The sequence below is a fragment of the Alexandromys fortis genome, unplaced genomic scaffold (genome assembly GCF_014885135.2).
Source record: "Alexandromys fortis isolate MF-2015 unplaced genomic scaffold, M_Fortis_MF-2015_v1.1 scaffold_107, whole genome shotgun sequence".
NCBI lineage: Eukaryota > Metazoa > Chordata > Mammalia > Rodentia > Cricetidae > Alexandromys > Alexandromys fortis.
The window spans coordinates 4,096,089-4,157,490 of NW_026067987.1; the positions used below are offsets into that span (position 1 = coordinate 4,096,089).

A 61,402-nucleotide genomic window follows, 5' to 3' on the forward strand; every position below is an offset into this window, starting at 1 on the left:
TCTAGTTCTAACTCCAGAGTTAATATCCTCTTACTGAAATTGTAACTCACTGTCAAAATGATACTGACTGTTGAACACTATCATGTGAAAACATTAAACGATTTTTCTTCTGTTGCGGCACGCGGCTGTGTGTACGTCTGACATTCTAACCCTGGTAGTATTCTGTTTGGGACACTGAGTCATAAAATCTGGTGTAAGACTAAGCCAGCTGTATACATACCAGACAGATACTTATAAAATTATAATTTGTAGAAGAAACTAAAGAATCCAGCCTGATAGTGTAGTTGGTCAGTAGCAGGCAGCTTGTCACCATGGAGTCTACATTTCAGAATCAAATGACAGCTTTGATCACATTTATACCTAGACATGATGCCCTTTGCTCACCCCTCCCTTTCTGTCTTTAAGGTAAATATAAGAGACCGACACAGAAAAGCTTAGTATTAAAGAGAAGTAGAGCTAACTTAAGTTGCCACTTCCACTGCTTCTTTAGAGGTGAACTGTGTGAGTTGATGATTGTTGATAACTATTTCCGTCCAAGTTTAGGCTTTCGTGTGTATATATTCTTATCTAAATTTAGCTTACAAAGTTCTCAGTTCTACTTAACCTTAATCTGACTTCTAGCTAATTCTGTGACTTCTGGGTAAAATGGAAGCTGTTTTATAATAGAATACTACTATTTATAGTAAGTATAAGCTGAAGTATAACCTTTTGGAAAGGTTAACATTTTAGTACACCCCTCTATTGCTCTTCATATACTTTGTGTTCATAGTTGTAATGTTTATAGTTAGGAAGTTTATAACTTTGAGTTTTAAAACTCTGCTGCCACTCTTTGCCCTGTCTTCCTACCCCCCCTCCCTCAGTGGTAGAGGTTGAATCTGATACCTGCTGGGCAGAAATACCACTGAGTCACATCCTCCATTCTTGGTGTTTGGATAAGCAGTCTTGCTATGCCAGTCAGGCACTCCATCACCTAGGCCTAGGCTCTGTGGTCTTCGACCTATATTTAAAGGTCATATGGGAATGACAGATTCCTTTTCCATGTGACGCGCTATTCTTGCATGCCAGAGGCCATGCGTATCCCGTTAGCTGAAAACTAATGTCTACTTTAAGAAGATCCACTTTCCATAGCTCTGTTGTTTGCGTGTGCAGCTCTCTGCTCCTGCTTTTGAGGGGATTAAGGCCTACAGCACTGGCTGGTTGCAGAGGTGACTCAGCTGCTCAAGTTCACCTTGCCAACAAGAAGAGCTGTGTGTAGTTCCTAGAGCCCACATACAGGCTGCCATGGGCATTTGGTCCCAGTCTGGAGAGGCAGGCAAGCCGGTCTCTGGGTTTCACTGGCAGCCAAACTGCTCAGCGAAGTCCTGCCTTAAAACAACAGAACAGAATGAGATTTTGGTGCCTGAGGAACAGCACCTGAGCTTGACCTCTGTTCTCCCCGTGAATGTATTCATTTGAATGCACACATGCACACACACTCACACACCAAAAACTAAAACACTTTGGAAATACTAATTTCTGTCTGCTAGTGAGCTTTTTTTTAAAGAATAAACTAAAAAAAAAATTATTTTAAATAATCAGCAGCTGAGAGTTAAGAACATGGTCCCAAAATGACCACAGGCCTTAATATTGAGTCCCTGTGGTCACCCGTGGGAGCGGCACCTTCCTTCCTGCTGTGTGCCTGTTCTCCGTAGGAGACTCAGCTTTCCCTCTGGTCTGCAGTTCAGAGGCCCCTGCTCTGAGACTTGCCTCGGCTCTGCCCACTGTTTTCACTAGGTTTGCCAGAGGGAACTGTGTGCTCTTTGCTCTAAGCATGTGAGGTACACTTGTGATGCCCTGTTACCCCAGAACAGAGGTGTGTGACTGCCATCAGGAAGCAGCAACTCTAGTGACAGTGAATTTAAGCCTAGTAGCTTGTGCCTATAACCCCAGCCTTGGAAAACTAGGGAGGGAGGATTGCAGTTTTTTCAGGGCTTTTTTAGACTACAGTGTGAGTTGGTGGCCAGCCTGGGATGCCTGAATAAAGCCCTAAAACACAAATGACAAAAACATATCAAGTATCTGGAGTATTCAAAGAAAAGAAAAGCAAAGAAAGCCCCTTTTATAATGTCTGACCAAGGAGAAAGCCTGAAGAAAATAGGTGTGGGACAAGAATGTGGTTGGGAGGAAGAAGAAACAATGTTAAGTATTTTGGAAAATTGGCCATTAAATATGAAAAGCCCTTTAAAAATATTAAGACAAAGACAGTTTCTATTTTATTAGATCAACTACTTCATATTTTCAAGTCTCCATTTCCTAGTAGACACATATAGCCATTTTTGATTACATTTAAAAATTAAATGTAATTAGTTGATATTTGACTGATATTTAAATTAATCAATTTTGTATTTAAATTACTAATTTTCAAAGCCAAGAATGTTGTTCTAAAAGAGCATCTCACATAAGGCCCAAAAATATGATTTTATGAAGAAATAAAGGGATTATCAGTCCAGAATAGTTCTACCATGACTGGCCTGCACACTGTCTTCATTGGAAGGCACAACTTCCAGCAGAAAAGTAATTTAACCTATAAGTCTAACCCATAAAATGAAAACATAGGATTTGTTTCAAAAGCCATGGAATAAGGAAACTTATTCCTAAATACAGCCCTGAGGATTTGCTCTCAGGGCTGTTCTGAGGTGATTGGGTATACCTATATAATATATTAGGAATGTGGTGATTTTTCAGTTAGGTTTTATTGCTGTTTTCTTACTCTGTCTCTCCTGCAGTGAATCATGGTGTGCAGACTCTGGGAAGAATTTGTCTTTGAGCAAGGATAGTTAAGGGCTAGATGGGTAGACTCTCAAAGGCTCTGACTGAACACGGGCTTCATTTAGGTCATTCTCTAATTGAAAACAAAGTTTTCCCAGTATGAGGACACACTTTTAGAATCCCAGAATCCAGGAATGAAAGACAGGAGGATCAAAGAGTTCAAGGCCAGGCTAGGATTGCCTTGGGACTTCCTTGGGGGGAAAGATGAGAGGGAGGGAAGGCAGCTCAAGATATTTCCAGCCACCTTTGCCAGTCCTGTATTTTATGTCACTAGGTGTAAGTTAATAATTTGGACTACTTAACTGTGCCTGCACCCATGCATATAGTTGCAGTGTTTGAATGAAGTCTGCTGGGAGACTGTTGCTTAATCGTGTAAGTGAGTTTGAAATATTTGATAGATTTGCCCAGCCTGCTGTGGACAAATACCAGCCATTGTGTTAGGGTGGTGCTCTAGAGCATCAAGTCTAGGGGAACTGTGCTTCCTCCACGCCAGGTCCACTTCTCACTCCTCACCCATTCAAATTGAAAACGACGAGTACCGTGATGAGCACACAGCACCACACTCCCTGGGCTGTTATGGCTTCGTGCAGAGGTATTTCACTGTAGGCTTTGGTTTTTACTCATTTCCAGGAATCACTCTGCATGATGAACCTGTTGACTGGGCAGCAGCGGGCGATCACGTTAGTCTTACTGTGGTTGGGATGGATATCATCAAAATCAAGTGAGTAAGGAAATGAGTTTAGACAGCCATTGTATCAGATGCAGGATACATGTGTCGGAGTGCATGAGCTTTGTGTCGGACACAGGATACATGTATCGGAGTGCATGAGCTTTGTGTCGGACACAGGATACATGTGTCGGAGTGCATGAGCTTTGTGTCGGACACAGGATACATGTATCGGAGTGCATGAGCTTTGCAATCCACTGCTTATATTTTAGCCAGAATTTTATTTGGCCAAATATAATTTTAGCAGATGCCATCTAAAATGGAGTTAATTCATGTTGACACACAAGCCTCCTGTGCTGAGGTGAACACTGTAATGCAGGAAGCTGTGCTTTAGTTTGGGGTGGGCGGTCCTTAGAACACATTCTTACTTGCTTAATTGTTTTAGTTTCTTTACAAGTGAACTTCTTCGTGCTCATCCATTCATACTCTCTTTCTCTATTATAGTGTTGGCTGCATATTTTGTGGCCCCAAAGAACCTATCAAAGCTTGCACTCGTTTCAGAGCCCGGATCCTCATCTTCAATATTGAAGTTCCTATAACCAAAGGATTTCCTGTAAGTTTCCCGTATGAGGTCCTTGCTTCTGTGAACTCAGAGAGGTCCTAACTCACCTTAAAATGTGCCAGTCGTTTCAAAGCAATATCTTTTCTAATTTAAAAAAATAAGTTACACTTTGAAAATACTTCGTTTCTTATTTTTCTATTATTTATTTTCCGTGTATGGGTGTCTGTCCACACATATGTCTGCACACCATGAGTATGCCCACAGAGCCCAAAAGAGCATCAGATCCCCTGGTACCGAGTTACAGGCAATTATGGGAATCAAACCCAGGTTCTCTGGAAAAGCAGCCAGTGTTTTTAACCTGAGGCACCTCTCCAGCCCTTATTTTGATTCTTGAGTCTGAGAACTTTTTCAAGAGAGGATACTTCATAATCAGTTGATTCAAACTGATAATAACATAGTTTTTCTGGGGAAAATGATAGACTTTTTACTGGGTAGTAAAGCTTACATAGCATTTTTAATTTAGATACTTCTGTTTTGTTTAATATACTTATTTTTGGTATTTCTAAGTATAAAGGTGATAGATTAGTTTTAAAGGTTAGAAAGTCACACAAATACAGAAAATAAGAGTATTCTGTGTTTGCAAATCCTTAGATGTCTGCTGTTTTGACTTCAGGGTGTTTTCATGCTCGCGCACTATCCACCTGACATGTGTGCACACCGAGGACTGCGGGTGTGTCCCGAGCTTTGTCACATTGGTGAACTCCGACTGCTCTGCAGGGTGCCGTTGGCCAGCCCACTGCTGCTTCACTGTGGGATGGGGACTTTTTCATAGTGCTTTTTATCCCAGAGAGACGTTACTTGAGGATTTCTTATTTCATGTGTAATTTTCTTCTCAGAGACTTAAGGCCACACTCTCATGTTGTTACAGACAGGCAGTTCTTTCCCCATGTAGTACATGTAGTATAGACACTTGTGACAGCAAACCTGTGTCTCAGTGGACTTGAACACTTACCCTTTGAAGGTGAAAGTCACTTTTACCATGCAGTGTTCTTGTTTTTATGAATTCAGAAAAACCGTTACTTACATAAATATACACTATTTGTTTCAAATCGAGATCTTATTCTAATCTAGAAAGATAATACACCAGAATTTAATAATCACATTTCTTTTTTTTTTTTTATTCTGAGCTTGGGAGCTTTTTCAGGAGAAAAAAAAAATGAAGTAAGCAGGAATAGTAATTGATCTTTCAAGTTTAAAGTCCATGATAGTGTTTGAGAAACCAGGAAGAAATTTAATTAGGACATTCAAATTCATTTTATGATTATATATCTATGAAGTCGTCATATGTTTTGTGATTCTTATTTTTATATCAGTGTAGTCACTTCTTACCTATAGCAGTTTTTTAAAAATAAGCATCAAATGAAGCTTTTTTTATGAGATTCTGCTGCATATCAGAATGTGATTGGGAAACATGGTTATATCTACCTACTTGGGTAGAAAGAAATTAACAAAGTCCTTCTTAAACAATTAAAATTACTAGTTAGCAATTCTGATAATAGTACATACAGAGGTAAATGTAAATTTCCCTTAGTTGTTATGACAGCTTTATACTTTTAAAGAGGACATTGTAAGATTGATTAAATTTTAATTCATATTTTATTTTAATTATAGTTACATCATTAAGTATGTAACTCAGTATATTGTCGGTATGGGATAACCATCTCTGCTGTCCATCTCAAGAGTACCATCACCCCAAACTAACCCTGTAGCCATTGTTCTGAGTGGACTAAGAAGTATGGCCTATTCAGTGGTTATTTTCTGATTCTCTTAGTGTCCTACAATGTAATAACTTTTTAATTCTGGAGAAATTCAGTTTATTTTTCTTATCTGTACCTTTGGTGTCGTGTCCATGAGCTAAAGGCCAAAGCCAACATCATGAAGCCTTTGTCTGTTTTCTTTAAGAGCCTTGCAGTTTACCTGATGTGGTTGTTAGTTTCATATATGATGTTCGACAAAACTTTGTTGTCATTCCCTTACATTTGCTCATCCAGTTTCCTAGCCACATCTGTTGAAAACAAAGCCTGTTACATCCCCAGTAACCAACATAGGCACATTTATTGAATATCAAATCACATATATTCACTGATAATTTTAGCAGGCTACTTAAGGAAAATTTTTATTTGTTGCCTAACATTATAGTTTACTGAGGCACTAGATGATTTGGCTCAGTCCCTGCTGCCCTTTGACCAGTGTATTTCAGACTTCAGGAGTGTTAAAGATTTTATTAGAAAGCTGATGTAAACATGTATATGGAACTCATAATAGGGAGAGCCCATACCCAGCACCGTCTTCAACACATACCTTCTCTGTACATAATTTGTTAATGTTTGTAGCTCATGAGATACACAGGACAGAATTGCCTCACGTCAAGTTTCTCTTCTTAGATGAGTCTACAGTAGAGTTTGAGAAATGCTTTGAGTTTTCAGAGTTGTAAGTAAGAGTTCTGGACCTGTGTTAGCATTGTCCATATTTTCAGACAGAGCAGAGACTTGCATGAGGTTGTCACTAGGTAAATAATAACAGTGAAGCCAGGACCCAGGCTTTCATCACTTCCGCTGTGAAATGTGATAGCTTCTCGTTGGCACAGTGCTGTAGATTTAGATTAGGAATGAGTTTGATTTTACATATACTATTCATTAAGATATCAAGATATTATACAATAATTCTCTTGATTGTAAATAGATTGTTTTAGTTAATATACGGTGCTGTGGAGAGAAAAGGAAAAATCAAATGTAGCCCCATATTTCCACAACGCACTTGTTAGTCCCGATGTTACAGCTCAGCAAATAGTAGGAGAAACTCAGTGAGGTTCATGTGCCCCTTTTCTTTGATAATGTGGTAGGCCATAAAGACCTTTTGTGTGAGGTGAGTGTGGGAATCTGGTCCTGAAGAGGTTTTTTACATACTTAGGTTACAGTGAATAGTTTAGGACCTGCAGCCATTGACTATGGAATTGTTCTCACCACTACAGCTGTGACACCCTTTGCTCAGGACTTCCTCATATTGAAATCTTTGCATTTCACATCATTGAATGTCACTGAAAAAGAAGACCAGTTGACCTATTTGAAGTACTGGAGTTTCAGTGTGCCATTACTGTTGTAGATAGGACTTCAGAAGCTCCCCAAGTCTAGGTCTGCACATCTGCAGCCCCCAGCACCATCTTCCTTTGGATGGAGCCCTGACCTAGTGCACACTTGCAGGCACTTTCCCTCTGAGCCACAGCCTGGGTTTGCTTTTCTCTTTTCATTAAGTGCAAGCTATTTTGGTTAGAAATTCTAGATAGGAAGTATCTGTTTCTACAACTGAACGGCTCAAACTAATGTTTGCAAACCCTTTAAAGTAGGGCAGCCTCCTGGGAATGTGGTCTACTGTTCTCACACTCAAGTGCTGTAGATGTACTGGGAGCACACTCAAGGCTTATTATTTGAATAAGAATATCAGTCTGCATTCTGACTTTGATTGCTGTCCACCAAAGCTTCTCCCTTATAAAAGCTTCTCTTGTAAAACAGAAGATTGCATTCATGTGATTTCTGGAGGACTCTTGGTAGCCGACATGGGAAGAGACAGCGATTTATAGCTTTCACTGACTAAGGCGTGAAATTCAAGCTTCTATGAAGCTCCATGGCCATATTACCTGACAGAACTTTTTGCTCTTTCTTTCATGTGAAAACATAGTCGACAGAACTTAGTGTATGATCTACTGATCTAACGTCATGCCAGAGCAGGAGTGTTCAGGGTAGGATGGCCATAGAGAGCGTGATGTATCAAATCATCTGTTATCTGATGTTTCCATGTGCTGGGTACTGTTAATACAAGGTGACATGTGATCATCCTCATTGTAGTGTGTGGAGCTTCAGTAAGGGACTTTGCAGGTAGTCAAGTCAAGGAGCTTGGCCCAGGTAAAAGTGATCTGAATGTATGTCTGTTAGACTTTAAACCCAGTCTAATCGCCTATAGAAATGAAACTACTACCTTTTAAATCTGTCACACAATGCTTGGTACTCAGGTATGCTTACAAATGTTGCTGCTTTCCCCTCTCTCTCTCTCGGTATATAAGAGCTTTTATTCTTTTTGCCCAAGAGTGGATGTAGTGATTACTGCTGAACATGACAGATCCCCTCCCTCATGATTCATGATGAAACAGTTCACTTGTTGAACTTCTGTGCTTCTGAGCACTTTTTCTCATCCCGTTAATTTCTCATCACAATGCTCTGAAGTCTGTTTTACCAGCAAGGAAGCTGACCTACAGACAGATAAAATAAAAGGCTTGGAATTCAGCCTTTCCCTGCTGTTCCTTATGATGTCACCATGGCTGTAAGTGTTGTAAACAAATATCTGCTTTTTAGCCTTTGCAATAATCCCAAGGTACTGTTCTCTTCGCCCTTGCAGTGGAAAAGGGAACAGAAGGCTCTGCAGCCTGCTAAAGTTTACCCTGAGTGCAGGATAAATGCGAAGGAGCACCTCGCTAGTGGAGGCTGGGTGGGGGCTGCTGGAGAGCCACGGTGATGGATTGAGTGTGCCGAAAGGAAAGGCTGCAATTACTACAGCGAATAGTTCTCAGTGTGGCCTTCTTTGGTTTGCTTCAGGTGCTGTTACACTACCAAACCGTCAGCGAGCCTGCTGTGATTAAGCGATTGATCAGTGTCCTAAACAAAAGTACTGGTGAAGTCACAAAGAAAAAGCCTAAGTAAGTGTTTTAATGGAGAAATCATAAATACTAACAGTGTAAGCAAATTCCTTACTGAGGGAAATGGAGTCCAGTTTTTCTACCAGTTAGCTTTTAGTGACTAGATTGTGTGTGTGTGTGTGTATTAATAAACTTTTAAGGGATGGAGACATAGTTCAGTTGGTAGAGTGGGTGCTTGCTGTTCAAGGATGAGGACCTGAGTTTGATCCTCAGAACCCATGGAAGAAAGCTAGGTGACCTAGTGTCCACTTGTAATGGCAGCATCCAGGAGACAGAGCCAAGTTCACTAAGGTTCACCGGCTTACCAGCCTAGCACAATTGGCAAGTTCGTTGAGAGCCCATGTCAAAGAACAAGATGAATAGTGCTGAGGAATGTTATCCAAGACTGACCTGCACCTTCCCGTGCCTGAACACCCATGTGTACGTTCACCTACTGTGCATCATACAAACACCTACATAAATGTTTAAGCTCTAGTTTAGGAATGTTAGATGTGATTAAAGTTATGTATGATGGTGATATGAATTATAAGTAAAAATGTAAGTATAGATGTATATGTATGTTTCAAGCACAGATACTGATGGATCAAAGACAAAACTAGTCCTGTGTTCTTAAAAAGAATTTTAACTTGCCTGCCACTTGTTCCAGATTTCAGTCTCATGCTTTTCTTTTTCACCTGCTCAATGAGCTTGTCCCCTAGCCTAAGAAAAAAGTTTCTGCATATTCTCTAGCACCTTCTTTTTTCCCGTCTACATGGTAGGTGATCATGTTGGTTTTCTGATTATCCTTAGTATCCAGGCTGAGGTCTGCACAGCTCTTCTTTGCCTGACACAGGAAGTACTGTCTGAGAAGCTAAGCATACTATAAATAAAATAAAATAATGCAAGTGCGTATTTCAGAATACAGATCTAATTCGGTAGAGTTGAAGGCTGTCCTAGTTTGGTTGGCTGCCAGCACTTTGGGGTTTCCCTCATCTTGAGCCCCATGGGGAATCCCACCCAAAATCCCCTTCTTTGCCGTTGAGTATTCTCACCGTTTGCACCTGTGTAGGAGGCCCAGGGTGCCCAATGGGTTAATGGGATGAGTGCCAGCTAAGAGGACTGAAGGCAGTCTGCTCCTCAGGAGGAAGGAGGCACATTGCTGGAGCCCTTAACTTCCACGACAGTGTTTGCCGTGATGCTCTGGTAAACACCACAGAACTATACGGATGGCATTTCTCAAGATCCATATTTTCTAGACTTTGTCATCAGTGTTCTCCCGTGACTTATCCCTCGGCAGTCACATGAATCAGCAAAGGGACACAAAGCTTGCAAGTGGCAGAGACAAGATTCTACCCTACTCAGTGGCTCTCATAAATGCTCTTCTCTGTGGGATGTTTGTGTCTGGGTTGTATGACAATTATTTGGAGAACTTTTCAGTTGAAATGGTCCCATCTTATCTTCTTGAATTTTCCCTCACTGTGCCTGCTGCTGAATCCTAGTGTAATATATGCAGCGTGTATGAAGGCCAAGGGTGACTCATTAGAACTGTGAAAATAAATAACGACATTTTAAACGAGGATTAGATTTAGTATCCTGATAAACTGTGTATTATTCCCTCTATTAGATAACTGAACTTCTAGATTTCTTCAGGGAATGATTAGAATGGGTGCTTGAGCATTTAGGGGATAGGATGTGTTTTTATATTGGTTCACATGCTTGCAGGCTCGGCATGTGAGTGAGCGCGTGCACACACACACACCCCTACTCCTACCTGACATCTTCCTAATGGTTCTTAAATCTAGAATTACCCTTGTTCATTTTAACCCAGAAAATTTCAAAGGTATATCCTTGAATTTAAAGCATGCACACATGCAACTTTCTCTCCTGGATTGGAAGACTGAGTTGATATACGGCTTGGGTGTGCACTGCTCACTTCTCAGGGGCTCACTCATCTGTATTACGTATCCATCAGTCCCTTCTCTTTTCTCCACTCCTGACAGGCTGCTCACCAAGGGCCAGAATGCACTGGTAGAGCTGCAGACACAGAGACCAGTGGCTCTGGAGCTCTACAAAGACTTCAAGGAGCTGGGGAGGTTTATGCTGCGGTATAGCGGCTCCACCATCGCTGCTGGTGTTGTCACCGAGGTACAGAAGCCACTGACATGGTCCAGGGTTAATCTTCTCTTTCTCACCTTTCCTGGGGATTGCAGAGATCTTAGGGCTTAAGGGAACACACGATAGTGGAACAAGAAATTAAAATTTATACTACAATAGTCTCTAAACGATGAGAGGAGAAACGTATTATATATGTGGGGTCAAATAAATTGGGGGAAGTCCTGTTTAATAGAAGAAACTTATTTTTTAAATTACTGGCTTTCAGTGTATTTGAAATAATTCATTCAAAAATTTGAATTAATGTAGTTGTAACATTTTCTTAAGCATAACTTTTTTTTCTCATTTTTTGAGACAGGGTTTCTCTGGAAACAGTCCCTGGCTATCCTGGAACTCGCTTTGTAGACCAGGCTGGCCTCAGACTCACAGAGATCCACCTGCCTCTGCCTCCCAAGTGCTGGGATTAAAGTCGTGTGTCACTACCACCGCCTGGTTTATATATGATAAACTATGTTGACATTTTGAAGGAAATAGCCAGAACTGAACCAGGAAATTTCAGTAATTTGGATTTTCTTCTTTATTCCCATAACTAATATGAATAATTTATCTTAGAAAACAAATGGACAGCATGACGGGAAGGGGAAAATAGTGACGGAAAAAGAAAAGCTTATTTCACTCTCCCCTGATTTTGTTGCTGTTATTCTTGTAAAGGGTCTGAAATGATAGCGGCACTTTTTTCTTTCTTTTGCAGATAAAAGAGTGACGGGTCCACCATGTTCCAAGTGCAAAGACAGTCAGCCATGGAGGCGTCCAGTGTCAGCTGTGAGGCAGTGTGCAGTTGATAGTGTCTTGTAGGCGAGGAAATTAAAGCTATAATTAGCTGCTAAGAAGTATTAATAATCACTCCTGCAAAAGTTTCAAGTTGCCACCTGACAAAGAAAGACCAATATTATACTTCCATTTCAAAAGTTTTTCCCTTGGGGGGAGGGTAGTAAAATGTATCTGTTTTCCTGAGACTTGTGGGACTATAGGAGGATACTTAAATTATCATGAAACGGACTCAACTTTTGGCCAAACCAAAACAGTCTTTGTTTTCTCTTTTTAGTCTCCTGTGAATGTGTTAAGGAAGGGCATCTAACTGGGGCTTTTGATGTAGTCAGTCTCTGACCTGGTGCTTTTTCACGTTAACACTAAGAAAAGATTTGCTGATGGTAAATCTACTTGCCATCTCTTCTGTGTTGAAAATGCGAATGTCCCTCCGTTCAACAAGTCTACTTCAGAAGTGTCATTGAGGGGACTGAAAGCTGTCCTTAGGTCACTATGGTATTATTTAAGTTGACAAACCAGCTAATAAAACGCCTTAGCAAAAATGTGTTGTTTTCCTTAAGCATTCACGAGGGAGTCTACGCCATCACCAGATGAGACCCAGGTGCTGTGTGGGATCTTCTCACCTAAGCATTTTCTGACTGACATGGTTTTGGCTTTTTATGCTAATGGTAAATCAAGCTGAGTCTTAGTCACTTTAACCCTACCTTGGGTTTGCTCTTCTACGGAATTAATTACTGACTACATCTGGTCTTCTCTGCTCCCTATGAAGGACTCAGGCTTTTCTTCAGCATTTCAACAACCAATTTGAAGGTTTATCAACTTAATAAGGATTTGTTGGGCCATTTCCTGAGTCTAACAAAATTTAGGTTAGATGTTGTTCTTAAGCAAGCCTGAGATCGAAGGACTCTATCATAGACTTCAGAAATTAGAAAAGGCATGATATTGATGGATTTCCAAATTCAATGGCTCCTCTTTTTCTTGCTTTTTAATTTATTTCCTTGCATTTTTGTTGAAATAGGAGCGGCGGGGCTGCGTCCCCAACACCCCGGCCGCTTGGCTAGCTCACGCCCGAAATAACAACACACAAACTGTATTCATTTAAGAACTGCTTGGCCCCTGAACTCTAGCCCTTACATTGGCTAGCTCTTACATATTGTTCTAACCCATTTCTAATAATGTGTATAAACACCCCAAGGTGCACTTACCGGGAAGATTCTAGCCTACGTCCATCGTGGGTCTCAGCTTCATGCGTCTGCCTCAGAGCGCAGAGCTATCGCATCTACCCGGGAGAGCTGAGCATGGCGTCTCTGCTCCAGCAGAGCTGTCCGGTCTCTCCGGAAGCAGAGCAGAGTCTGACCTCACTTCCTCTTCTGCCCAGAATTCTATTCTGTTTACTCCTCCCATCTATGTTCTAAGCTGAGGGCCAGCCAAGCAGTTTCTTTTATTGCTCAGCCAATGAAATCAACAGATTGATATATGACACTCCCACATCACATTTTGCTAGATTTTCTTTATTTTTTCTTTTGCCAGATTTTTACTAGAAAAAAAAGGTTTTTTTTCCTTTCTTTTTTTTGGGGGGGGGGGGGGGTGGTGTATGGCCTAGGTCGTTGTTGAACTTGCTGTATAGCCCAGGCAGCTCCAAAATTTGGTCCTCTGGCTTTCATCCTTCAGGACCTGGAATTCCAGGTGTGTAGCACCCCATCTGACTGCTGCTGCATAAGCGAATAGCATCCACATGGTCAGCTGCACAGATTTTGATCGTGCTGCTGGGTGGAGTTCCTGGGTGACTGCACTCATGCCGTAGTTGTTTAATAAAAAGCGTTTATGTGGCTCTCAGCAGAGATGGATTATGTTAAGACAGAAGTATCCTAGCCATATGTTATTTAGAAACTATAGATACTTATAGAAAACAACCTTGACTTGAGTAACAGAACATTTTGACTCAATTGAAGCAGAGTAACCCTAGCTTTGAATTAGTCTAGGAGGGGCAATTTTCATGACCTGTGCCGGGGATGCAGCCCTGCTTGCCTTGCTTTGGTGTTAGTTTGCCCCTGAGACCTATAGACTCTTCTGCAAGACCGGGCTGTAGATAGGATGTAGTGGTTCTCAAACACTCCATCCCCAGCAAGGACAGGTCAAAGGACCGTATTTTGGGAAAGCCATAGAAACATTGACCATAATTAGAATTGTCCCTGGGACATGTTCCCAGCACTGAAGTGAATAGAACTCAAAGTAGAGCTGAGAGTTGTAGGGTGTTAAAGTTCAGGGTGTAACTAAGAAGTGGTTTGATATATAGCCCATATATGTATTATATAGAAGCTTGATAAAATTAGCATTTTAAATTAGAGTTTAGTATAAATAGTAATCAAGTGACAGGGCTAATGACTTTGCTCTTTTGAAAATGCTAAGTGTTCAGAGCTCCCTGGCCCATCGGTGAGTATCAGCCTTTACCTGTCAGACTGCATCCTCTCCACAGAGAAACCATCTTAAAAAGGAAATTAGCAATGTAAACACAGTTGTAAAATAGACTTTAAAAGAACATATTGAAATAAGTGTACTGATTCCAACAATGGAGATGTAGTATGGCTACATTATTTTCTATTCCAACAACCATAACAAGTTTTAAGACTATTGTCAATAATCTGGAATTTAATTAATCAAAAAACAACCAGATTTAATGAGATTTGATAAAGATCATGAATTCAAGGCTTGCTTGAAATATATATAGCTCGACCTTTACTTTCTCCCCAAAATGCATAATGAGAATTTATTAAGTGATACAATTACAGATGTTCAAATTGTCATACTGACTTGTCAATCATGCGAGCAAACTTTGTAGAGGAATCCCATACAGAAGTAGAAAGAATGAACATATGTGCAGAAAGAGCACACTGTTAACCTCATGAGTAAATGCTAGCAGCAGTGAAGAGTTAAATGCTGCGGAATCAGCTCTGGGCCAGAGACACAGAAGTCACCTTTTGCTTTAAAGTGCCTTAAATGGTTTTTAACTTCCTTCCTTGGACTGCAGTTATGGAAATATTGGCTGGAGAATTAAAATAGATGGTGAAGATGTCATAAGTCTATTTATTTAAAAGGTAGGGATGTGAGCAAGAAGTTATTTTTTAAAAAAATGCCGGGTATGTTTAACAAAGTTACCTTCTAGGGTGTTGAAATATGAAGCGGCGGGGCTGCGTCCCCAACACCCCAGCTGCTTGGCTAGCTCACGCCCGAAATAACAACACACAAACTGTATTCATTTAAAGAACTGCTTGGCCCATGAACTCTAGCCCTTACAGGCTAATTCTCGCACCTGGACTAGCCCATTTCTAATAATGTGTGTAAGCACCCCAAGGTGCGCTTACCGGGAAGATTCTAGCCTACATCCATCTTCATCGCGTGTGCCTCAGAGAGCAGAGCTATCGCATCTACCCGGGAGAGCTGAGCATGGCGTCTGTGTTCCGGAGAGCAGAGTCTCTCCGGGAGCAGAACAGAGTCTGACCTCACTTCCTCTTCCGCCCAGAATTCTATTCTGTTTACTCCTCCCATCTATGTTCCAAGCCATGAGGCCAAGCAGCTGGTTTATTATAACTTAACCAATGAAATCAACAGATTGATATATGACACTCCCACGTCACTAGGGGGCAAAGTTAGAAAATTCAAACTGTAATCTGGTGTTAGGTGGAACACAAATATGACTTGAAATTGAGATCAGAAAACATACCCAGGTGGATCAGAGAAAGAGTGGAAATTCATGGTCAGAAGTCGAAGGAGAAATTCTTTTCATTTTTTAAAATTCTAGATATACAGGGAATGAATGCTCAACAATGCACAGGGTTACAACAGCCAAAACATTGCCAGAACTAATGAAAGTCTGGTAGTGAGACAGGTCCTCTCCTGAATGCATGGCAGTGAGTCTGGGACACCAAGACAACCCCTTCAAAGGACAGAGAAATGCGTGGCAGAGATGAGGGATAACAATGTGGAGAACAGAAGATACAGAATGTCTTTAGAAGGTTAATAATAAAAAAAATTTCAAAACCATGATGCACAAGGTCATCCATGGGGCCTTAGCAGAGTGGCTCATGCTGTCTACTCGAAGTCCATGTAAAAGTTTGTTCTGTGTCCAGATGCCTTAAATTGGGACATTTGCAAGAGAAACAATTCTTAACTCTTTAGAATCGGGAGACCAAGATGAGGGTGCTAGTAGATTGGGTGTATGGTAAACATTCCCTGCTTCCAGATGCCTCTTGCAGTCCTCTCACCAGGCAGAGAAGCACTGCTCTAGTGGCAGAAGGCACAAAGGGTGACTGCTCTCTCTTGTCCATTGCAAGGGCACTGACGGAGCCATGAGCAGTCTTAATGCCAGAGTTCCCTCCTAAATGCTGTTTGGAGTGTTAAACTCGAACCTGGGTTTTGAAGGGATGCAAGCACTCAAACCGTAGCACCCTAGGTTGAAAAGAAAGACTCCCTGGCTCCTGTGGCTAGCTCGTACAAAAACATGGATATGTCTTGCTGCGATAACCTCAGATAGTATTAGGTATTAGTTAAAGACTCTTATTTCTTGTTAGTGCTTTAGTGTTTTATTCTTTATCAGTTTCCTAAGTTGCTTTGCTTGAGACCAAAAGTGCCAATATGTGGACTTTGCTTGTTTAGTTTCCAGGTTTAATGTAATTATAATTTGCTCAGATAAGGGAATGTTCCAGAAATGACTTGTGAATGTGGGATTTCTAATTTTCATAGTTCATAAATAAGTAGGAAAGCTAATATTAAAATAGCAGTCTTATGCGTTCATTAAATGGGCTTGTTGTTGCACTGATACCATCAGACCGCTGAGCACATAAGACAGAACATATCAAGAGAATGTTTAATCCTATGGCATATTATAGCTGCCCTGTGGGCGACTACGTACTGACATTTTCATCGAAGTTGCTGTTCCTGTGGTTAGGTTTATCTTCTGAAACATAAGCTTATATTTCTATCTTAGTAATGAAGGAAACCTTGGATTGTCAGCAGTGTCATCTCCACACATTCCATGTAACAAAAGAACAGAGTTAGTTAATCTTGATGATATGAACTTTAAATAACTGAGCACTGTGGGTGAGTGGGGCCTGTAGAGGAGTGGGGATGCAGATTGAAGAGGAGCACACCTCCAGTGCACTGTTCACGTCTCCAGTTCCAATCAGCTGCTGTACTGGGACTCTATTCAACCCAGCACCCCCTGCCTCTACACAGTCTGCAGCAACTCCACTCTCCGGGTGGCCAAACTGAAGTTGCAGATCAGTAGTGTCTTCTGGGACATTGACATAGGACATAGCATCCAAACTGACTGGAGCTGGGACCTCTCTAGTTGGTGTGACTACATCAGGGTCTGGCCTTCGGACTGTGTTTGACAGCTTGATTATTGGCCATGCCAGGAACCCACCTGTCCCTAAAGCCGGCCCTGGGGCTCTCCTGTTTGATGACCCTTCCTCATCCTCTTTTCCATATAGAGTCTACCAGCCAGCCCCACTGCTTTGACTGCCAGTCCCCAGTGCTGGGATGAGCTAAGCTTCACCACTAGAACGTTTCTTTACATACAAATACAGCATTTAGACATAAACAAGGAGGCTACCATAGTACCTGCTATGGTTGATGTCTTCTTGGGCTGCTAGGAAGCTCATACCAAATTCAAGGTTCAGCTCTCAAACTCTACAGGGTCTTAAGCTAATACTTTACAAATGACTAACTAGCCCTCACCACTTGAAGTTTGGACTAAGCATGTGACCTTTTTCTAGCGAATGCATTTTGCAAAAATAGTTGAGTGATATTACTTCTAACTGGAGAAACCTGTTGAATACTACCTTAGCCAGGTGGTCAAGATGAACAGCAGTGAAGTCTTGTTGGTCACAGGTACCGGCATATATAATATAATGGTGGCCTTCATGGGCTTCCTCTCAAGTATTCGCAATACTCATCTAATCTTAGGGAAAACATCAAATTCCATTAGAAGGCTGTTGTACAAAATTCTTGACCCCCCAAATGAGGTCATTGAACAAGAAGAATCAAGCTCATTGCTAAGAATAGCACATGCAATGTGAGGTCATGAATGGCATCCTACAGAAGAATGACAAGGTAAAAACTATGAATGAGCTGGATTTTTGTTAATAGTTCCTAAACATTGGCAAATCCATTTTGATGTAAGCTGTTAATGGTAGACTCAAATTGCAATGGCATGCTCTTTACAAATAATAACAATAAATAATAATAATATTACTCATAGTAGTAGCAATGCCTGAAACAAAACTACATGGGATGAAAAAAAAAAGGAGCACATATTGGAAAACAAAAATAACTAGCTGGAGTCAGATAACATGTCTCTGGGTAAAGTCTCATGATCTGAATTAGATCCCAGGAAAGGAGACTGGATGCAGAGACACTGTCTTAGAGTTCCTCTGGCTGTAATAAAATACCATAATCATAAGCAACTTGGGGAGGATAGTTATTTCAGTCTTCTGGTTCCACGTAGCCCACCATCGGGGAAGTCTGCAGGAACTGAGGCAGAATCCATGGAGGAGTGCTGCTTACTGATTTGTTTCTCATTGCTCATCCTGCTTTCTTATAGCATCGAGGACCCTCACACATCAATCACTAATTTAGAAAATGCCTTTCAGTCTTGCCTACAACTCAATCTTGTGGAGGCTTTTTCTCGATTGAGATTCCTTCCTCTCAGATGACTCCGTTCATAGCAAGTTAACATAAGACTAGCCAACTGACCCCTTGTCAACTTATTACATGAACATCACTTTTCAACTAGAACATTTCCTATCTCATTTGTCTCTAAGGTGGCAAATTAATGTCAATATAAAATATTACAAATAGCCAAGTCTAAAATATCCAATTTTCTCTAAAATTTTCAGTCTCTCTAAAACTCCAATGTCTCTTTAAAAGCATAAAGTCTTAACTGTGGACTCCTAGAAAAATCAACAACTAGTTATTTATTCCTAAGAGGGAAGAACCAAGGCAAAGTTAACCAAAGTTCAAATGTATAGAGGTAAGTGCTTGATTCCTGAGACCCACTCACCATCTTCCAGGCTCCAAAGGGCCTCCACTCCTCTGACTGTGCCATCCATAGTACATGTATCTTGTCTAAGAGGCTCAGGCCAGCTGGACTACATGGCTGAGACTGTGCTTGGTAGTCAGATACCACATAATGCCTTTGGAACGCATCCAAGTTGTTGTATTTGTTGATAATCAGTCCCGCCTATTCCTGAGTGGTATTCCATATGTGTTTAATTACTCAGGATATTTTGATTGTTTTTTCTGAAAGACTTCTATGCCCACACATAACAACAACAACAACAAAAATAACCACAACAGTTCCCAGAGCTTTTTCTGATCTCTAACATCTATTCATCTCTGCAAACATTTCTTTGTCTTCAACTTTGAAACACCAGCCATGGTGTCTTAGGTCCAGGATGGACCCTGACTGTGTGTCTATTACCACACTCATTTAAACATGGATGTTTATATTTATTTATGTAAATATGACCAATGTAATGTCTAAAAGAAAAATATCAGAGAGTGGTGTGGGAAGTCCTTCTGTATATGTGTTGCTTTTAGTGGTTAATAAAGAAGCTGCTTTAGGCTAATAGCTTAACAGAATATAGCCAGGCTGGAAGATATATATANAAGCAACACATAGACAGAAGGACCTCCCACACCAGAGAGAGAGAGAGAGAGAGAGAGAGAGAGAGAGAGAGAGAGAGAGAGTAGGTGGAGTCAAGGAGAAGTCATGTAGCCACCACCAGGGACTGATGCCTCCGCTGGAGCCTGCCAAAACTTTTCTGGTAGGCCATGACTTTGTGGTGATTCACAGACTAATGGAGATGGGTTAGTTTAAGATATAAGAACTAGCTAGCAATACACGTAAGCTATTGGGTAAACAGTATTGCAAATAATATAGTTTCTGTGTGATTACTTCGAGTCAGGGTGGCTGGGAAATGAATGAGCAGTCTCCGCTAACAATTGGCACCTAATATGGACAACTGCATCCACATTAAACTTGAGAGAACTTGGAAAGTAATTATAGGCACAAAAGAACAGAGTTAAGCATGGCTTCTTGGTAGCAGCATTTTCTCGGGTGGGTTCTGTTTGCTAGAGGCAAGCAAGTCTCATTTAAGAGAGGCTTCCTGACTCAGCTTTAGCTGCAAAAACCTTGCAGCTCTTTTAAGATGCCCCACTACCAAACACTTAAATAGTGTTTATGAATAGCTGACAGCATGCTTCTTGGTGGTAGCAGGGACCTCTAAACTCCATAGAGTTGTGGCATTAAACATGACTCCCACCAATACCTCCACCATGAAGTTAGCTCTTAGAAAGCTAAGAAATGGGGTGGATCCAGCCTTCAAAGCCACAGCTTTAATCCTAGCTATATTGCTTGGCAAATTAGACTCATGTGGTCAGAAAAAGAAAGATACACAGTAAAGGGATGGATTCAGACAAAAAAAAAAGCCTCGAAATGTTTTACAATGTGTTTTAAAATATATGCAGGCTTTGGAGAAAAATAAAAAGGATAAAATCTTTTAAAAAGAGGAGAGAGAGAGAGAGAGAGAGAGAGAGAGAGAGAGAGAGAGAGAGAGAGTAGTTGGTTGTGTTGGCACACACCTTTAATCCCAGCACTTGGGAGGCAGAGGCAGATGGAGCTCTGTGAGTTCAAGAAGGAGTGAGTTCCAGGACAGCTAAAGATATACAGAGAAACCCTGTCTCAAAAAAAAACCTGAAAATTTAGGAAAAAAAAGAGTTTAAAATAAAGCCACATAAAGATAAAAAATACACAGAGAATCTGGATACTGTATGTTATTGTGTTGTCTTTGAATTGTTGATGGCTGAGGAAGGAGCAGCAGCTGCTAAAAGACATTTGGTTATAAATGCTGCTGGATTAATCCAACATATATAGTTTAAAAATGTCTTGACTTCAAAATTTAAGTCAAAAGATATGTTACTTTTGAGAAGAGGTTTTGCTTTTGTTTCCACAGGAAATGAGAGACTGTAGAATCATTCTGGGTTAAGAAAAATCAGGTTTGATTAAGGAAGATCCCCTGAAAAATCTTCAATAGGAGTGGATGGCCCAGATGATCCAACATTTCAGAGGACCTCTGTTGGAGTTTCCTCTGAGTTCCACATCCAGAACAGCCTTGAGACTGTTGGCTGAGATGATCAAGCTTCACAGTCAAGACTTTACCATAATCCTAAATTTTCTTTAGGTCCTCATAAGATTATCAGAGCCCCCAATCAGCAGGAAGTAGACTGCAAAACTATGCACACTTCCCCCCCCCAAAATGGATTATAAATGTTTGTTTAGAGTTTTGCTTACAAGTTGTTATGGATAATAGTCAGGGGAAAAAGCTAAACAAAGGAAATTGGATTCACAGTTCTTATTTTAAAAAGAAGAAGAAAGGGAAGTACCGTGGATCAATGCTCTTGTACCCTGTAAAGATTGGTCACTTATATTGGCTTAATAAAACACTGATTGGCCAGTAGCCAGGCAGGAAGCACAGTTGGGGCGACCACAATAGGAGAGTTCTGGGAAGAGGATCGGCTTAGTCTGCAGTTGTTACCCAGACACAGAGAAAGCAAGATGAGAATATATCACTAATAAAAGATATTAAGCCATGTGGCTAACACAGACAAGAATTATGAGTTAATATAAGATATAAGAGTTAATAAGAAGCCTGAGTTAATAGACCAACCAGTTTATAATTAATATAGACTTCTGTGTGTTTCTTTAGGACTGAACTGTGGGACTGGGTGGGACAGAAACCTCTGCCAACAACTTTCCCTCAAGTTACAAATTCATTATGTTTTTTTCCCTAGTTTGGGTCTTTTGGCAGTTGTACTCTTTTGAGCATTCTTGCAAATGCCACTTACATATGTATGTGCATTTCTGTAATCTATATAGTTAGTGATATAACATATATGTTTTAAAAGCATCTTGACTTCAAAATTTGGGTCTAAAAATTTGTTGTTTACAAAAAGAGGTTCTTCTTTTGTTTCCACAAAATATGAGAGCCTGTGGATTCCTTCCAGACTAATGTGGTTTGATGCCCAACACCCCCTGAAAGGTCACCATGAACACCCCCAAAAATTACTTTGCCCAACAAAAAGCAAGAAGCAGTTTGGATAAAACTACACCCAAATTCCCAAATATTGTTTTTAAATGTTTGTTACATTTAAAGGGAGATATGCTATAGAGATTTGCATTGGTATGGATCTTAGTTTATTGATACAGATTTAAGGTTAGTTTTGTTATATGTATATTTCTGCTCTTGATTAAGGTATTGTGTTTATGTAACTCATTTAAAAATGTAATGTATAATTAAGAAATATACGTTGCTATATATCTTCTATAATAGTCAAGCTTGTAGTCAGTTAGGTTTTCTAGAGATATAGAGATATATTTCAGTTAGATAGGTATCTTTCAAATCGTTCAGAAACCTTCAGAATATGGCATTTAAAATGTTTTAAAAACTGAGGGATTTTTATGACAGTGAGACTCGTCTCCTGGCAGCACCAATCTACTTCAAGAGGATGATGGGCACCGAAGAAGCTCCTTATGGAGTTCGTTGGTCATTTGGGCAAGAAATTGTTCTTGACTGAACTGTTTGATACTATACTGTGTGAGCTGGACATGCAGAACCCATGGAGAGATGATTGCTGAACTTGCCTAAAGGTGAGATGGTCTTTTGAGGTTCTTGCTTCATGAAAGTGTCTGCCAGACATTATGCAGGACATAGAAAAAAAGTGACTGACAAACTGCCAATATAGGTGAAACTGTTTTAGAATTTCTTGCTTCATAAAAAAGTCTGCCAGATACTATGGGCCTGTAGGCTGAAGATGGATGCCCCAATGGTACAGAAGAACTTTGAGTGACTGTCCAAGCAGCAAAATGTCTCTGTCATTTCTAAAGTTTTGAAAGTTGCTTACAATGCACTTCCTGTTTACTTAGGTATTATTATATCCTTCTGGAGTCTTTGGTGGAGTTGAAGAATAGATAGTTATAGTTTTCCTTAGTTATGATAAAAGATAAAATAGATATAAATATTGTAACTTTAATTCTTGCTTGATACCTGTTTTTGTTATATGTTAAAGGTAAAACCTTCCTTTTTATTTAGATAGGAAAGGGGAAATGGTGTGGGAAGTCCTTCTGTATATGTGTTGCTTTTATTGGTTAATAAAGAAGCTGCTTTAGGACAATGGCTTAACAGAATATAGCCAGGCTGGGAGGATCGATCTATCTATCTATCTATCTATCTATCTATCTATCTATCTATCTATCTATCTATCTATCTACAGAGAGAGAGTAGGTGGAGTCAGGGAGAAGCCATGTAGCCACCACACCAGGGACAGATGCCTTTTCTGGAGCCTGCCGACCTGGTAGGCCACGACCTCATGGTGGTGCACAGACTAATGAAAATAGCTTAGTTTAGGATATAAGAGCAAGTTAGAAATACGCTTTGGCTTATTGGCCAAACAATATTTCAAATAACGTATTTTGAGTTTGGGCAGTCGGGAAACCAACAAGCGGTCTCCCCGTCAACAGAGCGTGTCAACAAAAGGATAGCAATATGACAAAAAACTATTAACATGAGGTGAAAGAGAAAAAGGTAACCTGGAAAAGGAACTGTGAAGATTTTCAGACTGAGAAGAAAAAAAAAAAACCTATCTTATTCTGCTTTGTTGTTTTCCTGAATGGGAGGAGCTTTTCTAGAGAATGGGATCATATTAAGGAAAAGGAATCCTGCTCCCAAAGCTTCTGCAGGAAGCAACTGGAGGCCAGTTCTTTGCACAGGGTGACCTGTGGCTCCTAAGCACCGGGAGTAAGAGCAGAATTTGTAGAACAGAGAGCAAAGCAGAAAGAGACTGGGGAGCTGCACGGCCAGCTAATGCTGATCAATGAACCTTAGAACATTGATTTCTACCACCCAGCCACACAATTCGTGCTGTAGCAGCTGAGCGCAGGCTTCTCACAAATATTAGGTCATTTTAAAGTATGTGGAATAAAAATAAGAAAACTTTCCTCTACCTCATGCCCTCAGCTGTACAGCCACACACAGCCTGTACCACACACATTGGTCAGTGAATTTTCTCTCACCAACACATCTTTTCACAGTTTTGTTTGTTTTATTCTTCTTGTTCCTCGTCCTTGTCCTCCTCCTCTTCTTCTCCTTCTTCTTCTCCTTCTTCTTCTCCTTCTCCTCCCTCTCCTTCTTTTTCTTCTTATTCGGTAGGTAGGGTCTTGCAATGATTCCCAGGTTGACCTCAACTTCTTGGGATTAAGGGAGCCTCCTGCTTCAGCCTGGGACTATGTGCCACACTGAACCTGTCAGCAACACGTCCTTCTAAGATCTACATAATATTCCTTATTCCAATGAACTGTTATATTAATCAAGTAAAGGTCATTTGTTTGCTCTCAGTTCTTGTCCAGTAGCAAATATTTTTAGAGAGATTTGTTGAAGGGAGATCAAGAGACAAACTAGGCATGGTGACATGTTGATCTGGCAAGGTGCTCCAAGAAGTGTTCTGTGCACCCGCCAGCATGTGGGAAGGAACATGTGTGCTTTCACACCTTGAATCCGATATTCAAGTCTCTAGTCCAATTACCCAATGGGGAAACTTTCTGAGTGCCCCATTTCTTATTAACAATGAGTCCAACACCTGTTGACACATGCATGACCAATGTTCTCTTAGAGATAAATTGCTTTTATTACAGACTTATCTTCTCTCCTGGGTTTCTTTGTTTTACCAATGTGTAGAACTGGGCAGGAGTCTATGGTTTGCTGTCTATGTTGTATAACTTTTGGCTTGTATCTTTATTTTCATGGCTTAAATAGGATTTGTGACCTATCACTGTAGCCCTGGTTTGGGATGGAAGGAACATTTGAGGGAGAAGGCAGCCCAGATGAAAACAGATAAAGCAATGCACACAGGAATTCTGTCCTCCATATCTGTCTGGAGGTCAAGGTGGTGAGGCCAAAGGTTCATCCCTTGCTTAGGTGTGACTTTGGACACTGACTAACCTCTCAGAGGCTCAGTTTCTTCTCTAGAAAGGGGGAAATAATGAGAACCACGTCATAGACAATTATTCTGTGGGACTAGAGAAAAGTCTCAAGGCTTAAGAACATTGACTGCTCTTCTAAAGGTCCTGAGTTCAATTCCCAGTAACTACATGGAAGCTCACAACCACTGTAATGAAATCTGGTGCCCTCTTCTGACCTACAGGCATGCATGCAGGCAAAACACAGTATCCATAATAAATAAATCTTTAAAAAAAGAAAGAAAGAAAGAAAGAAAGAAAGAAAGAAAGAAAGAAAGAAAGGAAGGAAATTATTCTGTGGAACCAACTTCCTCATGCTGTTTTGCACTTAGTATTGAGACAGTGGACACGCTGTGACTCCCGTGAAATCATCATCTCCAGTGCTGACTGGAGAAACGGGTGGCTCCGAGGGCCCGTGAAGACATGATGATGTCAGTTTAACACACTATCTGTTTCTCATAATGCATCAGCCGTTGCCTTCAAGACCTCTCCTGAGTCTGGAATCTGGAATGTTCTGGAGAGCAGCAGGACTTCTGGCCTGTGGTATGCAAATGAGGACACTGGGGCTGGGTGAGTATCAGCACAAAGTCCCAAGGACAGGGGCAGTGAGCTCCCGGACAGGCTGAAGAGCATTCCCTTCAACATGGCTGCTGGGAAAAGAGAGCTTTTGATGTTGGAAAACTTCATAGGTGGAAAGTTTTTACCCTGTAACTCATATATAGATTCTTATGATCCATCCACAGGGGAAGTATATTGCAAAGTACCAAACAGCGGGAAAGAAGAGGTGAGTGCATTTGCTTAGAAAATGGAAATGCATTTACTGTGTTGACAAACTGTGGAGTTGTATAGGGAGGGGATGAAGGAAAATAATAGAATTTCATAAGGTCATTTGTCTTGTGACTGGACAGGTATGAGGCAGAGCGGCTCTCGGCTTACTAGGAACAGAAGAAAGTTGTTGCCAACTTAACAGCTCTGGGCACAGTTGGTTTTAATTTTTGTAGTTCTCAGACAGGCTATGATAGTGCCTAGTACAATGTATTGTTCTTAAGAACTATTGCCATATTAAATGCATCCTTTTCCACAAAGTGTCTGCTAGCTCCATGGATTTATAAAAATACGTTTTAAAAACTCCAGTTGAGAACAACACAAAAAGCCCAGTACTTTATTTTCAACCACCATCTAATAATTCTTCGTATCGCCACAAATGCCCAGTGAGGCAAAACCAGCCATTTGAGTAACGGAGCTGAAAATTAGATTCTTGTGTTTTCACCATACTTAACAATTAAAAAAAATAGCTAATGGCTTATATTCTGTTCTTGTCTTTTCCTTTGCATTTTCCTTTCTTTTTTAGTTATGAGGAATTAAGATTCCTTGGGGAATTTGGTAAAATATCTGATTCATTTGATTAGTTAACTTATTGCACGGAGAACAAAAAGTACCTACCTTGGTAAGTGTGGCTGATATGTGTGTAGTTATCAACTGAATACTGTTTTATTATTTTTTGGCACAGAGAACTAGATTATAAGATCATTTCACCCTTCCTATACTCAAAGCCTTTTTTTCTTCAAAAATCCAGCTCTTTTCTTCATTGTCAAACTTTAAATCGATCTAGAGGAAAAATATCACTTTAGACTTCTGTGCTAAAGTTTACAAATATTGGATATCTTGTTAGTTAAATTGTAACCAGCAATTTTGTTTGCTTCCAATGACAGCAAGCAACCGCTCTTCTGCTCTTCCCAGTCCCAAGGTCCAAAGTGATGCTAAAAGTAACAACTCTAACAAAGGCAGGTGGAGTGTGGTAACTGCGGGCACTTCTTCGGGAAGCAGAATAAAACAGATCTTTTCACTTCCTACTACATATAGCAGTGCAGTTTGCAAATATTGTGTGTTCCACAAATGCTGTGTCTTTGATGACTTTACAAGATACTTGCAAAATTGTGTGTGTGTGTTCATGTACGTGAGAAAGAGCAGTGAGCTATTAACACTTACAGATGCATTTCACACTTTGGCCACAAGAGGGCCTATCTGTTTTCATGTATTTATCCTTTGGAGCTCCCTACTCTTCGCCTTTCCAACAGAGGCCTCTCTTCCCTGGGCTGGGCAAAGCCACCTGTTCTGCCACAGAAAGAGTTCTCAGCCCATGTGTGTCAAACACAGGGGTCTCACATCAGATATCCTGCCTATCAGATATTTACATTACGATTCATAAGAGTAGCAGAATTACAGTTATGAAGTAGCAACAAAAATACATTTATGCAGCATTAGGAAAGTTGAGAACCACAGTACTATAAGGTGTCAGTTAACAGTCTTGGGGCCCACACAGACTGGGTCTGTATCCCCACACTGCCTGTGACTTCCAGCAAGTCACATATGATCTTTCTGTGCTTCAGCCTTCTTACTATAGAATAGCACACAGTACTCTAGGTGTGAAGCTTTAAGAAGCGTTAAGTACTTTGTAATTTTGGTTAGAGTTCCTCAGATATGCAAGTTAGCCAGTGAGTGACCGGGTTAGTCACTCCACGTGCCTGTAACAGCCCTAGGATGCAATCACATCGAGAACGTGAGACTGGACAAACGGTTAGCGCTGAATTAAGAGCTTTAGAGATTCGACACATCGCGGCAGATTTCCTTTTCCACACTAGATCCCAAACCATGCATTCTTTGGGAAATGAATGAAATTTTTCATCTATTAAAATGAAAACCACGTCTTCCAAGTTGCTTGATGGCCGACTTTTAGATACCTTGGTAGAGGTGGCGCATGTTCTCCCCACCCCCAGTTCTTGTCTTTGCGTTTACCTCCAAACTGGAAGCCCGAGCATCTGACCTGCCTTCGAACAGCATGCTGTGGGAGACAATGGCTATGCTCAGTCCCTTTGCGAGGCAGCCTTAACCTCTCCTAGATCCCCATTCTGCCTGGCTGGCTTAGGCCTCGGGGCTGTTACTGCTTTATCTGTGAAATGAAAGGCTGCCGTGGTGAAGGTAGCCGGTTGGTCGTATTTCTGTCCCTCAGCTCAGCTCTGTGGATCCCTCGGGGACGGGGACGTTGCCTGGGAGCAGCATCTTGCTCCTTTTAATGCAGAGAAGTGTGCGTTAAAAGCATGGGTGTGCCACAGCGGACCACCATTCGCCTACACAGAGAGCTGGTGGCCGCAGTTTGGGGCTGCTAAGACTATCACTGCTGTAAACACGCCTGCATAGGTTTTCTTTGCATGAGGGTAAGTACTGGTTTCTCTGGGATGAATGCCCAGGAGGGTGTTCCTGGCTAAGAGTAGAGGCCCTGTCATGTTCTGCATAGGTGCCATCTTTCTCATCCCGGTCAGCAGTGGATGACAGGGTTCTTTTATTTATTCAATTATCTATCTATCTATCTATCTATCTATCTATCTATCTATCTATCTATCTATTTGTTTATTTATTTATATTTTAATTTTTTTGGCATCCTCCCCAGCACTTGGTATTGCCACTGTTTTATTTTGTTCCTGACCCCTTTTTTTCTTGGTTCTGTGGGGTAAAACTGAGGGCATTGGGCATGCTAGGAAAATGCTGTACCACTGAGCTGCACTCTCAGCCCAGAATCTTTTTTTTAAAGATTTTTTATTTTTTATTATGTATAGTGTTCTGCCTGCATGTGCATGTATGCCTTAGGACCAGAAGAGGGCGCCAGATCTCATTACAGATGGTTGTGAGCCACCATGTGGTTGCTGGGAATTGAACTCAGGACCTCTGGAAGAGTAGCCAGTGCTCTTAACCACTGAGCCATCTCTCCAGCCCCCCAGAATCTTTTGATTGTTGAAACTGACTTATGTACATTTCCCTATGGCATATTTCCAAGTCCTTACTTATCTTGGGCATACATCTTCTGTCCATTTTGCTCACATCTTTGTCCATTGCCTAATTAACTTGCTAGTGTCTTTGCTGTTACTGTTGTAGCTTCTTCATATGGGGCATACCAGAAGCATTTGTCAGTTGTGTGATGAGCAGGTATTCACCATGGGTCCTCAGGCTGCCCCTTGAAACTTCTGTCTCTTCAACATCAGAGGTGCCAGCAGCCCAGACACTCCTGAGATCCTCCATTCCATCCCTGGTACCACTTGGCTTGCCTTATTCACAGAAGCTGGGGGCATCCTTGGGCTTATTTTTGGGCTTCTAGAAATTCATGCTTGCGTCTGGTCTGGTCCCTGTGCCATGGCATGTGAGTTGGCCTGAGACCAAATCCCTGAGGGGACCAGCAGACGGGAGAGGCTTTGGCACATGATGTCACACGGTCAGCGGATCACTGTGAACCCATGGTGGCAATGACTCAGAACTCAGATGGTTGGATTTGCCTGAGGGCAGTGGAAGGCTGAGAGCAAATGGCCCTCCCTTTGTCGTTCTGCTGCTTGTGGGTTACATACACAACTGTGCTGTCTATTTGGTGGGTAGTTTAGCGTGAGGACATGTTGAGAAGCTGAGCTTGGGCAGAATGACCATCAGTGATGAAGGAAGCCAAGGATTCTGGATGCTGCCGGCCGCTCTGGAGCAATAGTGCTAAAGTGACCATCTCTGGTTTGCTCCTCAAAGATTGAAGCTGCCGTGGAGGCTGCCAGAGAGGCCTTCCCTGCCTGGTCGTCCCGGAGCCCCCAGGAACGTTCTCTGGTCCTGAACCGACTGGCTGATTTAGTGGAGCAGTCCCTGGAGGAGTTAGCCCAGGCCGAATCTAAAGACCAAGGTGAGGGGGGTGGGGCTCCCTGGCAGGATCTGTCTGCCTCCCAAGCTCTTTTACCAATAGAGACTGAGGCTCGAGAACAGGCATGTCTTACTAAATGCTTATGAAAACTGCAGTCCATGGGCTGCTAGCATCCCCACTCTACTTTGTCAGGGAATCGCTTGCCTTTTGGTAGACGGTTTACACTCAAGGGCGAGTTAGTCGTATCACCCTGTCTGAGGCGCCAAGCTGACTTACATACTTGCTTGTCAAGACAAAAGTAGAGACGGAGGCAAAAACATGCAGGATGCAGAAGGCCAAGTTTTGTGGCTGATACGCTCTGCCCCATCGAAACGAGACAGTGGCTGGACCCAAAGCTGAGTGATGGGGGACATCCTGCCAATTTAGTTAAAGGAGCTGCACGGATCCGCAGCAGAGAGTGGCGATAGGGAGACAGGAGGAACTCGGGGTGGCCATCCCATCTCCCTGTTCTGTTCAGAGCATCCCAGAGTAAAGACCATTTGGAGACCAGCTAATTTTCTCATCCATTGTCACCATTCTACTCCTGTGTTTTCCCTGCTTCCCAAAGGACATGGGGATAGGGTGAATATATAAAATTTATAATGTCTTTTAGTCGTGTGGTGTTAAAATATACCTGCTATAAGCCAACTTAAAGCAGACAGGCACTCAGAGAGAGCAGGTTTCTTCCAGGATAAGGTGGTGGTGCCCACCTGTGATGGCAGCATGCGCGGGGGGGTGGGGGAGGCGCTGAGGCTGAGGCAGGAGGATTGGGAGTTCCTGACCATGTGGGCTACACACACACACACACACACACACACACACACACACACACACACACTTTTGCTCCTGTTCTGGGGGCAGCCCGTCTCCCTTGGCCACTGAAGGGCATCTGGGAGAAGTTTAAATAAAATCCCTCCTACCCCATCCAGAAACCAGAATCCTGGGCTGAGGGTCTCTCTAGCTCTTCCAATGACTCCTCTGTGTGTGTGGAGGATGTTTAAGATACCTCCCACATTCATATGTGATGTGCGCCTTGAGCTGTTTTAACCCCAACTATTTCAACCACGTCGTTTCGAAGCTGCTGGCACACCAGAGCCAGTGTGAAATGGCGTCGTCTGGTAGCTTCATGATGAAAGGGAGGAGGTGTTCGCGGGACAAAGATGCTCTGGCTCTATTTTAGGTCCTCCGCACCTCATTCTATAACCTCACACCTAAATATCTCATCGCTTGAGCCAACCAGAGTCAACTCTGCGAGGGAAAGAGGAGCCTCCCATGGGCTGGAAATGAGCAGAGGGACAGATGACGAGCGGCAGAGGCCAGCGCTAACTCCGTGGGAAACGCAGGCAGCATTTTATGGTGTCCATTTCCTACAGGGAAAACTCTCACCCTGGCAAGGACCATGGACATCCCTCGGTCTGCTCAGAACTTCCGGTTCTTTGCCTCCTCTATCCTGCACCACATGACGGAGTGCACACAGATGGACCACCTGAGTTGTATGCACTACACTGTCCGTACCCCTGTGGGAATAGGTAGGTAACGTTCCAGGAAAACCTGTGTCAGTCAGAATGCTCAGAAAATTCTGGACAAGCGCTTACTAGGGACAGAATATGGAAACGCGAGGGGTTGATTTTTCTCTTTTTTTGTTGAAAATTCGTTGGCTTTAAAAATGATTTCTAATTCATCCTCATTGTATCAAATTCTCTGCCTTTTCTAGAAACGTTGTCTTGGAGGGTCACAGGGAAAGGGGATGATGTCAGGAGCGCTTTGTTTCTTATGATTGAAATAAGAAAACACCAAATCCAGACAGTGCCATGCGTGGACTGCAGGATTGCATCTTCTTCACGCTTCAGGATTCTGAAAAGCTGGGACAATAGTTCACTTTTCTCTTTATAGGATTCAATAATGTGAGAAATTTGGGTCAATGAATAAATGTGTAGTTCAGCTGCATGTACGAACTGGCGCGTTCCTAGCGCTTGGACAGGGGAGGCAGGAGGAGAAGAAGAACAAGGTTTTCCTTGGCTACACAGTGAGTTTGGGGTTAGCCTGGACTGCACAAGGCCCTGTCTTCAAAAACAAAGAAGCAAGAAATAAATGAGTGCATGCTCCTTCAAGTAATGCCAGTTGTCTGGTTAAGAAGAGTTAACCTTTTTGCCCCTTGTCCCTTGATTAAGGTGTGTCAGGAATGACTGAGTGTGAGCGGTAGATGTCGCTGTTTCCCTGAGAAGAAACACCATGCTTTGCCGCTGCAAACAGCAGAGCGAGAAAGAGAAAGCAGTGGAAACATTTCGCTGTCTAACCCTCGAGAAAACATTCCCAAGGAGTTGTAGGAAGTTTTAGTCTCCTACTAAGAAACATATGAAAATATTTTGTTGCAAACACATTCTGTAACTCTTAAAGAACAGATTTTTCTATGAGAAATTTAGTAGTATAAAATATACTTACTTACATAGGACAAAATATAAACTAAAGTGATTTTTTTTTTTTTTTTTGAGAGAGAGACAGGGTTTCTCTGTGTATCCCTGCCTGTCCTGGAACTTATCTGTAGATCAGACTGCCTGTCCTGGAACTCACTCTGTAGACCAGGCTGGCCTGTCCTGGAACTCGCTCTGTAGACCAGGCTGGCCTTGCATTAGCAGTGTTTCATTCATAAGGGAGAGCTTATATGCGTGCAGGCTGTGACAGAAAATGGAAAGTTTAAGAATAGCGCATAGAGATACATCCCGTCACACCCAACCTGTGAATGGGACCTAATGCACAATTATTTAAAATTATTTAAAATATCCTGGGAGTCTTTGGGCCATTTTAAAAGTTAACTGATTACATGTTCTTGAGAGTGAACTTGGCAGATGACAACATTTTGTCACAAAGTCCAGAGACTGGATGTCCCTTCTGAAAGTCCGGGGTGTTGCTACCCAGCAAACCACCGTGGTCAGAGTACAGTTGAGCATGTAGACAGAATTTGATTTTAAGACCTGCTGCTGCCAGGCTGGATTTCGCAGCTTGTGCGTCAGAGTCCATCAGCATAACTGCTCCCTAGAGGAACACTCAAAATCACCTTGTGCCTGCTGCACTCACAGTTTAGCAAGGCCTGGCCTTGAGTGTCTCAGTGACAGCAGGTTAGAGACAGAGGAGGGGAAGCGACCTCGCTGCCTAATACTGCACTGCTCCCAGGCTTTCTTTAAAAAGGAAAGGTCAGCCGGGGCAGTGGGGTGTGCACCGTTAATCCCCTCTGCCCGGGGAGGCAGAGGCAGGCGGATCTCTGTGAGTTCAAGGCCAACCTGGTCTGCAAAGTGAGTTCCAGGACAGCCAGGACTATTACACAGAGAAATCCTGTCTTGAAAAACCAAAAATAAAATAAAATAAAAATAAAAAGTAAAGCTCAATCTACAGACTTCAATATGCACTCTCTTCAGACAGTATTAACAAGTCATCAATAGCCTTTAGCCCCGGAGCCTCTGTTGCCCTGGTTCCTAATTATAGTCGTGGCTCACCATGGTACATGTATTGACTTTGCTACTGTAAGGAGCGAATTACTTGTAAGGGTTTTAGAATAGCCTTCCTGAAGCTGGCAACCAATAAGTGACCTTTGGGTTTCCGGGCAGCAGGGAATTCTGCTAGAAACACCACCTAGCTGGTCTGAGGCATGGCCCTGCTTCTGCTCTTGTCCCTTAGCTGGTTTAATCAGCCCTTGGAATTTGCCACTGTACCTGCTGACCTGGAAGATAGCTCCGGCCATCGCTGCTGGGAATACCGTAATAGCCAAACCTAGTGAGCTGACTTCTGTGACCGCGTGGATGTTGTGTAAATTCTTGGATAAAGCAGGTACCAGGGTGTGGTGGGGGCAGGGAGGAGGCACGGAGCTAGGGCAAAACTGACAGAAGCCACCTTCACTCAGTGCCTACTCCAAAGATGTCTTTTCATTTTGTAACCCTGATACTTTCTGGTCATGTCTTCATCCACAGCAGGGTTCTCTTCTACGGTCCCTTCCTTCCCTCTTTAACTCTAGCAGGATGTCACTCACAAATAGCGTCACCCCATGGGGTGAAGATTGTGCAGTAAATATTACAGGCTTAGGGAGTCCTGATAACATCAAAGACACCAACCAGTTCAAGTTATTATCATCAACAGTCACGTTAGATTTAAGTCTGAGCTACCAGTCAGTCTTGGAAGTTGAGTATTACTAGATTTGTATTAGTTACAATGACTACTAGATTCAGCCATTTCCAAGGGATTTAATATACACCCCCCTGCTTCTCTGTATTTGGGGCAGAAGTGGATAGGCTGTAACACCCACTAGTTTGTTCCTCGTTTTCTTTCAGCTAATGGTTTAATGCCCTCACTTAGGCTCCCTTCCTGGTTTTATTCGGGATATAATTCTGCATAGAGAAGCCTGGCATTGTCCTGACACTTAAATCTCAGCAAGTGGCCTTTGAAAAGGCCTCTTTCTGTTAGAATCATTATCTTGTGAACCCCTACAGCTAGGAAGGTAATGGTGACTGGGTGGTCGGAAAAAATTTATCCCCCTCTGTCTGGGCCAACATGTTATGTACTTACTGCCTTTTGGCACAGAGAAGTCACAGTAGGGCTCTTCTGACTCCTTAGGATGGGCAGCAAGTAGAAGCCTATTTCTCCCTTTCTTTTTCCTTCCTTCTCAACCTCTCTTCCTCCCTCCCTCCCTGCCTCCCTGCCTCCCTGCCTCCCTGCCTCCCTGCCTCCCTGCCTCCCTGCCTCCCTCCCTCCCCCCCTCCCTCCCTCCCTCCCTCCCTCCCTCCCCACTCCCTCCTTCTGGATGCTTCAGAAGAAGATGCTTGCACATAACTTCCAGTGGAGTTTAGCTAATTCTTTGGGATTTTAATCATAGGCTAAACCTGGCCTTGTTTGGAGAATAGCATCGGTCCTTGTTGGGAGGAATGAGGCCTCCCAACCAGTCTTCGAGATGACCTATATAGATGCCCCAGGCCCCTAGAAGATGGAGACCATGCCCACCCTCCCATTTCCCAGATGCACCCATTCTTCGTTATAAGCAGGCCACCTTCTAATTCCATTTTTGTCAAAGCCAAGTCTTTGGTGTGCACATGGGCGTCAGTCATTTCTTGCCAGCTTGGTGACTGCAGGTCCTTAGAGTGGAGCAGGAGAGGGGCTGCGCCTCTTCGTCAAGCCTTAGCCCTTGAAAGGCTAATAGTTCTTGTGTGTTCATGTGTGCCTGACTGATCTGCCGGCCACTCACCCCAGTCTTTATTTTGCAATTTCTGTTTGTCAACTAAATTGCTTTACTTCTCTGGCAACCAGATTCTCTTCAGAGTTTAGAGGGTAGTTATCTCTACAAAAATTTTATTACCGTCTGATTCGGATGGGAGATAACACTGAGAAACCTCACAAGCTGCTGCCTCTTAACCTGTTACCGTCAGACTGCAGGCAAATGGAGAAGGCTGACATGTGTGGAAATTGGTCAGCCTGCGGAATGAGCTCATTGTCCCACGGTGAGAGATACAAGGCATTCCTGTGTTTTCTCTCAGCCTCTGTAAAAACATCACAGTAAACATCAGACACGGTTTATTAACAGCTCCCCCCCCCCACTTATACCGCTACTCTCCCATCTACCCAAAGAGATGCCGTATATTGGAGCTGCGGGCCTCATCCATGGATGGTGGGAAACTTGTCCTTGTTTTTCTTCTATCAACGGCTTTCCTTCTAGACTTTTCTTTGCTCTTCTACGTGGTACACAGCGCTCCTCTAGCTGTGATGTATAAACCAAGGTTGGCCTAAACTAGACTGGATAAATGTACACACTGTAGAGCGGCAGAGGGCGCTCGACGTCTAATCCTTTTACACATGTGTGCATCCGCGTGAATACACATTCAGGCACCTGCATAGCTTTTCACCCCCGCAAAGAAGTTAATCCCCAAAAGAGGTAAATGTATACATTTAGGTCTCAAGGGTCTTGCTGTAGAAACAATCGAGGCACCTGTTTTTGGGTGCTCTTGGTATTTGTTCCATGATTTGGGGTGGCGGTGATGCTGTACAGAACCATGGGCGTGGAACCTTAAGTCAAAAATTACCCCGTCTGGGACAAGGACCCCTCCTGCTTTTCTGGGCCGAGACAGTTGATGTCTTCATGTCTCTGCAGGTCCACACAGATGTTTACTGAACACTGTTACTCTGCTTTGCAACTTTTAAGTATCAAGTTGGAGCAAGTGCCCCCAGCAAGCGAGGATGCTCAGATTGCCTGACAGTACCTGCAAGTCAGCCCCTGGAGCTTAGTCAGTTTTATAGAATGAGTTTCTCAGAAAGTCCTTTACCCTGCATCTTTCCAGGCCAGAGCACCCAGAGACATGCCAGCAGGTAGATTCTATGAGCGGAGATGACTCTGTAGCATTGGCTTTGCTATTATACTTGAGCCAGTATAAAATCTCCAGGGACTGTCAAACTTACAACCTTCACCCTCCCAGCTTTTGGACTCCCAAAGGTGAACCTCTGTGTCTCTTCAGCTGTCCTCCATACACCCAGGAGAATCACTACCGCTGATTTTATTTCCCATCCAGGTGTTCCACCGGGTGTGATCAATATTGTGTTTGGAACAGGGCCCAGGGTTGGTGAGGCCCTGGTGTCCCACCTAGAGGTCCCCTTGATTTCCTTCACTGGGAGCCAGCCCACAGCTGAGCGCATTACCCAGCTCAGTGCCCCCCACTGCAAGAAGCTCTCCCTGGAGCTGGGAGGCAAGAATCCTGCCATCATCTTTGAGGATGCTAATCTGGAGGAGTGTATCCCAGCAACCGTGAGGTCCAGCTTTGCTAACCAGGTATGAGTCCCGCTCACACAGGCCCTGTCAGGTGGGATCTGTTTCGACACAATGCCAAGTCCAGGGAGTTTGGTGATGGTCCTGCTATTTTATCTTCAAGAAGGATCCGTTATAGTGTTATCTTAACACCCAGGAGTAGCCGGGCAGTGGTGGCGCAGGCCTTTAATCCCAGCACTCGGGAGGCAGAGGCAGGCGGATCTCTGTGAGTTCGAGACCAGCCTGGTCTACAAGAGCTAGTTCCAGGACAGGCTCCAAAGCCACAGAGAAACCCTGTCTCGAAAAACCAAAAAAAGAAAAAAAAAAAAAAAAAAAAAAACCCCACCCAGGAGTGGCCTGGTACAGTCATAGCTTCTTTTTGTCAAGTTCCTCACATTGAGTCACACAACTTTTATCAAGTACCAGTCATGGGTAGAATGGCGGATTCTGCAACTCTAAGCATCTCCATTTCTTTATTTACACAGTCACCTGTCTCCCCTTTGCACCCACATGTCCTATTAGTAAATTTTCTTCTCTCCCCAAAGTATCTCTGGTGCCTTTACACCCCGAGTTCCTGTTTCCTGTAACATTCCAAAGCAAGTTTCACCTCAGGCCACCTTTGCCACTTCTATTATGATTACATCACAGATATTTCTGTGGGCTCTGTCATTTCCGTCAGGTTCTTCAAAGTCACAGCCTCCCAGAGGAGTAAGAACCCTAGTCCAGAGTCACTGGGCAACACCTTTTCCCACAGATGGGAACGATGTCTCCATTTCTTTACCTTTACGATACTTGGAATGATGCTACCCTTCAAAGGTCTTCTGGGAATGCTTAGTGACTTTCAATTAATGTTTTCATAATAATGGTAATGATAGTTATTTCCTTTACCATAATTTCCAAAGAAGATAGCTAGAAATGTAGTGTTTGCATATGGGTAGACAATTCAATGTTCTAACAAAAGTGATTTATTCATTAAAATTATCAAATGTCCAGTAAACACATAAACTAGTGATCACACACTTCAAGACACCGAGAGAGGCACACACTCTGAGAACTGAGATGAGGGGAAGTGGGCTGATAGGTTGTGTAAGGTAGCCACCTGCTAAGCAAGGGGACACAGACTGAGGCTACTCATCTACCAGGGTCCTTTTGAAATTTGGCTCAGCCCACCAAACCTCTCTTTAGGGGAGAGGGGTATGTTAAGGTATCAATGAGGAAAAAGATACAGCCAAGCCAAGGCAACAGATGGATTTTAAGCAAACTATAATAGCTTGCTTATTTGCTTTAGCTGATTGACGAGTTCCAAGTGGAGCCTATTTCCCCCTTAATTGAAGATAATTGGCTTCAGGGAAGGGAGGGGCAAACGCTCGGCATGACCTTGGGTATATATTAATTCAAAACTCCCTTTCCTAACTGTGAACTGAGAATACTAACACACTGCAGAACTTTTATGGAGAAAGTAGTCAAATCGGTGCTTGGCATGGCGTAGAGATTCAGTGAATGAGCTCTTTCTTTGCTCATTCCCTTTGGAGTCATCCTTTCTGCGATCTCAGTGTGAACTAAGTCTTCCTAGCATGAAACGATGGGAAACTTGGTAAAACTCTCAAGTCTCTCCACCTTCTGCATAAGGAACTTATGCAAATGAACCCAACAGGTGTCTGGCCATCTTCCAAGTCACTTAGGCAGATGGGATAGTGGTGCTATTGGGAAAAGAATGTATTATTTCAGAACATTAACTGCTTAATTTGGACAATAAACCTTTGTGCAAATACCAAGATAATTAGTTGCATTCTGTTCCCTAGGATTGTTGTAAACACCAAATATAAATGTGATAAAAATGTTATTAGTATTTGTGCATTCATATACTTTCATACCTTCTCCTTTGAAATGTCTAGATGTGGTTTATAAGCTATTTCATATTTAAATGACAGTTAGGATTGTTTTTCTCTCCAAAGTGTACCAGGACCTATCCCTGAACACTCAGCATCTCTCTTTAGGTATCTAGTGGGCATCGGAACTTAACAAGCCCACAGCACAACTCTTGCTCTTCCTCTCTCCCCACCCACTGGAAAATGACTCTTCTCTTTGCCTCTTGTTTGTCCTTTCATGGAAAGGCATACTGTCCAAAGTGGTGCAAAGCCCAAAGCTTGGAACAGCCTTTTCTTGCTCTCTTCCTTGTATCTATGTCTGATCTATAAACGGATATGTTGGCTCTATGTTTAACACATATTCTCAAACATTACTGTTCTAGTGTATCCATGCGGGTCTTCTATACTTTAGGGGTCCCCCACCAATTAAGAATCCTGAATTTGGTGGAAACATACGTACGTCTTTGTTCCCCTTCCACTGATACCTGCCCAGTAGAAGCTACTTACCTTGGTTTCAGCCTTTGGAATATTCCCCTCACTCCTCACTCTAGCTTCCTTTTGTTTTAGTTTTGCACACAACGTTGTGAGTGATCATCTAGAAATGTAACTCTCAGGGTCAGGGAAGGTAGCTCAATTGGTAAAGCACTTGCCATGCAAGTGTGAGAGCCTGATTTAACGCCCCTAGAACCCACTTAAGTAAGCCAATCACACACGGTAGTCCTAGGATTGAGGAGAAGAAGATGGGTGGGTCCTCTGGCTCAGGGGTCACTCAGCCTGGCCTACTCAGAGAGCTCTAGGTCACTGAAATGACCCTGTTCTAAAAAGCAAAACACCAAAACAAGCAACCACAAGAAGAAAACACAAGGCAAACTGCTCCTGAGTAATGACACCTGAGGTGGTTCTCCAGCTTCCACATGAAGACAAACACTACACAAACCCCCCACATGCATGCACACTCATACTCACATTATGTATGTGATATGCGATGTACTTCTGTATATGTGTTGCTTTTATTGGTTAATGAAAAAAGCTGCTTTGGCCTATGACAGGGCAAAATATAGCCAGGCTAGAAGATTATATATATCTTCTAGAGATATCTAGAGATCTGAGAGAGAGAGAGAGAGAGAGAGAGAGAGAGAGAGAGAGAGAGAGAGAGAGAGAGAGGTGAGGAGACAGATGCCAGATCCTTACCAGTAAGCCACAACCTCATGCCTATACACAGATTAATAGAAACAAGTTAATTTAAGATGTAAGAGTTAGTTAATAAGAAGCCTGGGCTAATAGGCCAAGCAGTGTTGTAATTAATATAGTTTCTGTGTGATTGTTTGTGTTTGAGCAGCCGGGAATGAATGATCAGTCTCTGCCTACAAATGGTGCCCAATGTGAGCCATCTTAAAGGTTATTGGGTGAAGGGGTTCCCACAGCACATATGCACCACATATACACATGCATACACATACACATATAAACATATGCATACATACACAACACATACATACCACAAATACACATGCATACACACAAAAGCACACACATGCATTCACATATCACACACATACCCACACATACATACTATCATATACACACAGACACAATATAAATCTGATCACATAGGTGGGAGGAGTAAACAGAACAGAATGCTGGGAGGAAGAGGAAGTGAGCTCAGAAGCCATGCTCCCGTCTCCCGGGCAGACGCACGCAATGAAGCAAGCCGCCAGGTCAGACATGCTGAATCTTTCCCAGTAAGACCGGTGCTACACAGTTTATTAGAGATGGGTTGATCGGGATATCAGAATTAGCCAGTAAGGGCTAGAGCTAATGGGCCAAGCAGTGTTTAAAAGAATACAATTTGTGTGTTGTTATTTCGGGTAAAGCTAGCCGGTGGCGGGAGCTGGGTGGCGGAATGCAACCCGCAGCTCCATACAACACTTCCCTTCACTCCCACCCTCAGCCCACTCATCTTCTTGTCACCTACACCAGCTTCAGGCCCTCAGTGGGTTCCCCACTCTAACCACTGGAACCTCTCTCCTCCCAGTCTTTACTTATACAACTTCTTCATATCAACCAAGAGTCCCTTCAAGTATCTCCTCTGTAAGTGCTGCTCGCCGCCAGTTCCTTCACCAAAATCCTTAATTTTATTATTTGCCTAGCGATCCTCTATTGCTCTGATAAGTCTCTGAAGTCGTATCATGTAGTGGATGTTTATTTCTGCTGTTGTCTGTCTTCCTGTGAGATTATGTGTTCCGTGTGGTAGGGACTAGTCCTGCTGACAGCTGGATCTCATTGCCTGGACTAGTGCCTGATGCATGGCAGATAATCAAAAACATGAGGCATCTATCCATGAAGAATAATGTCCCCATCTTTATCATTGTCTTCACTCTCGGCAGGGGGAGATCTGCCTCTGTACCAGCAGGATCTTCGTCCAGAGGAGCATCTATAGTGAATTTCTGAAGAGGTTTGTAGAAGCTACCAGAAAGTGGAAAGTTGGGATGCCCTCTGACCCGTCAGCCAATATGGGTGCTTTGATAAGTAAAGCACATTTGGAGAAAGTAAGTGATCTCTGTCATGTATGTTCCAGAAAGTTCTTATTTAGAGAGACACTGAGAGGCTGGGGATGGTGGTGCACACCTTTAATCCAGCACTTGAAACGCAAAGGCAGGTGGATCTCTGAATTCCAGTCCAGCCTTGTGTACATAGTAGGTTCCAGGACAGCCAGAGCTACATAGTGAAACCCTGTCTTAAAAAAAAAAAAAACAAGATAGTGAAGGGGAGGGAGGAAGAAAGACAGAGAAAGACAGACAGTGTGTGTGTGTGTGTGTGAGAGAGAGAGAGAGAGAGAGAGAGAGAGAGAGAGAGAGAGAGAGAGAGAGAGAGGGAGAGGGAGAGGGAGAGGGAGAGAGAGAGAGAGAGAGAGAGAGAGAGAGAGAGAGAGAGAGAGACACGCATAGGGAACTTATGCAAATGAATCCAACAGGTTATTTGAGGATCTTCTAAGCCACATAGGCAGAGGAGAAACTCAGGGGCTGGAGATTTGGATTCTAGCACCCACATTGAGAAGTTTTAAATGTCTGTAACTCCAGCTCCAAGGGATCCAACTCCCCCTTTTAGTATATACATGGTCACATGCACACACACACACACATAAATATAATAAATCAAGTCTTAAAGAGAAACTTGGTATAAGCAGAGGACATATCAGGCTTTGAAATATTACTTTTGAGAAATTATCAGCTATGGAAAATTGTTTCTCGTGGACCAAGAGTAGAAGGGAATCCTTCAGACACTTAGTTGAGCCTCTCTTCCCCATTCCTAGAGCAAATAATTCCCTCTGAATGAGACCTTTTCAGCCCATCCTATATAAAACTACACTCCCTAGAATGTCCCCTACCTCTCTAATCCTTTATTTTTCCCATGTTTCTTTTTTAGGTCTGTTTTATGTGTGTGAATGTTTTGCCTGCATGTATGTCCATGTACCATGTGTATGCCTCACATGAGAAGGTCAGCAGTGGTCATTGGCTATTTAGGGATAGTTGTGAGCCATCATGTGGGTGCTGGGAACTGAACCCAGGCCCTTGTCAAGATCTTCAAGTCCTCTTAACTACTGAGCCACCTCTCCAGCTGGCTCCACAATTCTTAAGACTGCCAACACATAACCTGTACTTCTTCCCTTAGTGTCTGTCTTCCCTTGAGCAGAAGGTGGTCAAGTTCATTCACTGCTGTGTCCTGAGACTAGAAAATCTCAGGAAGCACAGCAGTGCACAGTATTCATTGGAAGAGGGATTGTAACAATGTGTTCTGGGTTTCAGAACTTTGTGACACAAACTCAAGGTACCAATTTTCCTTGAAAATTCTCCTTTTGGTGCTTGGCTTAAAGTACTTGGAATCGGATCTAGACCCACGGGTTATGGACATCTCTCTTGCTGGGATGACTCAGTGTGGACTCCAAATGGAAAATAAACTCAATTACCCGGCCTCTGTTCAAGAAAGTATTCATGTCATTATCTCTGAGTCACTGGGCTAACTTAGGAAATAATTTGTTTTACATTATAATCAGCTATACTGTATTGCCTACATTTGTTTTTAGAGTATAATCGGCACTAAGACTAGAAACTTTTTTTTTTTTCGTGGAATCTCAGATATAGAAGGCTGGGCCTTTAAGTCTTACATATCATTCTCTTTCCACTTCCTTTGAAACATTTTATGTCTTTGAGAAATGCTTACATTGTATTCTGATCATATTCACTTGTCCCCCAATTCCTCCAAGTTTCATCCCACACTGACCCACATTTGTGTCTTCAGTTTTTACCCCATCAAGTCCAGAGTGCTGCCTTTGTACTCTCGGGGGTGTGGCCATCCCCTGTCGTGCCCTCAATCTACCAGGGACTACACCTTTAAGAAAGCTAACTCTCCCTGTCCCAGCAGACATCCGTTACTATAGCTACTCAGCTGGGCATGGGACTTAGTGCTCACTTCCTCCCTCCATGCTGAAATGTTGATTGGCTAGAGCTAGGGCTGGCCTTGGATTTGACTTCAAGCAATTGCCCTGCTTTGTCCAGAAAGCCCTGTTTCGTGTATTCAGCCTCTGGCTCTGGCTCTTCCCGTCTTTCTGTCCCCCCCCCCCCCCCCGCAAAGATCCCTAAGGAGCTGGCATGGTATGGATGGTCCATGTATTCTCTGCCCTACGACCAGCTGTGGTCCTGTGTGTTTATTACCATCTTCTGAAAAAATAAAAAACTTTTCTGATGAGGATTGAGAGATGTACTGATCTATGGTTAACAATAAACCATTAAGAATCAGTTTAATACCATGTTATATCTCTTTAACAAAAATCATAATAGTAGATTCTCCCCTGGGGCCAACGGCCTCTCTAGCCACAGGTTCTTGAAAATGATACTAGTACCAGATAAGGGATTCCGTTTTGTAGAGCAGATCTCAAATCCAACCAGAAGATGGTAGGTTACTCCTATGCTATGTATGCTAATATTGCACCAGTGAACGTACCTGTGTGGGTATTGTTATTGTAGCCTCCAGGGTTTACAGATGGGCAAGAGAGGTGATTATTTTTCTCCTCTTGAAGCATGTGCCGCATTTTCCATGGCTATGAAAGCTAGCCAGTAGGGATGAAGCTTCCACATCAAAAATAGCTTCATTTTCCCATGTTTTATGACTCAAGTATGTGATGTCTTCAGTAAGACAGTAACCAAAAGTAAAGGCAATGGTCCATAATATTTGGGGGTTTATGAGACCTCACTGGCCAGTAACTTCAATAGAAGTAATTAATTGTGGCATTGGACACTTTACTTGTTAGCCTGTGGTGTCTAGTAAGAGCACTGTCAACCCCGTTATAGGGAATTTCCAACTTCTTACAATGATCACACCTCTATCACCTGCAAACACACACACCCACCTATCCATCCAAACACACATACACACAGAGTTCTGTCCCTAACTACAGGGTATGTCTGAGTATGGCTTAAGCTTATTGTTTATTGTTTACTAGCTGCATGAACCCAATATACTTCCTGAGGCACAAATTGGAGATAAAAATAGCTGATAGAATATAGAAAAAAATAAGTGACAATACATAATATTACTTATATTAGTGCCTGATATTTAGGCATGAGATAATCTCCCTGCCATTTGCATGAGGGCTAAATATTCAAGTTTGGGGGAACTCCTCTGCCTTTAGGCTTTGCACCCGAGTAATGACATAACCCTAGCTCCCTAAGCACTGACCTTGGATTGCTTTTCGATCGTTAGAGAATACTGATTTTTCTGCTGACATGTCAAATGTCAAGAGGCTTGTAATTATGGTTTTCTTTATATCCTCAGGTCAGAAGCTACGTGATGAAAGCTCGTGCAGAAGGGGCCCAGATTCTGTGTGGTGAGGGTGTGGACCAGCTGAGTCTTCCCCCCAGGAACCAAGCAGGCTACTTCATGCTGCCCACGGTGATAACAGATGTTAAGGATGAGTCTTGCTGCATGAAGGAAGAGATATTTGGTCCAGTGACGTGTGTTGTCCCTTTTGACAGTGAAGAGGAGGTGATTAAAAGAGCCAACAGCGTTAAGTATGGGCTGGCAGCTACAGTGTGGTCAAGCAATGTGGGGCGCATCCACCGGGTGGCTAAGAAGCTCCAGTCAGGTTTGGTCTGGACCAACTGCTGGCTCATCAGGGAGCTGAACCTGCCCTTTGGCGGGATGAAGAGCTCTGGAATCGGAAGAGAAGGAGCCAAAGACTCATTTGACTTCTTCACTGAAATAAAAACCATCACCATTAAGCACTGACTCCCCCCTATGGAGAAGCAGCTGCGGCCAATGCCGGACAATAGAGACTCACTCATGGGATGCAGCAGACAGAAATCCTAGCATGTGTTCAGCTATGCCTTGACTTGCCAGGAGACTAACTCTTACTGGCCTTCACTAGCTGGTATTTTTACCGGCTTGTGAATAAAAAAAAAAAATGCAGTTTTTAATGTGGAATGAGAACAAGGTTTCTAAGGAGGAGACGCAGCAAAGCTAAAAAGCTGGCAGTCTCCCTGGTCCTCATGTCCTGGCTACATAGATGTCATTGTTTGACTGGATTCTTGAAAAGCTGCCCAAATCAGAGATTTTCATTTACAAATAAATGGCAAAACAAAAACGAAGGCCTACAAAGCTGGGGACCAGGAAGCTGGCTTGCTGTCCAAGCATGAACAACTGAGTTCAGATCCCCAACATCGGTGTAAAAGCCTGACATACATGGTGCCGTATAACACCCGCCACATACATGTGCGCACGCACACACACATATACAACCACCACCGTCAACAACAACAACCACAGCAAACATGAAGAGGTCAGCCCCAACCCTCATCATTTTTACCCCGATGAAGCTGTGGAGATGGTCGCCTTAACCCCCTAGCCACTGGCAAACTGACTGAAGCTTGGCTGACCCCATCAATATCAGGAAGGGATGGTTGTGAGGAGCTTGTAAGTGTCCTGCGTGACAGGTCTCACTAAACATGTCTGGTAAGAAGAGAGGAAAGCAAAGCAGTGGTTGCTTTTTAGAGAAAACTAGGAGCACAAAACCTAGTTTGATCCTTTCCCACTGTCAAGCCCAGACATCTCAAAGGAGCAATAAATTGATCATCAGTTTGACATATGTCTGGAGGTGTCCATTACTTGTCTTATCCTCGTTCCCTTAGAAGTATAGCTTTTCCTACTAGTAAAAGTCAGTCTAACGCCCGATTCGCACATCCCCTGAACAAAACACTGAGGTTGACAGAAGTTCAGGAGCAGCCTCAGGGTTACACCGAAGGCAAGGGGCACAGGAGGGATTTGAACCTCAACCTTTGAAGCTCAGGACTTCTGACCCCTTCGCCCCTGCTGGTTGTGCTCCAGAAGCAGGGAAGCACGTGTGGTTCTGGTAGACATTCTCCTTTCCAGGTCTCTCTCCTTGCTGGCTCTCTCATTGGCTCCATTTCTCCCGAGTGAGAGGCCTGTACAGCAGCTGTGCAACCCAGATGCCTCCTCCAGTTCTCCCCTCACCTCACTCACTGGGACTCTTAGCTGCCTGATTCCACAGCTGCCTGGACTCCTGAAGGCCTCAGCTCTGTTCCTTCCTTCTGAACTCTGAATTTATTGCATGATGCCTGGCACACAGCAGGGATTCAATGGGCTTGTGGAAGGGAATGAGATCTTTACGCTGCTCTGGTTGCATAGTGTGAGGCAGGGGTTTGCCGTGGTGGTGGTGGTACTATTACGCATCATGAGTTTTCCTAGGACTTCAGGTATATTTTTTTTTCATGTACAAATACTGTGAAATTTCAAGTGACCTTTTAAAGAGCAAGTGATGACATTGGGCTATATTGGTTTCTAGCTTTCACTTCCTCTCTTTTCTCTTTCCTTTGTTGATTTCCTTCCTTCCTTCCTTCCTTCCTTCCTTCCTTCCTTCCTTCCTTCCTTCCTTCCTTCCTTCTTTCCCTCCCTGCTTCCTTCCTTCCTTCCTTCCTTCTTTCCCTCCCTGCTTCCTTCCTTCCTTCTTTCTTTTTTCTTTCTTTCCTAGCTGAGATCCATAACCTACATTAGCTTAGCCCATGACGAATTCTGAGTATCAGCAGAAGAGATTTCAGTAGCTCCTGTCATTAGGAATCTCTATCTTCAGGCTAGATATTGATCAGCCGGAGTTGGGAGGGAAGAGCGGAGGCTGACTGAGGTTCCTGGCTATGTACCTTTCCCTGTCTTATTGACGACAAATGGGTTGCGCATGGCAAACTCCGAGGAGTCAAGAACTGGATACTTAATGTGTATTATTTAAAGCTATACGTTCAATTAGTAAATCTCTTAAAATAATAATGCAACCTAAAAAACTGAAAGGTGAAAAGCAGATGTGGAAGGGTAGGAAAAGGGTGTCGGGTTAGAGCTCATTCATTGTAGCAAGCTATACTTGTTATTTGAAGTTGATAAAGCCAGAAATACAGGGACAAACATTGGTTAGTTCAATGGTATTGAAGACCTAAAAGCAGAGCTACTTAAGAATGATTCTTTTAGTTTAGTGACACAAACCTATCTACAATCCTAGCCCTTGGGAAGCTGGGGCAGGAGGATTGCTATGAGTTCCAGACTAGTGAGAAAATATCTCAAAAGGATTGTTTTTCCTCCTGGGGATAAAGAACAGAATGTTGGAAAGGAAACGTCAGCTTCAGGGATAGACCATTTTACTTCAATTTGTGAACGATGTGTCCTCTTTGATTGTTCTGGCTCTTTATTTTAATGCGCTGTTGCTAGCCTGCTTTAGAAAGTGATACATATATTTCCACACTCCTACCTGATGCTTTTCCAGAAAGTGGAGGTTGGGAATCGTGTGCTATGTTGTTGTAGAATATACCAGGCCTCGAACTCCTAACTAAGCGGTTTTTAGGAGGCTGTGATAGCCTAACGTCTTGGAAGCCAGCCCAGGCTACTGGAAAGAGCCCTTTCCTCCACAGACCCCTTGGAAGTTTGCCTTGGTCATGCTAAAGGAGGACAACATTCTTCTGGCTCAGAGTTACCTTCTCTCACAAGAGGACTTGGGAGACAGACCTGGCTACTCCTGCCTGGCCAGAGGTGGCAGGAGGGCGCTTTGAGACTCCAGACCTTTAAAATTAGACCTCAAAACTCTTAGTCTTTTTCACTCTGTGCCTGATTCTCTCCTGTGAGTTCTATTATCCTTGTGCTAGAGGCCCCTGAAGCTGTCTGTGGCTGTTTAAGTGGATACATTTCCTCCTCAAATGTTCCCAGGGCAAGTCCCTCCATCCAGGTCTCCCAGTGAGGGTTTAGGAGCCTGTGTTAGGATATTTTGATTGTGGATACTAAAAGGAGGCTTCTGGAACATATTCTGGCATTCATCATCTATCTGGTGAGTGGTCTGGAAAGTTCATGTCATTAGTCCTGGCTGCCAAGCTGAACTGCGCCCGGGCATTGATGATTCACCCCAAAGCCTATGCAGTGCAATCCATTGCCGTCACTACTCTGTGACTTCTGCCAAACGAATGGTGGGCAGTTCTGGTAAGAACCATATTTCCGATTGCAGCTGGCCGTGCATCACATGTTGATAATTTGCCTAAACTTGCCTGTTGTCTGAAGAGGTGCCATCTCCACGAGTTTGATTATGGCTTTCTCATCCCACACCTCCTCCCACTTCTCCTCCACAGGCCTCAGTCCAGTCTTACCCGTGGAGATGTCATTATATTCCAATCTCATAATTGCATTTAATTCCAGTGTGACTCAACAATCTCCCAGAAGGCTTTGTAAATTACTCACCAGAATATTAAGGACTGTCTATATAAAGTGAATGAATCATAACATATTAGATTACCAGAGACCTTGAGATCACCCTCCCTTCCCCTAGATGGACAACGGAGGCATAAATGAAGTTTCCCTGCTTCCTAAAAATATTAACAACAAAAAGGGCTCTGTCAGTAGAACTGGATATAGAATGTGCAGGACATCCAGAAATACGCAAGCACCAAGGACCTGGAAGTCTTCTGAGGACAATGAAAAAGTCATTGCTAATTCTGAGGAGTATTTTAGGCTCCTCACCCCCATACCGTTAGCAGCTGGCCTTTGTCTCCACCGAGGGTGAGTTACAGAGGCAACATTATTCTCAATAAGAGCTTCTGGAGTTGAATTTATGTATGAAACAAGAAGTATCTCATTCTAGCGCTTGCAGCTCGGAGTGAGTGGCAGGCAAGAGCCAAATCCTGTTCCCCAGAGGACTCTAAGGCTGGGTGGGACCCAGAGGACTCTAAGGCTGGGTGGGACCCAGAGGACTCTAAGGCTGGCTGGTATCTGTGTGGGAGCTTTGGGTCTCTGGGTGGGAAGCAGTCTTGATTTTCTGTAATCATTGTGACAGCCTGTGAGCTGTGGAACTCTGCAGCTCTAGCCGCCTGCTGCACGTGTGGGAGCAGGTCCTGCATGGGGCACACGGTTCTCAGTATCACATTGTATGTTCATGTGTGAGACCACAAGGACCGCCACTGAGAAATAAGAACAGAAATTTTCTTGAAATTCCAAGCAGGAGATAGCTGATTTTCACACATCATTCTTGAGAAACCAGAGTGCGTGAGAATCACTGAGCTAGGAAAGAGCGCCTTTGTCAGGGCCGTTCCGTCTTTGCAGGATGTTTGGACCGTTTGTCTGATCCTAAAAGCTCAGTAAGTCACATCCTTTGAAAGTCTCTTTTGAGCTCATTTTTAGGCATTTGGGGGAATGCACTCCTCCACTTAGTGGCGATAAGCACTAAAGGGGCTAATTTTAATTTTCTGGGGCCACTGGCTGGGATTTGGGCTGAGTTAATGCCTGTGTTCAGGCCAAGTTCTGTCATCAGGGTGGAAGCAATACTGTTTCTACTGTCCCCACGGAAGAAGGGACACTAAAATGCTGCCTGGAGCTGTGACTCCCCGCTGAGACTATTGACCTCCCTCCTTCTCTTGCCCCCACCCTCGCCTTCCTCTGCTGTCCTAAATAAAGGGAGATAGCCCACTTCTGGACTCTTTGCTGACAGGGCACTGCACCCTTTCCTCAAGATATATTTAGTGCATTTTAATCTCGAGAAAGACCAACTCCCTGACTGGTAAAGTTTGAAATAGTTAGAGAAGAAAACCCTTTCTCTGGAGTTCGTACAACTGTCAAAGTGATAAGGAACGGAAAGGCTGCTTCAGGTCAGACTTCTCTGAACCTTTGAACTGTGTTGTGTTTGGATACACTAGAACATCCACCACGGCATGCTAACGTGAGTGTGGCCATGTCTGCCTTCGGCTATATTGTTCACTATGAATTGCTGTAAGAAGCAAGGACCTGGATAGATGACCTCAGACACCTAAACGGCAGCATGCAGTGATGATGGGATTGCTCAGCACACTCACACGCTCATCCACCTCCCCTTCGCTGCAGGAAATGCCTACTTTTGTCTTTGCATATACAGCTTGGAAATGACTTTTTGAGTATTAGCGGCAATGCAAGACTTTTTATGTCCTATTTTAGCTGCTTGGGAGCCAACCATATAGACGGCATCATTTCCTTGCCATGTTTTAAAAGCTCTTAAGGTGTCCCAAGTCTCCTTTTTCCTTTTTTTGGGGGGGGGGATGGGACTTAAACTTATTGAAGCATCATTTTTGAGCTTCCTAAACAATGTCTTGAAAATGGGTTTCATTCCTCCGTTCTCCACAGAGTGAAAGTTCTCTGAAGGCCAGGGGTTTTTCATATTAGGTCTTTGTCAATATTGCTTTTATAGCTACAGATCCAAGCTCATTGTCTCAGAAAGAAGGAGAAACTGTAAAAATCTTTGCTATTCTGAATTGCATAAAAAAAAAAAAAAAACCAGAATCACTGTATGAGCCATCGTAGGCCCTGGATAAACCACATGCTTGATTACAAAGAAGCCGAGACCAAGTTTTAGTTGCTAACTCATTTTTGCTGGTTTTTGAGGAAATCCCAGACACCCAGCAAGCGAGAATACTGCAGCCAGGTGTCCTGGCTCATCAGACAATGCAAAAACGCATGCCAGCTGCCAGATGCCAGCTGCTTGGCAGAAGGAGAAGACCTGAATCCTGGGAGATGGAGCCACAGTCCCCAGACTACTCTTTAGAGAGATGGGAATCGGCCCCATCCTTCATGCAGATGGACTGTGCTCAGAGAATTTAGTAAGTGCGATCTACATTGCTCTCCCTCTGGAGCCTCCTGTCCAAGGTGTGGCTAAGAGGCTGGGGTTTACGTCACTCCTGCCTGATAACTCTTGCATGAACCACAATATTTCTGCAGTGTAATGGGAATGGGATGAGAAAAAGTGAATACTTTATAGTTTCAGACAGAAGAGGGAGTGCAAGTACCAATAAGTCGATGCAGTAAGAGAAAGACTACATGGAGCAAATATTAAAACCAGACAAGCATTTTGTAGGAATTTCAGATCAGGAAGAGGATTTGTGTGTTTTGGGATGACACGCATTAAAACAGTGAATTCCTCTCATCAAACGAAGCCTTCTAGCAGGAAGATGTGGTCACGGAGAGAGGAGATACCAGCCTGGGCCAGAAGCATTGCCAAGTCCCTGGGCTGTCACTCAGGCTTCTACTCTGCATCTCCAAAGACCGTGGAGCCATTTCCCAACTTCTCTCATTTCTGGGTTAATCCCGCAAGGCCGACAGCAGAGAGGCGCCAATGTGGTCCACAGTAGACAAACGTGCTTTTCATCCTGTTTGCAGGGAGGAAAAGTTTTCTTTTGTCTTTTTAGGGTCTTGTCTTCTTAAGATCTTCAGCTGAGCCAGACAAATGAACTCAAGAGAGGACAGATTAAGAAGAAAAGACATTTTGAATTAAATTTTAAATGCATGAGGATTCTGCAAAAAGAGAGAGAGGAAGGAAGGAAGGAAAAGGGGACTGATGTGGGAGTGTCATATATCAATCTGTTGATTTCATTGGTTAAGCAATAAAGAAACTCCTTGGCCCTGATAGGTTAAAACATAGGTGGGAGGAGTAAACAGAATAGGATTCTGGGCAGAAGAGGAAGTGAGGTCAGACTCTGCTCTGCTTCCGGAGAGACCCGACAGCTCTGCTGGAGCACAGACGCCATGCTCAGCTCTCCCGGGTAGACGCGATAGCTCTGCTCTCTGAGGCACACGCGATGAAGATGGATGTAGGCTAGAATCTTCCCGGTAAGCGCACCTTGGGGTGCTTACACACATAATTAGAAATGGGCTAGTCCAGGTGCGAGAATTAGCCTGTAAGGGCTAGAGTTCATGGGCCAAGCAGTTCTTTAAATGAATACAGTTTGTGTGTTGTTATTTTGGGCATGAGCTAGCCAAGCGGCCGGGGTGTTGGGGACGCAGCCCCGCCGCTCATATTTCAACAGGGGAGGGAAAGAAAGAGGGAGGAAGAGAGGGCGGGAAGACATAAAGAAGTATTTAGACTTAGGGGCCCAACCATGTTAACAACAGGTGATAAACTGTAGAAGAATGGCCAAGTGAAGGAAAGAGGATGGGCAGTAACCTGTGGGAAGATAATTATGGGGAATTAGTGGTAGACCAGTTAGCTATTCCATGAGTTCTGTTTACGCAGACTCACTGAACATTCCTAGCTGTCGATAAGCATCACCCTCTTCCTGGTTTGGGAGGTGAAATGACTCTTCACAGAGAGAGTTAGGTCTTTTTTTGATGTCAACAGGGGAAGGCAATGAGCTCTTCCTATGCTTGCTTGCACTCAAAATAATTCTTACGTCAAAGCAATATATTTTGGAGTGGCATATTCTAAGTTTCATTTTGAATATCTCTTATTTCATAAAGAAGAAACCACATAGACAACAAGTCTATCTGAAGAAATATCTGGAATGCTAAGGTAATAGATTCTGAGAACCAAAGAGGCCTAGTAAGGGAGTGACGTGGCTGCTATGGATAATCAGGGCTTCTCAGCCTCCCTAGTACAGGAAATCATTTGAGCATAGATAAAGCAGAAATGGCCTTCAAATTCTGCACTTCCTGATTCTAAGCTTAGCCCAGAACTGAAATGAAGAAAGAGGGCCACTTGATAAAGCCACCCCTTGAGGAAAGTCTTGAAAAAGAAGGGAAATTGACCCACCAGGACCACGTCCACCTCTCACGAGAAACTGGGAGGAGAGAGAGTTCTGTGTAGTGTGGGTGGAAGCGGCCTTTCCCCTGTAGAACTGGATTTTTTTCCCATAATTTTACACATAGAAGGTTTCTTTTCAGTAATAACTGAGAGCAGAGATTTCATCCAGGGTCTTATTTTTCAATGCATTATGGTGCCAAGAACTGAGCAGACTGTTCTGGTGCCCGTTGCAAACTTCTAGGGTTAATCAGTGAAGATCAGAAGGGAAGTGGGTTCAACATCTCATTTTACAGAACATTTTGTGTGATAGAAACTGAAAAGATCACTGAAAAAAGATAACAATACAAACATATAAATAAACACATAAAATATAAAATAGACTGCCAATGACCATAAAGTGACATTTGCCTCCTGAGAAAAACATTAGGGAGCTCTGAAGACGCAGGCCTAATAGATTGCTGGAGAAAAGCACACTGGAATTCTGGGGGAAATGGTGTGTCCAGGAATGTTTCCAAGTCTTAACACAACACACTGTGATCACTCTAGCCTTTTCTGAATGGTGAGCCTATTCATCAGCGAATCAATGTATCTTTTTATTTCATTGACTGGTCTGGGGTAATTGTGTCCACTATATCTGTTTTTTAAAAAAAGCTGACCTCTGATTCAGGGTGGGGCCTATTCACTAGTCAGGCTCATCCTTCAGGAGAGCAAGGAAGTGAGCAGTTGCCCCAGGACTCCTTCCTCTGTCCCTGCTTGAGTTCCTGCCGTGCCATCCTCTCAGTGACAGACACTGACTGGGACGTGTGGGCTGCCTAAACCATTCCCGCCCTGAGTTCATCCTAGGAGTCTCTGGTTAATTTGGTGACCAACATTTTTCATGGAGCTATTTGATTCACCATGAGTACTACATTCCGTTCCTTTCCTTCAGGGATTTTGATCTTCTATGAACCTTGGCAAGGCCTGTTAGATATTAATTTCTTTAGCTGAGAATTTATTTACCCCACTTCCCTACCAACTTTACTTTCCTATCTGATGTTTAGCTACACATAGTTTTCCTGGGTTAGATAATCACATACCTGAGGGCACCTGCGTTCCTTGCTAAGAACACTGTCTTTTCTTTTAATTTTCCTTGAAGTCCTCTGTAGGCTAGGTCCCCAAATTGCTCTGTTTCTAGGTCAGGATTTACCTTAATTATGCCAGCACGAGGTCTTAAAGTGCAAATTCTGCGGCAGCCACTGTCGACTGAGCACAGAAATGATGTGCGTATCTGGACAGAGTTGGCTGTGCCACCGTACCCGAATTCTGCTTGATCTTCAGATAACTTTGTACTTAAATGCTTTCTCTGCCTATACCATGCACAGGGACTGTTAATACCGAGGGGCTGTCGGGCAGTGGTAGCCATCTCGGAATTTCTTTACGAAGGTTTGGATAGCACCCAAACCACAGACAAGTAACTAATAAAATCCAATGAAGAAAATAGACCCCTGGGCGGAGAACGTATGTCAGTTGGTAAAAGTGCTTGCCTAGTGTGCAGGAACCGCTGGGTTCAATCTTAGCGCCTCATAAACCAGGTGTGATAGTGCACACGCGTCATTCAGGCACTGAGAGCTGGAGGCCGGGTCACCAAACGTTCAGCATCATCCTTAGTTGCGTTGTGAGTTCCAGGCCTGCAGGAGCACATGAGACCTCAACTCAAAAACAGAAGAAAAACAGACAAACAAAACATGGGAAACTACTAGACCCAGCCCGACTTCTTCTCTTTGAGAAAGACCTTCATGAACTCTGTTTAAAAAATGCTCAGGGAGCAGGGGTCTAAGCTCTCACCTTCATCTGCATTCAGAGCTTTTTTGCATTCTGGATTTTTTTTTGTTACACTGACTGGTCATATCTACAAGTTTGAGAAAGCAAGAGCTGCTTATTATTGTAAGAACACAATTAAACTCTCTCTATAGGCCCAGTGGAGGATCTGTGGCCATAACTGTCTTCCATGAGGTGTGTTAGCTGGCAGGTGGTACACCTTGACTGGGATGAAGAAATACCTGAGGCCCTGTGGATTCAGGGATACAGGAGGTGCTATAGATGTAGGGATATAGGAGGCCCTGTGGATGCTGGGATATAGGAGGCACTGTAGATGGAGGGACACAGAAGGCCTGGGTTACCTGTTGGTTTTTGTCAACTTTGCATAAATTAGAGGCCCCTGGGAAGAATGAACCTCAACTGAGGAAAGACCTTGATCAGGTAGGCGTGCCTGTGGGGTGTTTTCTCCTTTTAAAAATTTATTTTTTGTAATGGGTCTAATTTTATCTGCATGCATGTCTGTGCACTATGTGTATACACATAAGTCAAAAGAGGCCACTGGGGCCGGGCAGTGGTGGCACACGCTTTTAATCCGAGTACTCGGGAGGCAGAGGCAGCCAGATCTCTGTGAATTTGAGTCCAGCCTGGTGTACAAGAGCTAGTTCCCGGACAGGGTCCAAAGCTACAGAGAAACCCGGTTTCAAAAAACTAAAGAAAAAAAAAAGAAAAGAAAAAGAAGAAAAAAAGAGGGCACTGGATTTCCTGAAACTGTGAAACAGCCTGTGAGCTGTGACTCAAACAGGGGACCTCTGGAAGAGCAACCAGTGCTCTTAACTGCTCAGCCATCTCTCCAGCCCCTGTAGGTTATAGACTGCTAATTAATGGAGTGGTTGGACCCCTGTGGGTGCTGTCACCCCCGAGAAGACAGGCCTGGACTGTATATGAAAAGCAACCAAGGAAGCCAATGAATTGCTCTCCTCATGGTTCCTGCCTCTGCTCCTGCTTGATTTCGTACCCGGACCTCCCTCAGATATGACTGGGACCTGTGAGCCAAACAAGCCTTTTCCTTCCTAGGTTTCTTCCAACATAGTTCTTTTTCACTCCTCTTCCTTCTTTTCCTCTTAACTTTTGCTCTCCCATCTCTCGGTGTGTTTTCCCCCCAGTGGCTTTATCAGTGTGCAGATCTGTGGAGTTTAAAAATATTTGCATCACGGAATGTCCTCCACCCTCCTCTGCGCCCTGCCTGCCCTAAGGTATTTCTCAGCTACGGTCGGAACAGCCTGTTCTTGCAGCTCAGCTCTCGGACTTCCAGTTCTGTGTTCCTGAACTTGTGTCACGATAAGATGGGTGTTAAGATTACGGGCTTGTTTCGGGTTACCATGCGGCGACATCACGTGAGCGAGGGTGACAGCTAATGTTTCCTGGCACCTCTTCCTAGCGTGGCCTTTCTGCAACCTGTGGTTCTTGAAATGTCTGAGCGGTTTTGTTCTAGTTGGGTGGCAGGGAATGGGGACATGAATAGGGGACGCCCCTCTGACCGCCATTGTAAATTGGGCCAGAAATCAGAAACAGAGGGAAAGACAGGTCCCAAGTGGCTGGCTTGTGTCCTGGCTTTCACCTTACACACAACTAACCCTGAAAGGCCCTTCTTGGAACAAAGACTGTCAAGACAGTTGGGAAGGCATGCGCTTCCTGGTCTCTAGCATCTGTCTCCACAGGGTTCCGCAGAAGGCACTGTAGGGTGCTTTTCCTTGTTACCTGGGCTGCAAAACACAGGTTGCTGCCAGTGTAGGGCTTGGAAAGTCTCTAGTCATCTGTAGCTTGTCCCTTGGCCGACCAAGGGCAGGGGAAGCAGGTGAAATCTAGCCAGATCTACTTGTAGACATTGGTCTAATCCCTGTGGTTCTTGGCCCCTTGGCTTACGGCTTTGGCAGTCAGCAGACAGCGCAGATTTCATCAGGTTGAAATGTCTTCACTACAGAAGCGTCTTGACCAGGAAGGGGCGGGTCATGTCTTAGACGACAAAGAGTCTCAAGAGCTGAAGTTTAAATTCTCCTCTAATCCTGAATTGTATAGTTTCATCTAAACGAAGTCCACAAATTCCAGTTAGTAGTGCTGGGTTGTTTACTAGTTGTAAGGCCTGCGTGAAGGTTTTCAAGCCTTGGACTGAGGGTTAGGACAGGCACCTGGGCCCGGATCCATCTCCGACCGTCTTTGCAGCACTTCCCTGGCTAGGACTGGGCCAGGGCATGGAGAGGGGACGGACTTGCCCACTAATGTGTACCTCTCTCCCTGGAGGCTTCTCTGGTTCTGAGCAGCCCCTTTGCTTTCGGAGGCTGGAGGGGAGCGAGGCAGGGCTATATTCTGACCAGCGCTCTGTGAAGGAGTTCAGGTCAGCTGTGTGACGGTGGAGTGCGTGGCTTTGTAGAAGACAGTGCCTTCGATTCTGGGGTTTTAGCGAGATTTCAGGATAAAGGGAGGCGATTTGGTTTTGTCACTCTCATGGTCTACAAGCATGCATAGTGCTGCTTAAGCTTCCAAGGAAACATTCCCTGTTTGGGCATTTGAAAGTTTAAACAATTGGTAATTCATTTTTGAGAATCTCTCTTCTAACTAGGTTGTAGAAGACAAAAGTATCAAAACAGTCTTTTTCTGAGGCTCGTGGGGGGCCTAGTACACTATTTTCTGAATATGTGGTCTATGTACATCTTCAAACAGTCCTTATCTTCTCCTCTTTTCCTCCCTCCCTCTCTCCCTCCTTCCCTCTCTCCATACCTCTGCCTTTCTTTCTGAAGCAAGATTGGCTCAAGCTTGTGGCAGCCATCCTCTGGCTAGGGACTCTGAGCTCACTTCAGTGCAGTGTTGAGAAAAGGCCCGTTGTTATAATAACAGGCGTGGATCGCCACACTCAGTTTGCCTTGTTCTCTGAAATACCACTGTGCTGTTCACAGGCATTTCTGAGGAGAAAATACTAAAGGTGTAAGAAAGCCAAGGTAGAAAGGAAGGCAGGGAGAAAAGAAGGGAGGAAGGAAGAGAGGGAGGGAGGGAGGAAGGGAGAGAGGACAAAAGCGAGAAGGCCATCGGACACATTGACTATTCAGTGACAAAGGGGGTCCCGAGGACAGTGAGGGGTAAACTAGGCTGTCACATTCTCGAGCTTCAGCCTTGAACTTAACGCAGAGTGAGTTCACTGTGCCTGAAATTTCCCAGTGAGATCCTATTGCAAGTCCTTGTCTCGGGGGAGCAGGTTGCTGCTCTCTTGATTACTACCCGGGAGACTTGAGATGGCCCAGAGGACTCCTTGCAAGAATTTCAATTCAATTTTGTTTCCCAAGGCTCTCTGTCACCAAGAGGTGTGATTGTCCTTCAACATCAGTCAAGTGACTATGAAGAGTGACCCAGACTTGACATCTAACTGGGAGCCTGTTCTGCCTGGTCCTTGGGTCCTAAACTTTGCTTTGAGTCTGAGCCCCAGGAAAAGGGATGTTTAGCCCTTGGTGGTTTCTCAGCGAGTGAACCAGATCATGAGTTCAGAAGTCAAATATGAGTCAAGTGGTGAAGGAGCAAAATGACACAGCAGCAAACACAGAACAACTGTACAACCTCATTAGAATTCAAAGAAACGGACACTTCAAAAATGAGCACACAGCTTTAATCTGTCAGAACGATGGGATCATTTTCTTTTTATGGAAATACCCAATTACTAAGAAATCACTCATAGACTTTTGCTAGTGCTTAACTATTATTCCTTTAAAACGGCGGCGGGGCGGCGTGGGTGTGTGGACAAACACGGGATAGACGGCACGCAAAGGAAGAGACAGACACGCAGCTCCCACGTGGGTGCGTTTAATGGGGAGAGGGGAACACGATAAGGGCGGGACGTGCAAGACACACAAGGGGGGGGAAGGGAGCAAGAGAGCGAAACCTCGTGGAGCGCTCGCTTTTAACTGCGGGCGCAAGGTTATCTGGGAGTGATGGTCTTCACCTGGGCGCGCCAGCGCGCCCAGGTGAAGGGAAGTCTGGGAGCTGTAGTTTCCAAGGAATAACATTAACCGGCACAAAATTCTCAGTGCGTGCTTTTCAATCTACGTGCAAACATTCTGAAGTTAAACATCTTTAATGTGCCTAGGTATTTAGCGGGATGCTCCTAACCATAGTCTCGATAAAGCATGACTGAAAGCCGTGCATAAATCATATATACATTGGGCTGAAAATTGTGGCTCATCTATAAATAAAATGTTCATCAGAAATTAAGATGGCTATTATCAATTATTTCCATCTGTGTTTCTTGGAACTTCAAGAGTCTCATGTGATGATCTGGGGAAGGCTGGGGAGAAGACGGCTAAGTCTCTCTCCAGCCAGGGCAGCAGGGCAGAGCAACGTGGGTTCTACCTAAGAGCACTGAGAAAACAAAACAAGTATTTTAGCATGAGAGACGGTATCAGTGATAAAATGTGAAGAAAGGAAAGCGCATTAATAAGGCTGAGAGACATACTACATGACTCTTCTCCACGCATGGTGTTTTTCTTCCTTCTCCGACAGTTCTTTTTTCCGCAAGCATTTTTCATCACCTTGCAGAGCAAATATGAAAAAGGGTGACAAAGGGAGCACAAGGCCGTGTGTGACGTTTTCACGCCCCTGGGGAGTTAACCCAAGCCTTGTACAAGCACAAGCACCCTACCCTCCAGTCACATGCCCTGCCCAGACTGAAAGACTTGAAAGCTGGGGAGTAGTCTTGTTTGATAGAGTAAAATGCCTCTTTTATTTGCTTCTTTGTTTGATCTTGCAAATCAATTAAGCTTTGAGCAGAACCAGGGACGTGGCTCAGCAGCAGAGCGCTTGGTTAACACACACAAGGCCCTATTCTACCCTCTGTTGGAGAAGAGTGTTTTCAGGTGTGTGGCTTTTGTTTACGCTGCATTCGTTTAACTCTGCGAAACTGTGTTACTGTGCCTGTCTGAAACACCCGACAGTCTACTAAAGCGTGAATGGCCAATAACAAGGAAGGAGAAAGGATAGGCTGGGCTGGCAGGCAGAGAGGATGAATAGAAAGAGACATGAGGGAAAGGAGGAGCAAGATAGGACAAGGAAAGGAGAAGGTCAGGGACCAGCCACAGAGCCACTCAGTCACAGAGTAAGAGGGAAAGTAAAAGATATACAGAAGTAAGAAAAAGATTAAAGCCCAGAAGCAAAAGGTAATTGGGATAATTTAAGTTTAGAAAAGCTGGCAAGACACAAGCCAAGCTAAGGACGGGCATTTATAAGTAATAATAAGCCTCAGTGTGTGTGTGTAATTTATTTGTTTGAGGGTGCTGCCCCAAAAGAATAAATAGTAAAAAGAGCAAAACCAATCAACAACCCCCCTCCCCCAAACTCATTCCTTTGCAACACATAGCATTAGCTAACAACTCCGAATAACAAACCTGGTTCATGTGCTACCATGATGATCTTTGGCGGGATGGGGGAGAGTCCCAAATGTAGAGACTTTCATATGGGTCTTATGGAAATGAAACATGCCGATTGGTCAAGACTTGAAAGATACTAAAGATTTCCATCTATGGAGAACAGAGGGTTACAAAAGATCTACCTAGGTGGGTGGTAGGCTCTTTAAAAGCTAGTCTCAGGTCTGCTTGAAACTTCGTGTAGATTGGTGCTACCTGGTATTGGGAAAACTTCCCAAAATGCAAAGTTATTTAAAAGTCTTTGCTAAGGGTTGGTTGTGAAACCCAAGGTATAAGTATTGAAGACTTGTTGGACATAATAACAGTGCTCAGAGGTGTGGCTTTAGGGAAGGGATTGGATCAGAAGGCTTCTGCTTCGTCAATGGGTCGATCTACCAGAACCCCGGTGGTTCAAACTCTGCTTCATCCATGCAGAAATGTTGACAACCCCTGAAGTCCTGCAGCTCTTGTCTGTCAACTTTAACTGTTGTGTATCCATGATGATTTGCTCTTGTCAAGTCCAGAGAGAAGGTTCCATGATTCCACACAAACTCCCCTTCTCCCTTCCTGCTATGACATTTCAAGGCTTGCTCCCTTTTTCACAATGTCCCCTGAGCCATCAAGGGGACAGGGACTAGATGTCTCATTTAGGACTGAGAATTTAACATTAACTTTTTCTGAACTCTTGACCAGTCATGAGTCTCGGCAGTAACTACCGCCTGATGCAAAAGCAAAGTAAAGCAAGCAAAGAAGACAAAACAAAAACGCAAAAAAACCCTCATCAATAACAAAGTCCTCTGCTCCAACCATAGCTGAAAAAAAGAACCAATCTGTGTGCATCAGAATAAATATTTAAAAGGCAGGTCAATGGATATAAAATATCAATTTAGCAAAACAGTAGTAATAGCTTCTCCAATATGGTTTAAAATCTTCCCAGCCACAGACTTTTGAGCAGGTTTATTATACCAATGTAAAGGTGTAAGCGAATGCAGACAGATTGTAAAAATATATACAGCTTTAATGGAGAAATAGACTTACAGAACCACCATTCCCGCGGAGGCCAGGAAAGCAGAAGCAGCATCTGGGAGCATGCTCGCCAAATTTATAGGCTAACATTAGCCCGAGGTGAACACGCCCCTAAGAGGCAGGACTTACCCCTACATCTCCCCATTTTGTCTAAATAAGACAGAACTAAACCAAATACAACTATATACAATAATAACAAATAATAAATATAACAAACAATATTGAGAATCAAAAGTTTTGCGAAACATTCTATCTCAAGGAATCTAAATAATGTAGAGAGTAACTACAATTATATAATCTTCAACTCCATCAAAGATCCGAGAAGGCAATAAATATTACTTAACAAACGATCCAAATGTGTAACAATTGACAAAGACAACTGACTACCTGAGCAATCACCCAAGTCTCGTTTGCAATGTTGAGTCAACCAACTTTGGCTAAGGCCTAACATAACTGACATACCATTATTAAAGGCAAGGAACTTTTCAAAACTATCTTACCCTGTCTTGGCAGGATATGACAGTCCTGTTGTATCCATTGATGCACGCTCTGTATCTTTGTCAGTGGTTGAGGTATGGGCTTTTCTTAACCCAAAGGCCAGTTCTGCCAAGAAGACAAGCTCCCAGTGGAGTGTCTTTGGTGCTCAACGTTCTCTCGGGAATAGAGCGGTGTTGCCAGGAGCAATTGTGTCTCACTATCACGAAACTCTGAGTTATATTAAAGGCCATATTCTACAGCTCTCCAAAGAGGTTGAAGATTATCTATCTATACTGAGTATAATCTCTATATATCTAAAGAACCTGATTAGTCTAATTACAAATGACAAACTTAGATGACTATTAATCTATATAATTCTCAATATCTATCTAACTTAAAGACTAAAACAATAAACAACTGTGCAATATATGAAGACAATGATCTTCATCTGTAAACAATGT

The 61,402-nt window shown here is 43.4% G+C and overlaps 2 protein-coding genes across 4 annotated transcripts in view; both read left to right on the forward strand.

Annotated features, from left to right (window-relative positions):
* The window catches only part of Hbs1l (HBS1 like translational GTPase), a 69,551-nt gene extending 57,456 nt beyond the window's left edge, over positions 1 to 12,095 (forward strand). For all 3 annotated transcript variants that reach the window (XM_050159426.1, XM_050159429.1, XM_050159428.1), the window contains 5 exons: positions 3,439 to 3,529; positions 3,980 to 4,088; positions 8,684 to 8,784; positions 10,764 to 10,908; positions 11,627 to 12,095. In XM_050159426.1, coding sequence (XP_050015383.1) covers positions 3,439 to 3,529; positions 3,980 to 4,088; positions 8,684 to 8,784; positions 10,764 to 10,908; positions 11,627 to 11,638 — 458 coding nt within the window. In that variant the 3' untranslated portion in view covers positions 11,639 to 12,095. The remainder of the gene's footprint in view (positions 1 to 3,438; positions 3,530 to 3,979; positions 4,089 to 8,683; positions 8,785 to 10,763; positions 10,909 to 11,626) is intronic.
* Positions 12,096 to 25,362: 13,267 nt separating this feature from the next.
* Positions 25,363 to 44,596, forward strand: Aldh8a1 (aldehyde dehydrogenase 8 family member A1). Its single transcript, XM_050159439.1, has 7 exons — positions 25,363 to 25,559; positions 29,336 to 29,483; positions 30,854 to 31,009; positions 33,153 to 33,302; positions 36,023 to 36,279; positions 40,511 to 40,672; positions 43,956 to 44,596. The coding sequence occupies exons 1-7, from the start codon at positions 25,419 to 25,421 to the stop codon at positions 44,406 to 44,408; spliced, it is 1,467 nt and encodes a 488-aa protein (XP_050015396.1). The 5' UTR covers positions 25,363 to 25,418; the 3' UTR covers positions 44,409 to 44,596.
* Positions 44,597 to 61,402: the final 16,806 nt, after the last annotated feature.

What these genes read in the sequence shown, in the direction of transcription:
- Aldh8a1 (XM_050159439.1), top strand. Translation starts at nt 25,419, where the DNA reads ATGGCTGCTGGGAAAAGAGAGCTTTTGATGTTGGAAAACTTCATAGGT. An exon ending in GGCCGAATCTAAAGACCAAG is followed by an intron (nt 29,484 to 30,853) that starts GTGAGGGGGGTG and finishes CATTTCCTACAG; the next exon opens with GGAAAACTCTCACCCTGGCA. An exon ending in GTAAAGCACATTTGGAGAAA is followed by an intron (nt 40,673 to 43,955) that starts GTAAGTGATCTC and finishes TTATATCCTCAG; the next exon opens with GTCAGAAGCTACGTGATGAA.